Consider the following 72,089-nt stretch of genomic DNA (forward strand, 5'->3'; position numbering starts at 1 on the left):
GCCGCAAATCTACTTTATACAGCTCATGATGAAAATTTATACACACATGGGGAGTTCAGAAAACTGTAGAAAAAAAAATTGGCCTCATGTTACCTCCAGAGATAGCGCATTACATAAGTGTTTTGTGTGCTACAAAAGTAATATAAAATGATTGCAAAATGTAGTATACTGCCCTAATAACATCATTATTTCCTGACTGCCTTATACATTAGTCATTTACATATATATATATATATATATATATATATTTATTTATTTGTATATATATATATATATTTTATTTTTGTTAACATAGCTTATTTAAATCCTAAGGTGAAAAAATTTATAAATATTTCTACCCATCCCATCAGTGTGTTTGTTAGTATTTTTTAAAAAGTAATTAGAAATTGAGGTGCCTGAGTGGCTCAGTCATTAAGCATCTGCCTTTGGCTCAGGTCATGATCCCCATATTGGGCTCTCTGCTCAGTGGGGAGCCTGCTTCCTCCTCTCTCTCTGCCTGCCTCTGCCTACTAATGATCTCTCTCTCTGTGTCAAATAAATAAATAAAATCTTAAAAAAAATAGAAATTGATAAAGATTTCATGTCAAGGTTGATAAAGCATCAGAAGTAAAGGTTTCGATACTGGTTATGGTGGATGAACAAATAAAGACTAAATGATGGTATGTAACCTTCTTAGGGACACACAGCTAGGAGGTAGCAGGGGGGGATTGGGAGGGAGACAAACCATAAGTGACTCTTAATCTCACAAAACAAACTGAGGGTTGCCGGGGGGAGGGGGTTGGGGAGAAGGGGGTGGGATTATGGACATTGGGGAGGGTATGTGATTTGGTGAGTGCTGTGAAGTGTGTAAACCTGGTGATTCACAGACCTGGGGATAAAAATATATGTATATAAAAAATATATGTTTATAAAAAATAAAAAATAAAAAAAAAAAAAAAAATGAAGAAACACTGTTCCACATAGACTTCTAATATCCCTATTTCAAAATAAAAGAAGTAAAATTAAATAAAATGTCCATGTTTTTGGCCCGTTAGGTTTCAGTATATATTTTCATCAGGACACAAATAAGGTTAATAATGACTGTATCAAGGAGAGGTTGTCAGCGAATAAAAGAAAATATATTGGATAAATGAAAACCAGCAAAACAGGTTTTCTAATGAATGTGAAATATAGTCATGACAGAACAAGATTCAGAACCTTATTATATGATGATACCAACTCAAAGTAAAATATTCCTGTTTTGTTCTTAAATACTCTTTGTATGCCTTAAGCTCTAAGTTATTAAAAAAAAATAGAGATGGAGAAATCTAGTCTTGTAATATTGTTATTGGTAACTGGTAAGGAATGGATAATAAAAACAGTGAATTTAAATGAGTTTGTGTAGGGTCATCTGGGTGGCTCAGTGGGTTAAAGCCTCTGCCTTCGGCTCAGGTCATGATCTCAGGGTCCTGGGATCGAGCCCCGCATCGGGCTCTCTGCTCAGCAGGGAGCCTGCTTCCCCCTCTCTCTCTGCCTGACTCTCTGCCTACTTGTGATCTATGTCTGTCAAATGAATAAAATCTTAAAAAAAATAAATAAATGAGTTTGTGTACAAGTATTACAAGATACAGAAATATCATATAGCCGGTTGGGAACTTTTCTTTCCATTTTCTTGTCTTTTGTTTTTTCTATTTCTTGAAACAGGAAGTTAAAAGCCTGAAGGAGATAACTTCTGTTATTTTTTATCAAAGAAACAACACAGAGACATTCTCTCTACTTTTTTCTTTTTCTTTCTTGCCTCTGATCTTTTGCAGAGTTTGTAAAAATATGTCTACATCCACTTTCAGATCACACCACTAATGGATGCCCTTGTTGGCCTCCTTAGCAGTGAGGCCAAAGATTAAGTGGTTGTGGAGACTACCCTTCTGTCCTGTTCTGAGCACTGTTCTGCAGGTTGAGGCTGAATTATACGGACAGGATGAAGTTGTCAAGACAATCTCAGTTTTTCAAAGCTCTGCCAGCGAAGTCCCAACTGTGTAATGGACTGTTACAGTTTGTGAACTACGATGAATCAAATTCAAAGAATGGAAATGGGAAAAATGTGTCCTGAAAGAAATTGCTAGGAGGTGTTTGGATCCCAGGAAGCAAAAGAAAAGAGTTCCTGGAAAACGGTAAGTAAGAATGAGGCAGGCAGGTGTGGAATCAGTGTGGATCCCCTTTTACGGAGAGGTTGTGAATGAAGGAAGGACACAGACTACTCCATGACATTTTACAAGTATAGGAAGATTTCCCAGAACAGGCAGGAGATCTTAAAAACAGGGGTTCAGCCATGACCAAAAGAGATCCCAAACAAAATCAAATATTAAAGAGCCATTAAAGAATCAATGAAACAAGATGGGATTGGGAGGGAGACAAATCATAAGTGACTCTTAATCTCACAAAACAGAGGGTTGCTGGGGGGAGGGGGTTTGGGAGAAGGGGTTGGGATTATGGACATTGGGGAGGGCATGTGCTTTGGTGAGTGCTGTGAAGTGTGTAAACCTGGTGATTCACAGACCTGTACCCCTGGGGATAAAAATATATGTTTATAAAAAATAAAAAATTGTAAAAAAGAAAAAAAAAGCACATAGGTACTTACAAGTCACCCTCTAATATCATGTGTATATGAATGCATACTGGTCAACCTAATTCTTTTCTTTTTTTTTTTTTTTTTTTTTTTAATCTAATTCTTAAAAAGTGATGGTGTGAATTTGCCATTGTATAAAGAGTACAATGTGTGACTCATTGATGGCGTTTAGTTATTTTTAGGGTTTGGCGGGTACAACTAATGTAATGGAAGATCATTTTAGGAATGTATATTATCTGTATACTTCTTTGGCATTAACTTCTCAAGATTTTTTTTTTAAATTTTTTATTTAACAGACAGAGATCACAAGTAGGCAGAGAGGCAGACAGAGAGAGGAGGAAGCAGGCTCCCTGCAGAGTAGAGAGCCTGATGCAGAGCTCGATCCCAGGACATTAAGATCATGACCTGAGCCAAAGGCAGAGGGTCTAAACTAATGAGCCACCCAGGTGCCCCTGGCATTAACTTCTAAAAGTTGAATGGCTAGTCCAATGGATTTGTACATTTTAAATTTTGAAGCACATCTTCTTCATCTTTTCTTTTTCTTATCTTCCTCCAAAATATGAACTACTTTCTAGATGTTTTAGGAGTCCCTGATTTACAATTTTTACTTCCATCACAAACTTGGCAATTTAATTTTTCATTCTCACTTTGAAAAAGCAGGGGTAGTTATACTTGTATCAGACAAAGTCGGCATTGAACTATAGAACTGTTAAACAGAGAGGAAGGCCATTATATAAAGCTAGAGGGGGTGACTACATGAAGAAGACACACCTGTTAATATTTATGTAGTAACACTGGGGCACCTAGATAGGCAAAGCAAAAAATAACTAAGCCAAAAGAAGAAAGAGACCATAATAAAATAATGGTTTGGGACTTTATACCCCACTCTCAACAATGAATAGGTTATTCGAATAGAATCAACAAGGAAAGAGGAATTGAGTAACACTATGGAACAAATGAAACTAAACATCTAACAGCAGCTTCTCAAGCACATATGGGACGTTTTCTAATACAGAGCATGTATGAGGCCACAGAGCAAGTCTTAGCAAATGCAAAATGATAGAAAGCGTCCTCAGAATGTGGTCTCACCACAATGACATGAAACTATAATAACAAGAGGAAAATTGGAAAAGTCATGATCACATGGAATTTAAAGACTATGCTGAACGACCAGTGGATCAAAGTGGAAATTAAAGGGGATATAAAAGTTGCTTGAGGGGTACCTGGATGGCTCAGTGGGTTAAAGCCTCTGCCTTAGGCTTAGGTCATGATCTCTGGGTCCTGGGATTGAGCCCCGAATAGGTCTCTTTGCTCAGGGGGAGCCTGCTTCCTCTTCTCTTTCTCTCTCTGCCTGCCTCTCTGCCTACTTGTGATCTCTGTCAAATAAATAAATAAATAATCTTAAAAAAAAAAAGTTGCTTGCTTCAAAGGAAACAAAAATGGAAACACAGCATATCTGAATTTGTGGGATGCAGTGAAATGGGTTCTAAGAGGGATGTCCATAGCAATAAGTGCCTATATTGAAGAGCTAGCAAACACACAACCCAACTTGAGTAATTCATTTTCCTTATTATTACCTCCCTGTTGTCAGAGATTACATGGTTAGAACTTAGATTCATTTAAAAAAATTTTTTTAAGATTTTTATTTATTTCACAGAGAGATCACAAGTAGGCAGAGAGGCAGACAGAGAGGGGAAAGCAGGCTCCCCGCTGAGCAGAGAGCCCGATGCAGGGCTCGATCCCAGGACCTTGGGATCATGACTGGAGTTAAAGGCAGAGGCTTCAACACACTGAGCCACCCAAGTGCCTCTAGATTAACTTTAAATAAAAAGGGAATATCTATTAAACATCATTACTAGGGAACTAACATTTGAGGTAGATTAAATCCTACTGGATACTGATAATAAAGTATCAAGTAGAATTTTTCACCCACATGTTACAGTTTCAAATTTGGTATAGACTTAGTTATAGTCCTTATTAAATGAGCTGGTCTCAGCAGTATTTATAAAAGAATGCAATTTTATTTTATTTTTTTTTTATTTTTTTTTTTAAAGATTTTATTTATTTATTTGACAGAGAGAAATCACAAGTAGATGGAGAGGCAGGCAGAGAGAGAGAGGGAAGCAGGCTCTCTGCTGAGCAGAGAGCCCAATGCGGGACTCGATCCCAGGACTCTGAGATCACGACCTGAGCCGAAGGCAGCGGCTTAACCCACTGAGCCACCCAGGCGCCCAAAGAATGCAATTTTAATCCCTTAAAAGTAGAAAACCATGTAAAGAAATTGCATTAGGCTTTGACTTTCACTGTGATAATTATTTAAGATGAAGCTTACTATTAAATGGTTAGACTAAATCTAGATTTTTTTTAAATTGTAAGGGCGTTGGTATAATTTTTTTTTTTTTTTTTTTTTTTTTTTTTGGTAAGCTCTTGTGTGTGGAGACAGGACTTTGCATACAAGGATAAGCCTGTCTTTTTAGCACCTTCATAATGTACCAAGAGAGTTAGCATTAAATTCCTGTTTTCCACCTCTCCATCCATTCATGCTTCTGAGATTGATGATTTCATTGTGGAAATAACTATGGATCAGGCTTCTGTTTTCTGTTTATTCTGTGTACTTGAGAGATAAGTTTGGGTAATGATAAAGAAAAGCGAGAAATTACGGTTTCAGTTGTTTTTATACTACTGTTCTCTTTTATTCTGATAACTTACTTATTTTAATCACAAATGGGGAATTCATTGGTCCACTTCACTGGATAGTCCCTTAAATCTAACAGTTCTCCCCCCGCCTTTTTTTTAAACAAATAGCTGTTTTGTTATAGTTTCTAAGGTTAAGGAATCCATGCGTAACTTAGTTGGATGCCTCTGAGTCTGTCCCAAGGTTGAAATTCAGGTGTCAGTTGAGGTTGTAGTCCTCTTAAGGCTCGGTTTGATAAGAATCGACTTCCAAATTCATACATGTGACTTTTGGCAGGCATTGCATCCTTACTGCTACTGAGTGGACATACCACTTCTGCAAAACATGGGCTTCTCCATAGGGCTCTTCACAGCTGGGCAGCTTGTGAGTGAGGTCTCCAGTGATAGGGGTGAGCAAGGTGGAACTCAGTATTTTTTTGTAACCTCATTTTGGAAGTGACATTCCACTGTATGTACATATATACATACACTGCATGTATGTAAATTTCAGTACAACCTTCTTATTTTGGAATAGTGTTAGATTTTCGAAAGGTTGAGAAGGAAATTTCGAATTCTCCTATACTCCTCCACTAATTTCCCCTAACGTTATCATATTACATTACTATGACACATTTTTCAAAACTAAGAAGACAATATTGAAATAGTATTATTAACTAGACACTATTTATATTATACTAGTGATTCTACTAATACTCTGTGGGTTTTAGGATCCCATCCAGGACACCATACCGCATTTGGTTGCTAAGTCTGTCTCTTGAGGTCTGTGATCGTTTTTCTATTTATTTTCCATGACCTTGAGAGTTTCATGGAATACATTGGTATACTCCTCAGTTTGGGTTTGTCTGGTGTTTTTCTCATCAATAGGCCAAGATAATATATTTTAGGGACTAATACAGAGTTGAACTGCCTTTGGCATTCTGTTTTAACAGCATTAACAGGATACCACATGACAGCTATCAAGAAAAATCTTGATCGATTTTAGAACAGAAAATTTAGAAAAAAATTTACTTTTCTCTTCTGCTTCTTAATGATAAGCCTTCTATACCATGTAACCACAGCTTTCTTCTGTTAGGATTTGCTACAAAAGGGATGAGAATAATGTTACTAAGAAAATAATTTAAAAATCAGTTTCTTAAAAATAAAAAAAAATTTAAAAAATTAAAAAAAAATAAAAATCAGTTTCTGGTACATTAAATAGGGTATGGAGTTTTTGTTTTTGTTTTTGTTTTTATTTTCCCAAACTTATAGCGCCCAAATTAAAATAATACTGAACTTAGATAATTCATATAAGATTCTCCTATATAAGATAAATCATTATATACATTTAAGTTTTGGTTTAAATCAGAAGAAGGATGATAGTATTCAGATGAAGTCAACAAAACTGTTTGCTTTTCTATCCTTGGAGAATGGCATGGGGAGGATGAAAAGGAAATAGGCAAATGAAGTAATTGGAGATCTACCTCCCAGCTTCCTCTTCTTGCCTACAGCCCTGGAAGAGGGGTATGTGTGTGCATGTGCATGTGTGTGGTTGCACATGCTTGTGTTTATCATTAGTTTTAGCTCCTTCAGCTTGCATAAAGTCAGAGATCTTTGATTTGAGACTCTAATCAGAAGCCATATTACAGGCATAGTTCCAGGCACAGTAAAGTAAACCCATTTATGCAGTGTGGTCAGACAGAAAGGAGCTCAGAGTTTGGGTTTTCACTGTTGTCCTCTGTTTCTGCATAACAGAAGCCCTGGTAGGTAGGTCGTGGTTGGCAGGGGGTCTGTCCTGGTGACAGCAGAGGACAGGGTGGGCTTTCAGGCCAGAGGACTGAATGGAGGATGTTGCAAACATAGGGAGGGGCCTCCAGCCAGTAGAAGGTAAGGTCCAAAGGAGGTAGTCAGAGAGCATTATTAGGTTATGACCAAGCCTGGAAAGTTACCACCCACTTGTCAATGTAAATGAATATTGCTAACATGGCTGGTCAACATTGACACAGGGTATGCCCACCATCATGTGCCCTAAGACCAGCATAAGGTAAATTCTCATCTCAAACTTCAGAAGGACACTTGGACCACTTGACCCCCTATTTCCCCTATATGTCTGGACTTAATTTGAAAAAATAATCTGAGGCAATAGGTAGCTGTGGGAGATGGAGTATTTCATGTAAGGATTCTCTTTAAAGTATCCTTAAGTCCCAATCTTTAATTTTATGAACAGTTTTATCCAGAATACTGAACATATAATGATTTTTGCAAACATCTGAACTAAAGTTTGGGCTCAGTGTTGTGATTCTGATGTGACTTCATCAGAAATCTCAGTCGATTGACTAGGCTACCACCCATAACTCTTGGATGGAAAAGCCATTTGGATTCTCTTTCTCAGTTGAGTGCTGTTTCTGACTGCTGGTTTTCCTCTTCCCAGTTCTTAGGGATGCTGAACTATTATCTTTCTTAATTCCTTCTTGTCCCTGAAACACAACCCTCTAGATAGTGTCCTAGCCTAACTGGTCTGGGGAAGAGTATGAAAGTGGGCAGAATGGCTTCATGGTTAAGATTACTACCTTCCTGGGGTTCCTGGATAGCTCATTTGGTTACGAGGCTGCCTTCAGCTTGGGTCATGATTCCGGGTTCTGGGATCAAGCCCCTCCTTGGGCTCTCTGCTGGGCAGGGAGCTTGCTTCTCCCTCCCCATCTGCCTGCAGCATCTCCTGCTTGTGTGTGCATGTGTGTGCTCTCTCTCTCTGTGTGTCAAAAAACAAAATAAAATTTAAAAAAGATTGCTATTGCTACCTTCCTTTACAAAACACAGTATCCATTTCTTCTAGATTGAGACTACAATTTTACCAGAATGTAGGCAAATATGGTAGGCCAAATAATGGTCCCTTGATGATATTCATGTCCTAATTTGCAGTTGTGATTGAGGATTTTGAGATGAGAGATGATCCTGGATTGTTGGGATGGGCCCAATGTAATTTCAAAGATCCCTTCTATGAGGGAGGCAGAAGGATTAAAGTTAGAAATACAGGATACAAGGTTGAAAAGAGAGGTCAGAGGATGGAATATGCTATATTCCTGGCTTTGAATGCGCAAAAGGTGAATGCAGAAGCCTCTAGAAATGGGAAAATTTTGAGGAAACCTATCTTCAGAGCCCACGGAAGGAGCCAGTTCTGCTGACCCTTTTACTTTGACTCACTAAAACTGATTTGAAACTACTAATCTTCAGAATTGTAAAATAATAAGTCTGTATTGCTTTAAACCACTATGTTTGTGGTTTGTTATAGTAACCATGGGAAACCAGTGCAGAAGATACATCTATTCCCCTTTTTAAGGAGAGAGAAATCAGTAAGGAATGATTACTGTTACACTCATACCCTGCATCTCTAAGAGCCAACTGTAATAAAATGAGAAGAAACTAAGCTCTTCATTTATGACTCAGGGATTCAGTGATGAAAGTGGTAATCCTTTTTGGGTCCTGTGTTCCTAAAGATCTTGGACATGAGAAGGTAGATTTGTTTTGCTTTCTTTCCAATATTTTCCTGAAATTATGTATTATCTGAAATATATATATCTGAAATATGTGTAAATGTACACACACACACACACACACACACACACACACATTAATCTGAAAACCTTGATCATTATCATGGACTTACTGGGACACATTTAAAGATGATTCCAGATGAGATCAGATGTGTTCAGCTTGGTATGGCCATAGACTGAAGATGATGCCAAACAAAATGACCCAGTAGCTGCTTATATTTTAGGAATTTATTTTTTTTCTTTATTAAAAGTAAAAAAGAGCCCAGGAATAAAGATTGGAAATTTAATACTAACCAGGTTTATGCTGATAAAAGTGACTTAATACTTGATAATAAAAAATATTCAACGTAGGCCCATAAATTAATTTAGAAAGAACTTGGGAAGGCAAGTTTCTGTGTGAGGTAAGCAAGTCATCTCATCTTTTCAAATCTTCTTTAGTCTCATTTTGTCCTCTACAAAGGATAGAATAAAATAACCTCTGAGGTTCTTAAGAGTTCTAAAAAATTGTTGATTTAGGCTAATAGTTATTGCTGAAGCTGTTAGAGGAAAATGCTATCAAGAACATAAGAAAAATGGGAATGCCAGAGTTCTTCTACTCTAATGAAGTCAGGTGCACTATTTTTTTTTAAAGGTTTTATTTATTTATTTGTCAGAGAGAGTGAGCACAGGCAGACAGAGTGACAGGAAGAGGCAGAGGGAGAAGCAGGCTCCCTGCTTAGCAAGGAGCCCGATGCGGGACTCGATCCCAGGATGCTGGGATCATAACCTGAGCCAAAGGTAGGTGCTTAACCAACTGAGCCAACGAGGCATCCCACAGATGCACTATTAAGACACTGATAGAAGCTTAGAAAAGACATTAACTAATTCAAAATATCCTTGCCAGCCTTGCAAAGTTCAATTTCAATCACGTGCATAGTCATGTATTAGATCACAGTCTTCTCGGGAGCTTCCTGTGTATAATCTGAAACTAGTTGCTATGCAGGGTGGGCAGGGAGAGACTGAAGGAAGAGGGAGACACCCCAGATTGGCAGGTGGCTGTTTTAACAAGCAAGGAGACATACGAGGCTTGTTTTTGGTGGCCACAAGGCAATTATGTCTTTAAAGTTTGTATAGAAGACTTATCTGGGTTCAGATGGTCTCAACAACACATTGCTCTCTGAAGGCTACATCTTTGAAAAGGAGCCCCACTGTAGCAAGGGTGGGGAGAGGGTACATCACCAGCAGGAGAAGGGAGTGAGAAGCCTCCCCTTGCCCACGTCTAATTCCTGGGTCAAGTGGCAGTCATGTCCTCTCAGCTACTATCTCGATAATGCAGTGGCACTTGATCCTGACCGTCCACAAGGCTCAGTGCCAAGGTAGTCAGTCAATAGTCTGGTTGATGGTTTTTGTCTTTCTAAAATTGATTCACTAAATTTATTCTGAATCATTTTCACCATCTGCTCTATAATTGCGAGTTGGGGGAAGGACAATGGTACAGCTCATAGTTTTAGTATGGAAATTCCACATAGAGATGTGACTGTGGTGACGTTGGCAAAAGCTGTGAAGACAGATGCCACAAATGTCAAAGAGCTCAGGTACTCAGTTAAAATGACTGCATTCTAGAACACTGGTCATTGACTATTTCTCCATAGTCGATAGTAGGATTCTAAAACCTAACTGAAATAACAATAATGTAGCGCATTTGCCTAGCCATTTATCCTTCTCTAAGTACTGTCATAATATCTAATTTGATCCAATAAAGACGTCTGTACAATAAATTAAAAGAGCAACAAATGGAACCCCAGAATCTATGATGTTTGGCAAATAGAACTCTAGAATCTAGTATTTTCTGCCATAATATGAAACCTAAAGTGGTTTGAGTAAAACCAAAGGGAGTGATGTTATAGCAATCAGTGGCCATACTAATCAATTGTTAATGGATACTTCAGGGTCTTCACAGGTTAGCAAGGCAAAGTGATCAGAAAGCTGAAGCTAAACGTCTGTTGACAGTATGTGACAGCTTCTCTAAAACTGACAGTCACACTAAGGGATTCTGATCAGAACTTTTCACCAAAGAAAGAAAAATAAAGACTCTTAGGCAGAGTGGTTATTAAGGTACATAGAAAATTCAAAATTAGTGTCAGGCTTGAAACCACCTGAGAAGACTATTTCTCAGACCAGCGTTTGGGATGCAGCTTCAGCAGGCAAGAGAGAGCAATTTTCACAAGGAGTAGTGGTTGGCTTGTCAGATCAGCATTAGTTCATTAAAGCAGAGCTGGGCATTGCCACTTGTTGAGACTGAAACATTCCAGAGAGTCAGCTATAAGGTTCCCATGTTATCCTTTATGCTGTTTCTCAGCAGTTTTTGAGAGTCATCACGCTGGTTCCCTGACTGCTTCTCTCCCACCTCAAGGCTTGAGTTCCTGTGGTGGTGAAGTTTGTATACATAGACTCAGGCTTGGAGAAAATTTCCCTCATCATCAATGATGATGATAACACACATCAAAGCATGTGTGTACGCCATATCCTACATTCTTCGTGTGTTCATTAACTCTATAATGAGTATTTACTACTTAGTTGTTTTCTAACACACACAGTGAGCAGACCGTCATAAACCACTGTTGTCCAGAGCCACCCTTTTCAAGGATACGTTCGATTGTGTTTCTAAGGGAGTATTATTGTAAAGACAGAGGATCAGTTTTCAATTTGAACTCCAGGAGAAAGGCTTTTTTCCAGGAGTTCTTTAAAACCTGCCAGATAACAATCAGAAGTAAATCCCGACCACAGAGCAGAAGTCCTATACCCAAGAAGATTGTGGATGTCAAGCACAGAGCCAGTGTGGTGCCCCAATCAGCACATTAAAAGCACAGATACGGTATTCAAAAGTTGTACTGCAAGTGGCTGCTAAGCTAAGTAAAGCTTAGTAAAATCAGTCCTTACATAGGAAAGGATGCTTCTGTGTAGAACCAGGTGGGTTTAGGACGAGAGTCATACAGGACACATGCAGGAGATTTCAGAAGGAGTGGCGTGGGCATGTCACAACCATATTGGTTTAGGATTACTTCTAATTACAAAGAGAGTAATTACTGAGTGAGATCTGAGCTAAAGGTATATATATATATTTTTTATTGTTTTTGAAGTGTATAGGCTGTGTGTTTTTGTTTCTTGTTTAAATACAGTCAGCATACAATTCTCATTTCAGAGTATAGGTTTGGTTATTGTCGACAAATTTTTGATGTAAAAAAAATCTGAGATTAAAGACTTTTAAAAAAAAATATTTCATTTATTTATCTGACTGAGATCACAAGTAGGTAGAGAGGCAGGCAGAGAGAGGAGGAAGCAGGATTCCTGCTGAGCAGAGAGCCGGACTTGGGGCTTGATCCCAGGACTCTGGGATCATGACCTAAGCTGAAGGCAGAGGCTTTAACACACTGAGCCACACTGGCACCTTGGAATTAAAGACTTCTTTCCACATACCTGTGGAAATACTTAATTTTATGTATTTAATACATAAAATGTTTTATAATACTTAAAAATGTTTGTTTTAATTAATGTTTTTAATACTTAAAAAACATACATAATTGGCTTTGGAGGTTTCAAAGTGATCACCAAAATCAAAACCATGCCTCTCAGTTTAGACAAAATTACACCTCTCAGTTTTAGGAATTGGCTTCAAGAAAGTATATTTCTTTCTAGATCTGCTTCAGTTCAAAGCGCATCACCTTGAATCTTAACTTGGCTTGAAATTTTCATTACTGTATAAACCGTCTCATCACTTGCCCAGTACCTTCCAGTCACTACACTGTTTAAGCCAATGCACCATCATTTTTTCCATCTGCTACTGAAGTCTTTTTAGTTTCTATTTAGAAATTCTTTTTTTAAGTCACTTTTTTTCTTAAAGATATTTATTTATTTATTTATTTATTTATTTATTTATTTATTTATTTATTTATTTGATAGAGACACAGCAAGAGAGGGAACACAAGCAGGGAGAGTGGGAGAGGGAGAAGCAGGCCTCCCAGTGAGCAGGGAGCCCAATGCTGGGCTTGATCCCAGGACGCCGGTATCATGACCTGAGCCAAAGGCAAGATGCTTAACTGATTGAGCCACCCAGGCACCCCAAGTTATTTTGGGGGTATTTCTTCTTTATCTGACATCTTTTCTTGTATTGGCAGAACACTCTGGTCTGGTTTAGGGTACTTATCGGAAATTGGCATTAAGGAGGGCATGTGATGTGATGAGCACTGGGTGTTATATGCAACTGATGAATTACTGAACTCTATATCTGAAACTAATTGATGTATTATATAGTGGCTACTTGAATTTAAAAATAAGAAATTGTGGATGGACATTTAATGTTGGGGTGAAGGCAGGGTGGCCTTCAGCAGGTCAGAGGCAGTTTAATGCAAACTGGGAGTTAGGTCCACATCACTGGCAAGAGCAGTCTGGGCTACAAGTGAAAGTATCAAATTTCAAGTTAATGGAGGAGTTTTGCTTGGTGAAGCCTTACAAGAATGTGCCATTACACAAAACTCTGACGTGGTCTTTTTTGTTCTTGCTTGCTGACTCTTTGATTTGGAAACGACTCCATGAAAATGAATCTGAAGAATATTGTTCTTTTTTTTAATTTTAAATTTTTAAGTTTTTATAAACATATAATATATTTTTATCCCCAGGGGTACAGGTCTGTGAATCGCCAGGTTTACACACTTCACAGCACTCACTATAGCACATACCCTCCCAATGTCCATAACCCCACCCCCCTCTCCCAACCCCCCTCCCCCCAGCAACCCTCAGTTTGTTTTGTGAGATTAAGAATCACTTATGGTTTGTCTCCCTCCCAATCCCATCTTGTTTCATTTATTCTGAAGAATATTGTTCTTTGATCTACTCATTCTAATTTTAGTTGATGTATTCCTTAAGAAATAAAAAACCTATACAAAGGAATAAATACAAAATGAAAAGATAGAGAAATGGGAAATGGACCATGTGGAACAAATCAGGTGAAAACTTAAAAATTATTCAAGAGATAACATGGACCTAAATTGGAGTCAAGAAAATGGAAAGGCAAGGATGCCTGGGTGGCTCAGTGGGTTAAAGCCTCTGCCTTCCACTCGGGTCCTGATCCCAGGGTCCTGGGATCCAGCCCTGCATCAGGTTCTCTGCTCAGCAGGGAGCCTGCTTGCTTCCACCCCCACCACGCCCCCACCTACCTATCGCCTACTTGTGATCTCTGTCTGTTAAATAAATAAATCTTAAAAAAAGAAAATGGAAAGGTAAAGGTAAAGATAGGAACATACATATGATTATGAGGGAGTAACAGGTGGAATGCGGTCACTGAGGGATAGGAAGCTGGCAAGGATGATACAGGTCCTTAGCTTGGATTAAGAAATGAGGAGAGGCAAGTCTTGGGAGTAAAAATGATGACATTGTTTTTTGAACAAACTGAATTTGAGATATCTGGAAGTTCTCCAAGGGAACGTGTTTGAGAGAAAAAGGGATGTAACCGTATGGAACTCAAGTGTTGAGCAATGACTTAATACACTAACAACAGCAGAAATTCTATCTTTCACTGATGTGCTTACTGTATTCCAAACACTATACCATGTACTTTCTGATCTGCTTCTCTGACCCCGGTAATTTAATTATGGCTGCTTCTCACGTGCTAAACTCCAATTTCTCTGACTCACTTCCTAATTTCTCTTTATTAGTGAGCTATCAAAATTTCTGGTCTGCAGTAGGAACCTTTTGGGTTTCCACTGCTTTTCTCCCCCCATCAATTTTCAGTCATTTGAGTGTGATTCTAAGAGGGAGAGAGAGATATGTACCATCAGTTTGCCATCTGGGACTTGAAATGAAACTCTAAATTGCGGTGTTCTGCTTAGAAAGTTTCATCACATTTTGTTTTTTTAAAGATCTTATTTATCAGAGAGAGAGAGAGAGAGATAGAGGGAGGGAGAGCGAGCACAGGCAGACAAAATGGCAAGCAGAGGCAGGGGGAGAAGCAGGCTCCCCGCCGAGCAAGGAGCCTGATGTGGGACCCAGGACTCTGGGATCATGACCTGAGCCGAAGGCAGCTGCTTAACCAACTGAGCCACCCAGGGGTCCCAGTCTCATCACATTTTGAAAAGGTTTAAATGTGTGAGGACAAGGCATCATCATTTCATTCTACCAAATTATGCTCTGTTATAGCCTGGAAGATATAAAACATGACTTCAGTGAAATGTTCGTTCCTTAGTTATAGTTAAAAAAAAAAATTCTAAACAAAGTTTAGGGTTGGGCTTTTTTCTTTTTCTTTTCCTCCCTTCTGTTGACATCAAGAAATAAGGCAATAAAAGATTTTTTTTTCAGAAAGTTTTGAAAAGATGTAAAAATTTCAAAAAATGATAGACAATTCAAAACAGAAACAAAAAGTACAAGGAAGAAACTAAAAACCTGCCATAATTCTACCACTCAGTACAATCACTGTACACCTGTGGGTGTGCATGAGTTCTAGTTCTTTTTATCCCCACATGATGATATTCACATTTATTTGTTTATTATACATAAATATACACATTTATTTACTCGCTTGTGTTTATACACATTTGCTTTATGTGCTTGTTTATACACATACACACATAAATTTATAAAATTATATGTATTAATCCCTCTCCACTGTATATAATCACCACTGATTCCCAAGCTATTTCAGTTTCTCTGGCTAGAGGTAATTCCCACCAGAAGCTACATAATTTATAGGACACTCAGAGATAAAGAAAGATGGTACATTGACTTATGTGTAGCTTCTATGTACCATATGTGTAGCTGCATGAGTTTGGTAACTAGTCTCCAAAGATGATTTCCTAATGAACCATACCTCTAGATATTGACTATCTTGGTAGTCCCCAGGCATACTGAATTGGGGCTGTCTCTGGGCAACCAATAGAAAGTAGCAGAAGAGACACTGCATGGCTTCCAAGTTTAGGCTAAGTGTTTCCTGGGAATTTTGGAACTTGGATTCTGGAGAAGCGAGTCAAAATAGAAAAGAAAATCCTATTCTATTTAGACTTTGATATTATGAAGAAGCCCAGTAGCTAAGGGAACATGAGAAAAGTGGTGTTGATACTGCTTTTTTTTTTTTTAAATATATATTTGAAACTACATATAGGGTATACTCTCATTTTGGCTTTTGAAGGAAGTGACCAAAAAAAAAAAAAAAAAATACCATCACTAGCTGTGAAGAGACACTCTCAGAGTTACTGATACCCTCCTCCTGGTGTTCTAGCCATCTTTGCTAAAGTGTTAGACAAATGAATGAAGAAGACCTCTTGGTCATCCAGCCCAACTGATTCTGCAGATGACTCCAGACCCAACCACCATTTGATTGTCACTGTGTAAAGAATCACAGAATCTAGGGGCGCCTGGGTGGCTCAGTGGGTTAAGCTGCTGCCTTCGGCTCAGGTCATGATCTCAGGGTCCTGGGATCGAGTCCTGCATCGGGCTCTCTGCTCAGCGGGGAGCCTGCTTCCTTCTCTCTCTCTCTGCCTGCCTCTCAGTGTACTTGTGATTTCTCTCTGTCAAATAAATGAATAAAATCTTTAAAAAAAAAAAAAGAATCACAGAATCTAGGGGAAAAAAAGAAAAAAAAACTTACTGGAAAGGTCCAGTAAGCCCTCACAATTGTGAAACATAAAAATAAACTTCAGCATTAAGCCACTAAACTTTGGGACCGTTTGTTATGTAGAATTAAGTGGAACAATGGACGTATGCTTGAGTTTGAAGCAGTTTCATGTGTCTACTTGTTCCAGACCAATCCTTCTCTGTTGATATTCATCATGGGTCTAGTAGAAACAAAATTAGAATCCATGGGAAAGATCACTAGGAGCAGTATGGAGACTTAAGTGGGAATGGAGCCATTAACTCTTAAAGAAGTCTGTGGAAACTGTGCTCAAGTTCTTTCAAGAAGAAGATGCTAGGGGCTCCTGGGTGGCTCAGTGGGTTAAACTGCTGCCTTCGGCTCAGGTCATGATCTCGGGGTCCTGGGATCGAGTCCCGCGTCGGGCTCTCTGCTCAGCAGGGAGCCTGCTTCCCTCTATCTCTCTCTCTGCCTGCCTCTCCATCTACTTGTGATCTCTCTCTGTCAAATAAATAAATAAAATCTTTAAAAAAAAGAAGAAGATGCTACTATTCGTACTGCTTTTTCTTTTTCCCTTTAATATTTAGAAGAAATTTAAAAGTCCACTTTATTTTGGCTTTTAGTGTAAAGAACACATAAAAATTTGTCAATAATGAACAAATGTTGGAATTAGATTTAACCCCAAATTAAAGAAAAAAAAATTAGCAAAAACCTTAAAAAACAAAACAACCCCAAAACTATAAGCCAGCACACTGATCAGGTTCATCATATTAATTGACATTCACATAGTAACATTTATTTAAATTACAGAGCAAAGGTACACCTGATATTAGGTGCTAGTATTAAAAGGAAAATTCTTCTTATAAAGACTTGATTTCAGAGAGGACGAGAGTGGGGGGAAGAGCAGACGGAGAGAGAATTCCGAGCCAGCTCTGTGCTGAGCACAGAGCCCAGTGCAGAGCTCAGTCTCACAACCCCGAGATTATGACCCGAGCCAAAACCAAGTGTCAGACACTTAACCAACTGAGCCACCCAGGCACCCCTAAAAGGAAAACTCTTAAATAAATTCTGAAACTATCGGTCTCTTCAATAGTGGCGGTGAGTGGGATCTTTTTCTCTGTGTCTGATAGTCATCATTTCCAGTTATATTGAAGTTTGGAGCTAAGTACCCTCTCTCTCTGATACTAGAACCGTGGGAGCCTTTTGTAAAAACAAAATGTGATCATTGTCCATGAATATATTACAGAAGGTAGGAAAAAACACCAAATAATACTTTTAACAATGCCGAAATTTTTTCAAGTCCTAAAAACTGGCCAGAATTGCTCAGACTTTGAATAGCACAATGAGGACAAGAAGTATGATTTGAAGAGACAAGAGGCTCTGAACCGTAAGGCACGGGAAAACCAGGTATTTAATAAAGAAGGCACGTCTCCTCAGAGAAGCGAAATGTGAAGATGATCATCAGGGAGCAGCCTTTAGATTTGACAAAGGAAGCTCCCAGAGTCTTCAGAAAGACTTAAAAAGTGAGGGTATTGAGATGGGAAGAAAAGTAAAAAGCATCTGTCATACAGAAGGCATGTGAGAAAAGATGTCATGGTATAACTCAGGAAACACATAATCATTTTTCCTTTCGTTTTGCCCACAAGTTTTGCTTTAACTTCTGTAATTGCTGTGGTTCTTGTATAGTGCTATCATTTACCGATCCCTCTCTTCCTGTTTCTAGACCTTTTTCCTAGAGCTGCCCTACTCTGCAGCTGAAAATAATTGTTCCTACTTAGAATTATGACAGACGCACCCTCTTTAACAACATGCTTTTGCTGTCTTCTGAAAAACCTAGGTTCGATGAAGCCGTCTAATGGGATAGGTAAATCAAAGTTAATTATAAGAAGTTGAAGAACAGATTTTGCAGTTTTCATGATTTGGTTAGTGCTAGATGCTGAGCACCGCTTCTCAGAGGCAGCAGAGAGTAGGGGGAGGGTACAAGAACCGTAGGAAAAGGGGTGCCTGGGTGGCTCAGTGGGTTAAGCTGCTGCCTTCAGCTCAGGTCATGATCTCAGGGTCCTGGGATTGAGTCCCGCATCGCACTCTCTGCTCAGCAGGGAGCCTGCTTCCCTCTCTCTCTCTCTGCCTGCCTCTCCATCTACTTGTGATTTCTCTCTGTAAAAAAAAAAACACAAAAAACCGTAGGAAAAGTGTTAACGATAGCTGACAAACACCTGCTGGCAGAATGCCAGCTGATTCCCTTCATGAGTATTTCTTATATGTCCCTATTTTTAGTTACCTTTCTGAATTTTTCATAATTTTTAAATACATGAATGTTACTCTTGGCAGTGAATCTATCATGTTTTCGACTTAAACATATGACGTATGCTTATAGGCTTTATTCTGCCTTCTCTGTTACTGAACCAGTTAGATTACTGAATGGGCCCATGTCTGTTCCTGGATTCTCAGTACAGGTTCTACAGGTGTGGGAAGCAAAAGCCCTTGGTTTTGATTTCACCACACCTTGATTTATGCTGGGAATGGATTTGATGTGGCGTAGAAACTGCTCTGCGTAACTGAGGTCAAGGTTGTGGAAGATGTGGCACAGGCCTACCCCACTGTCCTCCTTCCTTGTGCTGCAAACATTTCTGACAATCACAAACATCCTTCCCAGGGATTTCAGAGGTAGCTTTAGAATCCTACAAAATATAATATTTCATGGAGCTACTGTCAATCAAAATAAATTGATAAGTATATTGAAATTTTTATTCATGGCTCTAAGGGACAGGAGAATTGAGAAATTGTAATCCATCAAAGTCAGTTAGGAAATTTAAGTTTTCCCTTTCCTTCCCTAAAGAGTAGAATTTGTTTTTTATCCAAATGGCATATGTAATTACATAGCTTTCCTTGTGTATATATATATATGGACTGATCAACCAAAAGTAGATGTTTGGCTATAACCTCTGAAGTTCAACAAAGAGCTAAAGGAAAAAACAAGAAAACTTAAGAAAACTTGAGAAAAAAATCAGTAAATTCAATTAACACTCCTAAGTGGTGAGTAATTATTTTTAAACATCCATTTGTCAAAATAATAAATTATTAATCTGAAAGCTTTAAAAGAAACTTCTACTTATGTGGTTAACATCTTCCAGTTTTTAGATGAGCTCATATCTGCAGATAGAATTTACCATGTGTAGCTTTAGATGTCTATAAGGATATTATTAAATTCCTATTAAAACAATCAAAGAGCCCATCAAAAATATTAATGAAATCCAAAAAAATGTGGTTTTCCTCTTAGTCTCTACTTACACTTGCATATCATCCTATAAATAAGACCACTGTTGGGCATTCTTTTTTTTTTTCTTAAGGATTTTATTTGTCAGAGAGAATGAGAGAGCAGACGAGCAGGGGGAGCGGCAGGCTGAGGGAGAAGCCGGCTCCCCAATGAGGAGGGAGCCAATTGGGGGATTCGATCCCAGGACGCTGGGATTATGAGCCAAAGACAGACACTCAACCGAGTCACCCAGAAGTCCTGGTCATTCTTTTTAAAAAGTTAAATACTACCTCAGCACATCAGATTACTTCATTTGCTTCACTGCCTAAATCAGTGATACAATCTCTTACATTTGCCTATTTTTCTTTTGGCACACCATACTTAACTTACCATATTTATTGACAGATGAATTACTGGCACCTAAAACTATACCTGGCATATAGTAGTGATCAATAAATTTGTCAAATTTCATTGATGTGTCATTTTTAATTTATTTTTAAATTTTATTTATTTATTTTTTTAAGATTTTATTTATTTTTTGACAGACAGAGATCACAAGTAGGCAGAGAGGCAGGCAGAGAGAGAGAGGAGGAAGCAGGCTCCCTGCTGAGCAGAGAGCCCGATGCGAGGCTCGATCCCAGGACCCCGGGATCACGACCTGAGCTGAAGGCAGAGGCTTTAACCCACTGAGCCACCCAGGTGCCCCGATGTGTCATTTTTTAAAAGCCAATTAGATAATTCTGAAGAAAAGAGGGAAGCAGGGGGCACTCAGGTATTAGTTAAGTTGCATATTTGTAAACTGCCCTGGTGTGTGCATGTCTATACAGGTACATTAATTTTTTATGATTTTTTATTTATTTATTGAACACAGAGAGAGAGAGAGAGAGAGATCACAAGTAGGCAGAGCAGCAGGCAGAGAGGCGGGGAGGGGGAGAGGGAAGCAGGCTCCCCGCTGAGCAGAGAGCCCAATGTGGGGCTCGATCCCAGGACCCTGAGATCATGACCTGAGCCGAAGGCAGAGGCTTAACCCACTGAGCCACCCAGGCACCCGACAAGTTACATTTATTCATTCACTCATTTTGTAGACATTTATTGGGTTTCTCCTTGGTGTCTGTCTCCGATGAAACATGGTTTTTGATCAAAAAAGATTTGCAGATTAGAGAAGCTCTAACACAGGTGATAATATACTATAACGTGGACATACTCAAGGTGATATATTCTATCTAAATATCTTCAGATCTCTCAGTAGATCTTCTGTGGTAGCCTGGTTTAATTTTCAATTGTTGTATGCCGTAGGACACTTCACATGAACTAAATGTGTGTGTGTTTGTGTGTATGTATTTTTACATAATTATGTATGTAGAACTTTACATAAATGAAATACATATGTGTATACATATTATATATACATAGAATTTGTTTTTAAAGGAGATGGAGTTACTACAAAAGTTAATGAAAAGCAACTTAGAGAATGATTTATCAACCTTAATAAACAATCAAAAATTACATTGTAGTAGAACATAATTTTAAAATCATTTCTTCAGTTAGAGACTCTTAATCATAGGAAACAAACTGAGGGTTGCTGGAGGGGGTGGGGTGGGGGGATGTGGCAACTGGGTGATGGGCATTAAGGAGCGCACGTGATATAATGAACACTGGGTTTTGTATAACACTGATAAATCATTGACTTGTACCCCTGAGACCAATAATACGTTATATGCTAAGTGAATTTAAATAATAATAATAAATTAAAAAAAAATTTAAAAATATTTCTTCAGTTAGAAGGTAAATTTATTTCCATTCCTCCTTGTTTATGTGAGTGTTTCTGGTACTTGAAAGTGCAAAAAAAAAGTTACAGGTAATGCATTAAGAAATCATATTTGTCATAGAATTTGAGATAAAATATTAACTTATGTATGTATGTGATTAGAAGTCACATTTTAGTATAGCTTCTGAGCTAAAAAGTCTATCAGGCTTCAAAGTATGGAATTCAGAGCTGGAAGAAAACTTTGAAAGTATGTGAGGTTTTATGTTACAGATGAGAAAATGGAGGTTCAGAGAGTTTAATTGACTTGACCAAAGTCTTCAAATGTCAATGCTAAAGGAGAAAAAAACTCCAAAACCCAGCATTCTCATTTGCAGTCTAGAGGTTTCTAGCACATTCGACTATGGTTAATTTAATTTGGTACTCTCATTTTGTCTGAACCTCTGGAAGGGATTTCTAATGTTATGTGCCATGTTTTCATGGGTTATTTAAAAACAACAACATTAGTTGAACATGCCACTCAAGATACAGTTAAGTTGGACAACTTTTCCTGCAAAATATTTTCCTAATGGTATTCATTTTTTTAAACATTACATTCTAAATCCCTTAGTACTTTTAAAGTCAGCAAACTGCATATTCTTGCATTAATTTCTAGGAAGAGCTGAAATGCATAACAGTATTGATTTCATTGTAAATTCATTCGAGATAGTTTTTAAGACATATGTGAGTTAAAGGTTACAATTTGCAGACTTTAGAGATGTTTCTTTTATATAGACCATGAAAAGGAAACAATGGAATACCTATTGGATTCACAAAAAATTCCTATAGCGAGGCTGAAGACAGGGCGGTGGAGACAGTTGAGCACCTTCATTACTGTCTAATTAACATGACAGGGATTAAAGCAGGTCTGAAGATGCTTAATTCATTTTATCTGGTGATTATGATCGTGATGAATAAGATTCCTATTATCTCTTGGAAAGGTATTTGATCATGCCCCAAGACATGATAAGAGAAGAGAAATGTTCCTATTAGCTGGTGTTTAGAATTGCTAAAATGTAGCAGAGACACAACCTGACCTTCAAGGGAGTCTGAAATGTGCCTGCTGTTGCTTTCACTGACCATGTATCCCGTGCCATTCAGTTAAGGAAATGTGGTGCAATTACTCATTACTTGTCACTGGCTTATTTTTAGCCCTTGAAGCTTGGCTGGATCCCTGCCTTCAGACACTCCTTCTGTGTCGTTTCCTTATTGTCCAAGAGTCTGACAATTGCTTGCCTGTGCATTGTTAGTCTTGTGCTTTTTCTTCTGGGAGATAATAAAGGTCAAATATCCCCCTGGACTAGTGAAGTATTTTCAAATCAATGAAGTTGGATTCAAATAGCTTAGAAGGTAGGATTTGTAAGAAAAAGTTCAATGTTGTTCTCTCCCAAAAGATTGTGAGTACCAGAAGTTTTTTTGTTTCTTGTTTTTTTTCCCATTAAACAGCTTTGGCTTGCACAAACAAGACATCCTGTCATTTTGAAGTTCTCTAATAAAATTAGAAAAAAATAGAGTAATTGATATCTTTGAGGCACAAGTCTTGGGCCATGTCCATAGTCCCTGGGTCAGTTAGAAAACTCCGTGATTTAGCTCCTTCTATTTTCTTTCAGTTATAGAGACATTGATTTTAGAGGTTAGCATTCATTAGGTGAAAGTTTATGGCAAGAGTTTATTGATGATTAAGTAGAATATGGATAACTTTTATACTGCTTGTTGCTTTAAAACATCGTTTTAAAATATGAAGTATAACATTTTTAGTTTCTTTTTGGTCTTTTGGTAAACTGTTGGCTTTTAAAAACAAATGAACAAAAAAACCCTCTTTATTTCTTTGTAAGTCCTCCAGCCATTTTCTTAAAATGGTATTTATTGTAAACAGAAGAGTAACTTTGTTTTTGTTTTTAAATGTCCAATAACAGGTTTTAAAATATCTGATACTTAGGTTTTACTGGAAGTTTTCTCAATGACATTTTCCACTGAAGTCAGTGGAGTATTCGTGCAAGTGTCTACCTTCATATGTTAGGTTGGTCTCATAAAGTTTGTTCTGGGCAACTGAACATGTATGTGAACTTCCCTTGAGAAGTGTAGAAGCTGAAACATCTGGAACACAAAACTGATTAGCTCAGAATGGAAAGATGCAACTAGAAGACGTAAGTTCTGTAAAACTATGAATTGGAAAAAAAAACCCAAAAACTTAGAATAGTCAAAGATCACAGGATTTAACTAAGAACAGTATATGCTTCTGATACCTTGGAAGTCTGTCACAGGAATATGGATACAGTAGCTAAATTAAACACTGTAAACTTAAAATTTCTACTTTATTTAGAATAATATACCCTGAAAGTATATAATTAAGATAAATCAACTTGGTAAGTTTCTGCTGTCAACAGGGATAACTCACATAACCTCATTCTTAAATTCATAATTTAATAATGTACAAATCACTTTAACAAATTATTTCACCTGTTAAGAGAAATTAAAAAGATAGTTGGTTATTAACCTTCAAAATTTTATGAGAGTAAAATAAATGTGCATAAAATTTTACCGTTTCTACTTTTTGAGTATCCAGATCAGTGGCTGTTCTAAGAACGTATACGTGTACGTTGAATGTGGTTTGGTAGAGTTGGGGTGGCCACAGGAGGAGATGAGAAGCAGGGCCGGAAGGAACAAGTTGATGAATACCAGGTTGCAGAGTTACCACATCCCTCCTGGGGTCACAGGGCAAAGTACTGCTGTGGTCAGGAGGTAGAAGACAGGAGTGAAGGGAAAGTCTAACTGAAGCCATGCCTTGATTGGGGTTCCTGTGGAAAAGACAATGCTAGAAACAAGTTCTTTGCTTGATCAAACTTTAGTCTGACTCTCGAACCCTCTCCTAGGGTCCTTTATGTACTTCCTTGTCAAATCCAATTTTGTCAAGAATCCTGATAAGCAGTTTAGAAAGATTCCCTCATCTTCCCTCTCTGAGCATTCTCAATATTTCATCAGGTTCCTCCTTTTCCACCATCCTAGAGGTGATGTCTGATCACCCTTGTCTGTCTTCAAGAATTCTGGTAGGTTAGGTTAGCAGGAGCATCCCTGAGCCTGGATATTTCCTCTTAGTGATTTTTCATTCACTACCCCACCCTGTTCCTTGGCTATAAATTCCCACTTGCCCATGCTGCATTCGGAGTTGAGTCTAGTCTCTCTCTCCCACTGTAAAATCCCATTTTGGTGGTACCAGTCCCTATTGTGATGATCCTGAATAAAGTCTGCTTTATGGTACTTTAATGAGTTTCACTGAATAATTTTTTTCTTTACCATTGGACAAGATAAATAGTTTGAAATTTGCTAGCTGTAATAATTTTGGTGGGCTTTGGAGTATAACAATAGTCTTCAATTTTCTGGTACCTGGCTTTAGGATGATTGAGACAGATAGAGGAGGTTATCTTTCTGCACTGGTTAGTTTACATATAAAAGACGGGCTTCCCCCTGAGCCTTTTGTTATCTCTAGAATTGGCTAGTCCTGGAAGGGGTAGGCTCTCTCAGAGAGGCTCTCCCCACATGACAGCGCATATAAATAAAGAAAATAGAAAACCTAGTTAATAAAATTGGCCCTGTGATGAATGGTTGTCAAATAAGACAATTACACAATAAGAAAATACAGAACAATGGCATTTAGTACATTGACAGCGTGCAACACTCAATACTGTCCATCCCCATGCCTTTCATCTTCCTAAACTGGAGCTCCAGACCCATGAAACAATAACTCTCCATTCTCTACTCCCCCAAGCCCCTGGCAACTACCTTCCTACGCTGTATTAATGTGACTACTCTAGCTACCACATATAAGGGAAATCATATATTCTTTTGGCACTGGCTTACTTCACTTTAGATAATGTTTTCAAAGTTGACCCATGTTGCAGCATGTGTCAAAATCTTCTTCTTCTTCTTCTTTTTCTTTTTTTTTTTTTTTAAGATTTTGTTTATTTATTTGAGAGAGAGAGAACACAAGTAGGCAGAGAGTCAGGCAGAGAGAGGGGGAAGCAGGCCCCCCGCCGAGCAGAGAGCCCCATGTGGGGCTCGATCTCAGGACCCTGAGATCATGACCTGAGCTGAAGGCAGAGGCTTAACCCACTGAGCCACCCAGGCACCCCCCTAAACCTTTTTAATGACTTTACATATATATCACATTTCGTTTATCCCCACTTTCATAAATGGACACTTAGAATGCTTCTACATTTTGGCTGTTGTGAATAATGTTGCTCTGAAGATGGGTGTGCAAATATATCTCCTTGAGACTCTGCCTTCAACTGTTCTAGATGCATGCACAGAAGTGGAATTGCTGGATTTTATGGTAATTCTAGGTTTTTGTTTTTGTTTTTAAAGATTTTATTTATTTATTTGAGAGAGAGACAGTGAAAGAGAGCATGAGTGAGGAGAAGGTCAGAGGGAGAAGCAGACTCCCCGTGGAGCTGGGAGCCTGATGCGAGACTCAATACCGGACTCCGGAATCATGACCTGAGCCAAAGGCAGTTGTCCAACCAACTGAGCCACTCAGGCGTCCCATAGGTTTTTGTTTTTAAAGATTTTATTAGAGTGAGAAAGCATGCACACAAGTCAGGGTGGGGGGGTTGAAGGGCAGAGGCAGAGGGAGAAGTAGGCTTCCTACTGAGCAGGGAGCCAGCCTGATTCAGGATTTGATCCTAGGACACAGGGATCATGACTTGAGCTGGCAGATGCCTAACCAACTGAGCCACCAGGGCACCCTATGTTTAATTTTTTGAGGAACCAATAGTGAAGTGTTGTATTTCATTGAGGTTTTAATTTTCATTTCCTTACTGATCAGTGATATTGAGCATCTCTTTATGTGCATACTGGCGATTTGTATATCTTCTTTTAAGAAATGTCTAAGCCTTGCCCATCTTTTAACGGGGTTGGGTTTTGTTTTGTTGTATAATTGTTAGGTATTTTTACATATTCTAGATATTAGTCCTTTATTGGATAAATGATTTGCAAATATATATACCATTTTCATTTTGGGGGTTGCCTTTACACTTTTTTGATTGTGTCCTTTTTTAAAAAAATATTTTATTTATTTATTTGACAGACAGAGATCACAAGTAGGCAGAGAGGCAGGCAGAGAGAGAGGAGGAAGCAGGCTCCCAGCTGAGCAGAGACCCCAGTACCAGGCTCTCTCCCCGGACCCTGGGATCATGACCTGAGCCGAAGGCAGAAGCTTTAACTCACTGAACCACCCAGGTGCCCCTACCTTTGTGTCCTTTGATTTTAATGAGCACCAATTTATTTTTTTTACTATTATCATATGCAAGAAATCATTACCACATCCAATGTCATGAATCTTAACCCCGTGTTTTCTTCTAAGAGTTTTATAGTTTTATGGAGGCACCATGATTCCAGATTTCAAGCTCTATTACAAAGCTGTAGTCATTAGCATAATATGATAGGGGCACAAAAAACAGACACATAGATCAGTGGAAAAGAATAGAGAACCCAGATGGACCCACAGCTATATAGTCAAGTAATCCTCAACAAAGCAGGAAAGAAGAGGCTGTGGAAAAAGACAGTGTCTTTAACAAATGGTGTTGGGAAAACTGGACAGCCACATGTGGAAGAATGAAACTGGACCATTTCCTTACACCACATACAAAAATAAATTCAAAATGCATGAAAGACCTAAAACTTTGAGTCTTGAAATTATGTGTCCCAAATTGGTAAAATTTCTTAACAGATAATTGATGGAACCATGATATTTGAATAAGATTTCTATTTCTCACCCTCTTCTTCTTCTTCTTCTTCTCCTCTCTCTCTCTATTTTCTTGTCTGTGCTTTCTCCATAAGACAAAAGTTCAAGTTAACAGTAACAGCCTTGGAATATATAAACTCCTACTTTCCACTTTTAGCATCTTATGCCCATTTCTTTACATAATAACTCTCCTTGAGCCTAATTGTAATAATTATCTTTTGGAATTTTACTATATGAAAACTTTTTATTACAAAAATGTAAGACTATTTCCCATCTGCTGATGCTAGATTGTTTTCTTCCTTGGGTTCTGATAATCTTCACTGCAACAATTCCTTTCTAGCTACGTACTTAACAAAAAGTCTCCCCAGATCTTAGTAAATAACTTTTAGAGAGACTCTTGGGTAACTTCCATTGTAAGGTTGAGTAGGAGATTAGAAGAACTCCCTTAAGGCAGGCAGAGATGCCATTCTTTGGAAGGAAGGAAAACTTCAGAAAAATTCTGTGTGTATGAAAGGACTCTTTCACCAAACTACTGGCTCTAAAAAGGTGAATTTCTAAATAGTAACTCACGGTAATTCTGAGTCAGAGATCATGAAGAATCCAGTCACAGCAGTTTGGCCTTTACCCTGAGGGAACTGAGAAACCACTTGAGGGCTCTGAGTTAAGGTAGGACATAAATGACTTGAGTTTAAAAATCAGATCCCTCTTGCTGCTGTGTTGACAAGAGCAGGAAGAAAAGCACCTGTTAGAAATCTAGACTAGTAATCTAGGTAAGAAATTTTCATGGCTTAGACCAGGGATGTTGGAGAAGGTGGTGAAAATTGACCAGATGCTACACATATGTCAAAGGCAAAGCCAGAAAGATTATTTTTGGTGAGGGGTGGGAAGAGAAGCTGGTTTGGGAAACAAAACACGTTAAAGTTGACTGTGATGTTTCTGGCTTGAAGGCTTGGAAGGAAAGGCTTGGCATCATTTGAAATGGACAAGACTGGGTAGATCAAGTTTGGAGGAGGAAAGCTAGGAGTCCAGTTTGGGACGTGTTAAGATTTAGATACCGGTTAGTCACCACAGTGGAAACGTCAAGTTTCAATATTAGGAAATATGAATCAGGGTTTCAGAAAAGAGGCTAGCAGTGTTTATAGAAGTTTGGGACTCACTGACACAAACACACACACACACACACACACACACACACACATACACAAAAGAAAGTAAAAGGAGCATATGGAATTGGATAAAAGGAAAAAGATTGAGTCCTAAGGTAACCTAACATTAAAAGTTCTAGGAAAAAATAAAATCCATTAAGGTTACTGAGAAGACACAACAATGTAAGTAAGAGGAAAACAACGAGGATATGTCACTTTGAAAGCTAAGTGAAGAAAGCATATTTGGGAGATAGCATTGATTGACATTTTCAAATATTGAGAGGTCAAAAAGGATGTGAACTAGGAATTGCTGCACTTAGCAATGAGGGGTAATTGGTGACCTTGGCAAGAGAAATTTTATGATGCTGGAGGTTAAATCCAGGTTGTGTGGAGAATAGGAATTGAAAAGAAGTGCAGACAACACTTCTTAAAGTATTTTGCTGCAAAGAGGAACCAAAAAACCCCAAAATTAGACAGGAAGGTAGTTTAGAAAAACAGAACCAAAAGAATGTATTGAAGTAAATATCCATGTATTTGGATGTTGATGATGTAGTAGAGCAAAACTGCCACCCCAAAATGCGTCTCTTTGGCCTAAAATTATTTTAAAGTGTTATTTTTAAGAAAGAGAAGACTCAAGAATTTTTTTAAACTTTCTCCTTCACTGCCCCCCAAAATTTAGATAGGGTGACTGCACCAAGAAGGCAGCTCTCCCCAAAGGTACCTTTGTTTTCAGACTTTTCCCTAAAGAATAACAAATATTTTTTACTAAACAGTTGCTTTTCCTATCTCCTTGTGAATTGTTTTCCTCCTCTTTGAAGTGCCAACCTCCTACTCCCTTCTTAGCGGAGGGTAGCATGTAAGCCTCATTTGCCTGACTGCCTAAGTCTCGTCTTATGAGCGCTCATACGTAAGTAATACAATTTGTTTTTCTCCTGCTAATCTGTCCTATGTCAATTTGATTGTTAGATCAGCCAGAAGTACCTAGAAAAACAGTAATATTTTTACCTCCCTGAAAAGTAGGATTGTAGTGTGAGGAAGAAGTTGATGCAGAAAGTAGAAAACAATTACTGAAGTTGTATCCTTAAGTGAGAAGTTGTTCGTGAAGTCAAGGGATAGGTTTTAGATATGAAGAGAGAATTCACCTATACTAGCAGGAAGTATGCTCAGAGTATAGAAGTACAGATGCTGGTATGTGCATTGATGTAGAGGCGGGCTTCCCTTTGCTGCATTTTTTCAAAGAATTAGGAAACAGAGTAATAAACTTGCATTAAGAGCAGGGGAGGAAATATTTGAGAAGTAAAAGGTACACTATAATAGCCCAGGAAAGTAAATGGACTAGAGAAATGGAGAATAGCAGTAAGATATTTCACTGGTCTCCAAAACATCCTCTAGATTTCATGATTTGCAGAAGACTGACAGGACTCAGCAAATAGCTGTGCTTAACACTGATTTATTATAGCAAAAGGTACAAAGCAAAATCAGCAGGGGAAAAGACAAATGAGGCCAAGTCCATAGGTGACCAGGTATAAACTTCTATGAGCATGTTCTTGGTATAGTTATATAGGACATGTTCATTTGTGGAGCAACCAGTTGTGACAACACATGTGAAATGCTCTCCACCAAGGAAGCTCACTAGAGTCTCATTGGCCATGGTTTTACTGTGGGCTGGTCATATAGGCATCCTCTGTGTAGCACATACTAAAATTTCAGACTTCCAGAAGGAAACTAGCTAGTTCAGGATAAACTATATTCCTTGCACAAATACTTGAAGCCCAATGAACCATTCTTACCAGGGAATGGTTAGAACTTCTGAAATTCAGGTACTCAGATACAAGCCAAGGGCTAGCTTTGCCAGCAGGCCTTTCTAAGGACAGCAGTGTCAGGTCTGCTATGTTGACTCTCCTGTACACCAATGTTGTAATCATCATTTTAATGAGAGATGATAGCTGAAAGACCAGCACAGATGTGGTTTTCTCCAGCCACTGTCAGACATAGAAAACGAGAGCTGGCTTTAACCTTCATATCTGTGTCACAAGTGAGCACAATGAATCAATAGAAATGCAAGGGAGTTAAGAGTGTGTAAAAGGAAATAGTTATAAATCTGCTATGAAATGTAGGTTTGAGGAGGAGAACAAGAACATTGGTAAGTTGAACAGTGAGGGGATAGAAAAATCGAGCATGCGATCAAAGGATGGCTGAAGAATGGAGACCTACGACGTCAGAAAGAAGATTGTGGGGTGATCAGAAATAAGGCATGGCACTAAGATTGTGAAGGAGGTGTAGTTGTTGACGAAGACCAGGTCTGGGGTTGACCCACTGGCAGTAGTGACTGAGGTAGTGTGAATCGCAGGATCAGTGGAGGAGAAGAGGTCAAGGAACTTACAAGGCAAGGTATGGAAAGCTGACCCATGTAGATATCACAATCCACCAAGAATTAACACAGGAGTCATATTGGAGAGAATGATAATGAGCAGGGAACTGACACCACTGAGAAATGTAACACAAAGAATTGGAAATAAGTTGATAAATGAACAAATGAGTATAGGGAGTAATACATCTGATAACATGCAATTAAAAAGTGGGGCTTGAAAGAATGAGCCAGGGAGGATACATGTCCCACTTAGAAGTGCAATCCAGCAAAGCTGAAAATAAACAAATTTAATTAATAAAAGAAGTGCAATCCAGGAGAGAGAGACAACCATAGTTTACAGAGCTGGGTGGGAACCGGAGTCTTCAGGGAAAGGCAGACTTTAGATCTAGGGGGCCAGAAAGTGAACAAAATGCTAACAGAAGGTATTGAGAATAGACTTGTGCTGGTGGTAGGCTTTGATTCCAGGAAGCTCAAAGGAGAAGTTTTGCAGGTAGGTTTAGGTTGCCTGAAGGTAGGAGACGATGAAAAGAAATCATTTGATAGCCTTATGATAGTTAAATTATGGGAAATGATTAGTGACCTGAGCGTCTGAGGGTTCTCGTGTTTACTGGTATAAATAGGGAAAAATGACATGATGAGATTGGTTCTGGCAGACTGAAGGAAGATGTGAGCTGTGGCCAGTATAGGTTAATGAGGGGTTGTTATCTAGCCTTTTCTTGAGGCCCTTCAACAGAACTGATGAAATCTGCTATAGCTAGGTTTTACTCTTGAGCTGACAACCTGGTTGATAATGGAGGCAGAAAACTTGGAGTGGGAGAGATCATTGTCTTGGGTGAGGTGTTCATTTCATTCTTGACCTTTCTTGGTGACAAGGTGACCTTAAATGGATGAGATGATCTTTGATGAGTCTCCCAGTCTGGGAATACTAAGGTGTAACTTGGATCGTTATTATTTGTTCCTTAAACCTTTTTTTTTTTTTTTTTTTTTTTGGAATTAAGATAGAATGTATTATTTGATTCAGGGGTATAGACCTGTGATTCATCAGTCTTACATAATTCACAACATTCACCATTGCACATACCCTCCCCAGTGTCGAGCACCCAACCACCCCATCCCTCCCACCCCTTCCACTCCAGCAGCCCTCAGTTTGTTTCCTGAGATTGAGTCTCTTACGGTTTGTCTCCCTCTCTGGTTTTGTCTTGTTTCATTTTCCCCCTCCTTCCCCTGTGATTCTGTCTTGTTTCTCAAATTCCTCATATAAGTGAGATCATATGATAATTGCCTTTCTCTGATTGACTTGTTTCACTTAGCAAAATACCCTCAAGTTCCATCCACATCATTGCAAATGGAAAGATTTCATTTACTGATGGCTGCATAGTATTAAATTGTATGTATGTATGTATGTGTGTGTGTGTGTATGTGTATATGTATGTATATATACACATATATTTATATATTACATCTTCTTTATTCATTCTTCTGTTGGTGGACATCTAGGCTCTTTCCACAGGTTAGCTATTGTGGACATTGCTTCTATAAACATTGGGGTGTATGTGCCCCTTCGGATCACTACATTTGTATCTTCAGGGTAAGTACCCAGTAGTTCAGGGTTGTATGGTAGCTCCAACTTCAACAGTTTGAGGAACCTCCATACTGTTTCTCCAGAGTGGCTGCACCAGCTTGCACTCCTACCAGCAATGTAGGAGGGTTCCCCTTTCTCTGCATCGTTGCCAACATCTGTCATTTCCTGATGGGTTAATTTTAGCTTTTCTGACTGGTGTGAGTTGATATCTCATTGTGGTTTTGATTTGTTATTTCCCTGATGCCAAGTGATGCTGGGCACTTCTTCATGTGTCTGTTGGCCATTTTGATGTCTTTGGAGAAGTATCTATTCATGTCTTCTGTGCATTTCTTGATTGGATTCTTTGTTCTTTGGGTGTTGAGTTTGATAAGTTTTTTATAGATTTTGAATACTAGCCCTTTATTTGATATGTCATTTGCAAATATCTTCTACCATTCTGCTCTTTGTCTTTTGGTTTTGTTGACTGCATCCTTTGGTGTGAAAAAGCTTTTTATGCCAATGAGGTCTCAATAATTCATTTTTTCCCTTGTTTCCCTTGTCTTGGGCAATGTTTCTAGGAAAAATTTGCTGTGGCTAAGGTCGAGGAGGTTGCTGCCTCTGTTCTTCTCAAGCATTTTCATAGATTCCTGTCTCACATTGAGGTCTTTCATCCATTTTTATTTGTGATATAAATAAATGGTCCAGTTTCATTCTGTGTGTAGCTATCCAATTTTCCCAACACCTTGTGGCTGTCCAATTTTCCCAACACTTTGTTGAAGAGACTTTTTTTTTTTTCCATTGGACATTCTTTCCTGTGTTGTTAAGGATTAGTTGATCATAGAGTTAAGGGTCCATTTCTGGGTTCTCTATTCTGTTCCATTTATCTATGTGTCTGTTTTTGTGCCAGTACCCTACTGTCTTGATGATTATAGCTTTGTAAAAAAGCTGGAAGTCTGGAATTGTGATGCCACCAGGTTTGGTTTTCTTTTTCAACATTCCTTTGGCTATTTGGGGTCTTTTCTGGTTCTATACAAATTTTAGGATGATTTGTTCTAGCTCTGTGAAAAAAGTTGATGGTATTTTTGATAGGGATTGGATTAAATGTGTAGATTGCTCTAGGTAACATAGACATTTTTGTGGTATTTGTTCTTCCAACCCATGAGTATGGAAAATTTTCCCATTTCTTTGTATCTTCCTCAATTTCTTTATCAGGATTTTATAGTTTTCTGAGTACAGATTCTTTGACTCTTTGGTTAGATTTATTCCTAGATATCTTATGGTTTTGGGTATAATTGTAGATGGGGTCAACTCTTTAATTTCTCTTTCTTCTGTCTTATTGTTGGTGTATAAAAATGCAACTGATTTCTGTGCATTGATTTTATAACCTAACACTTTATTGAATTCCTGTATGAGTTCTAGCAGTTTTGGGATTGGCAAAGAGTGAGAGTTTGACTTCTTCTTTGCTGATTCAGGTGCATTTTATTTCTTTTTGTTGTTTGATTGCTGAAGCTAAGACTTCTGGTATTATGTTGAATAGCAGTGGTGATAGTGGACATCCCTGCCATGTTCCTGACTTTAGGGGAAAAGGTCTCAGTTTTCCCCATTGAGAATAATATTGGCTGTGTGTTTTTCATAGATGGCTTTATGATATTAAGGTATGTGCCCTCTATCCCTACAGTGTGAAGAGTTTTGATCAAAAAAGGATGCTGTACTTTGTCAAATGCTTTTTCTGCATCTATTTAGAGTATCATATGGTTCTTGTTATTTGTTTTATTAATGTATTGTATCACATTGATTGATTTGCAGATTTTGAACCAACCTTGCAGCCCAGGAATAAATCCCACTTGGTCATGGTGAATAATCCTTTTAATGAACTGTTGGATCCTATTGGTTAGTATTTTGCTGAGAATTTTTGCATTTGTGTTCATCAGGGATATTGGTCTGTGATTCTTCTTTTTGCTGGAGTCTTGTCTGGTTGGGGGATCCAGGTAATGCTGGCCTCATAAGATGAGTTTGGGAGTTTTCCTTCTGTTTCTATTTTTGGAATAGTTTCAGGTGAGTAGGTATTAATTTTTCTTTAAATGTTTGGTAGAATTCCCCTGAGAAGCCATCTGGCCCTGGGCTCTTGTTTGTTGGGAGATTTTTGATTACTGCTACAATTTCCTTACTGGTCTGTTTTCTGTTTCTTCCTGGTTCAATTTTCATAGTTTATACATCTCTAGGAATGCATTGATTTCTTCCAGATTGTCTAATTTGCTGGCATATAGTTGCTCATAATATGTTCTTATAATTGTTTGTATTCTTTGGTGATGGTTGTTATCTCTCCTCTTTCATTCATGATTTTATTAATTTGGGCCCTTTCTCTTTTCTTTTTGATAAGTCTGGCCATGGGTTTATCAATCTTATTAATTCTTTCAAAGAACCAGGTCCTAGTTTCGTTGATGTCTTCTACTATTCTTTTGGTTCCTATTTTGTTGATTTCTGCTCTGATCTTTATTACTTCTCTTCTCCTGCTGGGTTTAGGATTTCTTTGCTGTTCCTTTTCCAACTCCTTTAGATGTAGGGTTAGGTTATGTATTTGAGACCTTTCCTGTTTCTTGAGAAAGTCTTATATTGCTTTATACTTTCCTCTTAGGACCACCTTTGCTGTGTCCCAAAGATTTTGAACAGTTGTGTTTTCATTTGTTTCCATGAATTTTTAAAATTCTTTAATTTTCTGGTTGACACATTCATTTTTAGTGGGATGCTCTTTAGCTTCCATGTATTTGAGTTCTTTCCAACTTTCCTTTTATGATTGAGTTCTAGTTTCAAAGCACTGTGGTCTGAAAATATGCAGGGAATGATCCCAATCTTTTGGTACTGGTTGAGACCTGATTTGTGACCCAGAATGTGATCTATTCTGGAGAATGTTCCATGTGCCTTAGAGAAGCACATGTATTCTGTTGCTTTGGAATGGAATGTTCTGAATATATCTGTGATGTCCATCTGGTCCAGTGTGTCATTGAAAGCCTCTATTTCCTTGTTCTTCTTGTGTTTAGATGATCTGTCCATTTCAGTGAGGGGGGGTGTTAAAGTCCCCCACTTTTATATTATTGTCTATGTGTTTCTTTGATTTTATTATTATTATTATTATTATTTTAAGATTTTATTTATTTATTTGATAGACAGAGATCACAAGTGGGCAGAGAGGCAGGCAGAGACAGAGAGAGGGGGAAGCAGGCTCCTCGCTAAGCAGAGAGCCCAATGCAGGGCTCGATCCCAGGACCCTGGGATCATGACCTGAGCCGAAGGCAGAGGCTTTAACCCACTGAGCCACCCAGGCGCCCCTCTTTGATTTTATTATTAATTGGCTTATATAATTGGCTGCTCCCATGTTAGGGGCATAGATATTTAAAACTGTTAGATATTCTTGATGGACAGATCCTCTAAGTATGATGTAGGGTCGGTCTTTCCTCATATCTTATTACAGTCTTTGGTTTAAAATCTAATTTGTCCGATAAGAGGATTGCTACGCCAGCTTTCTTTTGATGTCCATTAGCATGGTAAATTGTTTTCCATGCCCTCACTTTAAATCTGGAGGTATCTTTGGATCTAAAATGGGTCTCTTGCAGACAGCATATTGGTGGGTCTTGTTTTTTTATCCATTCTGACACCCTGTGTATTTTAATTTGGGCATTTAGGCCATTTACATTCAGGGTAACAATTGAAAGATTTGAATTTAGTGCCATGTATTGCCTGTGAGGTGACTCTTATTGTTCTCTGTTACTGACTCTTACTGTCTCTGTTCCTTTCTGGTCTATGTTACTTTAAGGCTGTCTTTGCTGAGAAGACCCCTTTCAATATTTTGGTTTGGTTTGCTTTGGTGTTCATAAATTCTTTTAGTTTCTGTTTGTCCTGGAAGTGACAGCCTAGCTGGGTACAGTGTTCTTGGGGATATATTTTTCTCATTTAGTACCCTGAATGTATTATGCCAGTCCTTTCTGGCCTGGCAAGGCTTTGCTACCAATCTAATATTTCAAACATTATAAGTTAAAGACTTCTTGTTCTGAGCTGTTTTCAGGATTTTCTCTTTGTCTCTGATATTTGTAAGTTTTACTATTAGGTTATGGGGTGTTAACCTATTTTCATTGATTTTGAGGGGGGTTCTCTGTGCCACCTGGATTTTGATGCCTGTTTCTTTCCCCAAAGTAGGAAAATTCTCTGCTATTATTTCCTTCAATATACCCTCCACTCCTGTCTGTCTTTTTTCTTCTGGGATCTTAATTATTCTAATATTGTTTCATGTTATGGTATTACTTATCTGTTGAATTCTCCCCCTCATGATCCACTGGTTGTTTATCTATCTTTTTCTCAGCTTCTTTATTCTCCATCATTTGGTCTTCTGTATCACTAATTCTCTCTTCTGCCTCACTTATCCTAACAGTAAGAGCCTCCATTTTTTAATTGCACCTCATTAATAGCCTTTTTTTATTTCAACTTGGTTAGATTTTAGTTCTTTTGTTTCTCCAGAAAGGAATTCTCTAGTATCTTCTATGCTTTTTTCAAGCCCAGCTAGTATCTTTATTATTGTCATTCTGAACTCTAGTTCCCACATCTTACTAATGTCTGTATTGATTAGGTCCCTGGAAGTCAGTAATGCCTCTTGTTCTTTTTTTTGAGGTGAGTTTTCCATTTTGTAATTTTTTCCAGAGAAGAATAGATGAATGAGAGAATAAAATGCTAAAAGGATAGCAACAACCCAAGAAAAATGTGCATTAAATCAGAAGAGACCATAACCCAGGGGGAAAGAAAGAGAGAAAGAAAGGAAGAAAGAAAGAAAAAAGAAAGAAAAAAAAGAATATAATCAGGCTGGTGAATAGGAAGAACAGAGCCACACCAGATTTTGCATTTATTTTGGTCTGTTAGAGGAAACTGCCTCCCAAATTTTTAAAGAAAGAAAAACTTAAACACACACACACACACACACACACACACAATAAGGGTAAATACGATGAAGGAATAGAATATGACTGTAAAGATGAAAATTAAGAAAGATTTTTAAAAAGGAATTGATAAGTTGGTTGAAAAAAGAAAAAAATTTTTAAAGAGAGAGGATATGATCAGGCTGGAGACTAGAACAAAACCATATACTAGATTAAGGGTATATTTTGGTTTGTTACAAGAAACCATATCAAAAATTTTAAAGAAAGAAAGAAAAAAAATATATATATACACAAAAATAAGATTAAATACAATGAAGGGATAGTATATGACTGTAAAAATGAAAATTAAAAAAGATTTTTAAACAATATTGATAAGATAGTTAAAATAGGAAAGAGGAAAAATACAAAAAAAATAGAAAAAGAAAAAATAAAGAAAATTAAAAAAATTTAACTTTGAAAGACTAAAGAATCATGGGGAAAGGGCCATGAATTCTGTATATTCCCCTAGCATGGTAAACTTGGTCTTTGTTGGATGTTCTGCAAATCTTCTGTGGGAGGGGCTTGTTGCAGTGATTCTCAAAAGTCTTTGTCAGAGCTAGAATTGCACCGCCCTTGCCAGGAGCCAAATTTAGTAATCTTCTCAGGTTTGTTCTCAATAGCTTTAGTCCCATGAGAGATTTCCATACAGCTTTGGAGGTTGAGAATGAAAATGGCCATCTCCCAATCTCTGGCCCAAGAGGAGTCAAGAACTCACCCCCGGCTCCCACACTTCAGTAAGCCATCACAGAAAAGCAGTCAATCTCTCCTGTCTCCCTGGTCTCTGGCCACACTTTGTGCTCACCCAGCCTGTGATTGAGCATTTCTATATCTGGCACATGACCCTGTCTGGAGTTTCCAAACCCAGCAGATTCCTGTGGTGTGCTTCCATGCCACTCCTCCCAGGGGGAGAAGGGCAGTCTCCCTGGGTATGATGCTTGGTGGGTCCCTGCTCGAAGAGGGCCCAACTACCATGGACCACAGTTCATGGCAACTCCAAGCTGAGAGACCACTCCTTGGCTCTATCTCTGCAGCTGGCTTCCCTTCTCTGATACCTGAGAGGCTCTACCCCCCTCAGGCATCCTCAGTCTTTCTGTGACCCTGAGGATGCCGAGACCACACTGTCCCTGTGAGGGTTCCACTCCCGCTTAGCCGCTGGAGCAATATCCCTCAGTGGAGCAGACTTCTAAAAGTTCCGATTTTGTGCTCCATTGCTCTGTCACTTGCCAGGAGCCGGCTGCCCCCCCCCCCCCCAAACCCTGCAGTCTATCTTCCCATATATCACCTTGGATTCACTTCCCTGCAAGACCTACTTTCCAGAAAGTGGTCACTTTTCTGTTCATAGAATTACTGCTATTCTTCTCTTCAATCTCCTGTTGAGTTTGTAGGTGTTCAAAATGTCCTGATAATTACCTAGCTGAATTCCTGAGACCAGACAAAATTTAGATCTTGTACTCCCCTGCCATCTTATTCCTCCTCTACCACCTTTTTATTTTCTTTAATTACAATACCTGATTTAGAAAACAGTGACAATTCAGGTCTGTGTCATAAGTAGTTTTAGAGCTTATTTTGAAAGCCTGAAATACAGAAGGTGAACAGCAAATGAGAAAGAGAACCGTGTCTGTTTTCCTGTTTTCAGCTCCTTGATTTTATTGGAGAAACAGAATCATGAAAGAAATGTAAAAGCTTGAAAGGAAAAGAGGAAAAAAGTTACTTCCTCAGAGTAACTTGGTAGAGAGATTTTATGTTCAATTGTAAGGTGTTCATATATAATTGAAAGAGAAGATATAATGACTGCAGTAACCAGACCGGGTAAAATAATTATATGAGAGTTATAAACAATTAAAGCAATATAAGTGGGCTTTTGGATTTTTCTTTTTGTGGTCAGTCTTACACATTCTCTTCAGAGAAAAAGGAAGTTGACATTATTTGGTAGATGAAGATATTTTTCTCAAGTTTTAACTAAATCTCCACTATAAAACATAATATGTTTCTATACTAAGATTTGTTTATATTTTGTATCTACATATATTAGTCTGCCATAAAGTTTGGTGTATCTGCGGCATATCCCATTCTATTTTACATGCCATGGAAATGGGATCTCAATGCAACTTCCAGATTAGGTAAACCTTTTATTTCATACAAGGCAACCTGTATATTACTCCTCTATCCTATAATAGCTTCATGTTATACCCAGTCATAGAAATACTAAAAGAACCCTTTTTAGGAACCAAAAAATAATGTTGACCCTGTTCATTTGGTCTGTCTCCAAATGTATTTTCTTCCCACTGGAAAACTCATTCCTGAGTAACTTAGAGCATTTTCCTGTGGAGAGTTGTGTGGCTTTGCAGTTGGTCAGCCCTACTGGAGGGTATGGACTGGCTTCTTAAATTAAAATGGAATATATAGTTGGTCCTTTGGCATTGGTGCTATGGTTTGCTTTCCCCATAAATTACTTCACAGTTGTTTTTGAGAATTCCCTTTGGCCCAAGACTCCAGAAGACACTTGGATCTGAGGTTCAAAGGTACTAAGAAAATACAGGATGCTTGAGAAAGAATGCTAGACTGAGAAGCTGAACAATGGGATTGGACATTCATTAGATACACTTGGATTTAAATCCTGGCTCTGCCTCTTACTAGCTGTGTGATCATGGGCATATTACTTACTGATTCTGAGCCTCAGTTTACATGCTATCACATAGTTGGGAGAATTAGAGATATTTCTTAAGAGATTCTAGCTCTACAGTCAAGTATATATAACATTCGACAGTGTACCAAATTTCTTCTCAAGCTGTGAAATTTTCCTGCTCCATTTTCCTTTTTTTCCTTAAGAAAAAAAGCACTAATCTCTCTTCTCTGTTTAAACCCTGAGCATAGACAATTATATCCTCTAGAGTATACCTTGCTTGTGCAATTGGCCGACTTTAGATTCAAGCCCCTGTTTTGGATGCATCTGAGCTTCTTTCCTGTTTGTGGTTATCACCTGGAGGTTAGTCAGCGTGGCTGCCCTAATATGATATAGCAATCTGTTTGGTTTAAAGCCAAAGCTGTCATTTGATGGCAATGCCACATTTATGAACACTCTCATTTCTTCTCTGGTCAAGACATGTGATAGTTAATTTCATGTTTATTCATCTTAAAAAAAATTGTTTACAGTTTGTAATGAACTGACCTTAAGTTTCTATCTAAAGTAAAAACTGGATGCTATTAGTTTTGAGATTTATTTTTTTTCAAGTTGCATAGGTAAAAGGATCAGAAATAGTGATTTTTTTTTTAACCACAAAAGTACAGTAATTTCATTGTCCTTTTGTGAGAAATGTAGAGAAAGGTTGCCAGGAGACTAAACGGATCTCAAGGTACTCAAGGAAAAAAAAAAATCTCTCACTAACTACAAAAACAAAACCTGCAAATAGAAAATATTCACAGCAGCATTCCCCAATGGCTGGAGCTTTTCACTTGGTTGGACACACCAATAAAACCTGTTGAGAAAATAAAGCTAGATATTTTATGCCCACACATATTTTGAGGATAAAGGACAGTGAAGCTCCATCTTTCAAACTTAGTTTAAACCAAAAAAAAGAAAACCTTCAGATTATTTAAAACTCCAGCTTAACTATCTAGGTTGTTTGACATCTCGAAGTTTTTATTTTGCCTTTGGGTATCCTTACTGTTTATTGTTTATATTTCCTTGATTTTCTTTGTGACTACTGATGCTCTTTGACGATGGATTGAGGGGCTGGTTAACAATCCTGTCCACAGCTGGAGTCTTCATTCTGCTGATGATTTCCTATTGTTCTTAATTTCCCTTGGTCTATGCATGGACTGTAGTGTGGTAGCTGCCACTTCATCAATCTTGTTTATTTTTTTTTCTTTTTCACAGAACTTAATAAATTCTGAGTAATGCTTCAAGTCTTTCTCTGCATATGAAAAGAAACTGTTCCTTCGCAAAAAATACATTGGTTTTCAAGGAAATTTTACCTTCATGTTCACTAAAGACAACATATGTATTGAATATTTTTCAGGAATCAAACCCAAATGCCTTCATGGATTAGACACGTAAAAAATACATGAAGGAAGGGGAAGGCAAGAATATAGAGGAGAATAAAGAGTAGAATCTGAGGTAACAAAATACTATGACTTCTGTAAATGTACGCAAGTTAATTTTTCTCAAACATTGTCTAACCTAACCGTTGTCATCTCCATACTGTCATATTGTTGATGATATGTGTTGTTTCCATTGAATTCTTATAGTATCTAATTGGAAAAAAAAATTTATTTCCATTTTACATATTAGAAAACCGAGGCTCAGAGAATTTAGACAATTTAAGGCCACAGTGAAGTTTAGAAGGCTGAGATTTGAAATCCTATCCCTGGAATCAAATTTAAGATTAATTCTTACTGAATGGTGTTCCTTCTATAGCCTTGAATACACCCAGAAGTTGATAAAACAATTTATTCATCCAAAAATTATTATGTGTCTGGGAATATTTTAAGCATTGGAAAGGAAGCACAAAATCAAGCACAGAAACTTCTGCCTTCATGGAGCTTATATCTAAGCAAGGGGGAAATCAAGAAATAAAATGTCAGTGTGCAATATTATCTTTCACTATTAAATGATACAGAGAAAAATAAAACCAGGAAAGAGAATGGAGAATGATGGGGGAGTCAACTTTTATTTTATTTATTTTTTTAAAAATATTTTATTTTTATTTATTTGACAGAGAAATCACAAGTAGGCAGAGAGGCAGGCAAAGAGAGGGGGGAGCAGAGAGCAGAAAGCCCGATGCAGGGCTCGATCCCAGGGCCCTGAGATCATGAACTGAGCTGAAGGCAGAGGCTTAACCCACTGAGCCACCCAGGTGCCCCAGGAGTCAACTTTTTTTTTTTTTTTTTGCATTTTTAAAAAATTTATTATTTTCAGCATAACAGTATTCATTATTTTTGAACCGCACCCAGAGCTCCATGCAATCCGTGCCTCTATAATACCCACCACCTGGTACCCTGAACTCCCACCCCCAGCCCCTTCAAAACCCTCAGATTGTTTTTCAGAGTCCACAGTCTCTCATGGTTCGTCTCCCCTTCCAATTTCCCCCAACTCCCTTCTCTCTATCTCCCCATGACCTTCATGCTATTTGCTATGCTCCACAAATAAGTGAAACCAAATGATAATTGACTCTCTCTGCTTGACTTATTTCACTCAGCATAATCTCTTCCAGTCCCATCCATGTTGCTACAAAAGTTGGGTATTCGTCCTTTCTGATGGAGGCATAATACTCCATAGTGTATATGGACCACATCTTCCTTATCCATTCGTCCGTTGAAGGGCATCTTGGTTCTTTCCACAGTTTGGCGACCGTGGCCATTTCTGCTATAAACATTGGGGTACAGATGGCCCTTCTTTTCACTACATCTGTATCTTTGGGGTAAATACCCAGGAGTGCAATGGCAGAGTCATAGGGAAGCTCTATTTTTAATTTCTTGAGGAATCTTCACACTGTTCTCCAAAGAGGCTGCACCAACTTGCATTCCCACCAACAGTGTAAGAGGGTTCCCCTTTCTCCACATCCCCTCCAACACATGTTGTTTCCTGTCTTGCTAATTTTGGCCATTCTAACTGGTGTAAGGACCAGTTAGGAGTCAACTTTTAAAAGGTGGGTTGGGAATGGCCTCCTTGAGAATGTGACATTTGAGAAAAGGCCTGAAGAAGATGAGGGAACGAGTCCTATGAATGTCTGTGGTTGGTGTGTTCCAGGCTGAGGGAACAAGTGCAAAGGTCGTGAGGTAAAAATGTGACAGTTATGTATTTGAATCCTGGAAATGGAGAGAAAGAAGAGGATAATAAATATCCTCACGAATATGAGGAACATCAAAGAGGCCTCTGGGACTGGAGTAGAATACTGAGGCAGGGAGCAGTAAGATATGGGGGCAGAGTGCTAATGGGGAGATTGGGTAGGGCCAGATAAATTACTGAGAAGGCTTGGGTTTTTAGTCTGAAGAGATGGGAGATGGGAAGGCACTAGAGGATTTTGGATTTTATTTATTTATTTAAGAGTGAGTGAGCACATGCACAAGCTGGTGGAGGGGCAGGATTCCTGCTGAGCAAGGACTCAATCCTAGGACCCTGTGATCATGACCTGAGCTAAAGGCAGATGCTTAACTGATTGAACCACCCAGGTGCCCAAAAACGGGAGGATTTTGAGCAGAGGAGTGACACAATCTGATTTAAGTTTTATACGGACCTCTTTCATTACCATGTTCAGACTGGACTATGGTGGCAATTGGACAATGAGTTTAGAGACAATGTTGGCTTGGACCCTAGTGATAAAAATGAAGTGAATGAGAAGTGATGAGAATCTGTATTTGTTTTAAAGATAGAATTGAAATAATTTATAGACTAAATATGGGATTTGAGAGACCAAGGGGCATCATTGACAACTCAAAGATTTTGGCTTGAACACCTGAGAGAATGGCCTTGCCATTGGCAGTGGTGTGGAATGCTGAGGTGGAGCAGGGATGGAAAGACCAGGTATGGAACTTCAGTTCCAAGCATGTTAGGTTTGAGAGATCTATTAGATTTTGGAACATAGGTGACAATTGGATATATGCATGTGGACTTGAGAGAGATGGGCTGGAAATACATATTTGAGAGCATCAGCTAACATAAATGGTATTTAAAGTCATGAAACTGGATGAGATTATGTGTGTTGATAGGCAAGAGCAGAGGTCCAAGGATTGAGTCTGGGGTGCTCCCACACAAATCTGTCAGCTTTTGCTTTAATGTATAGTCTGAGGTGATAACACCTGTGTTTGGTCTGTGGATTTCTAGAATCTCTTGGTGAAGGAGATTCGCTTCTATAATTGTGTTAGGACTTTCTTCATCCCCAATGCTTGTGTGTGTGTGTGTGTGTGTGTGTGTGTTTTGCCTTAATCTCTATTTTTTCACAATATTAATTCTTCTCTTTGAGCTTACTTTGAGTTAGTATTTGATGGTATAACTTTTAAAAAAAAATTCCTCTGCACTTTTCAGAAACTATGCTTTAGGTTTTCTTTTAAAAACACAGTATAGCTACATTAAAAATATCTTACTAGTTTGTTAATTAATGTTTGTTTTCTTCTAATCAATTTACTTTGGGATTGGAATCCAGTCCAGCTGCTCTGGTGAGAAATGGAACTTTTGTCAGTCTTAGAGATTTGCCCTCCCTTCCAAGTCTCATTTTGTTAATTTTGTGGAGTTTGATGCAGTGCCAAAGGATTTATGGGAGGCAGTAATCTTGTGGCTATTAGTCACTTGTCCACAGGGGTTCTCATGGTGGTATGCATTGTTTGTGTCCGGAGCAGGAGGTGGCATCCTGGTGCAGCAATCTGATGGTCTTATATGGATCAGAAAGCCGTTTTTTTCTAGAGTTTTGATAATTCCCTTGGGTCTTGACAGAGAGTCAGGCTTTGGTTTTCTAAATCTAGGGTCCTCAGACTTGTTTTTATCTGTTATCCTTGAGTGCCACAAAGTTGACCTATTTCTTCAATTTGGGGAGAACTTCTCTTCATCCCAATGATTTTCTTTCTCTCTGGGGCTGGGGCTTCTGGAAACCAACTGTGTAGAATTCTGGAAGGCTACTATAACCTTTTTCCTCACCATGCGTGTGCCTCCCTGAGAAGGAATGAGAATGGAAACTGCTACCTACATAAGTTCAGGAAATTAAAGGAAAATAGAATAAAGACCTTTAATAACATCCTAAATATTACCTACCCACAAATGAGAAGTAGTCCTTTGAAGCGAATTTTAGACTTCACATCTTGAGCTTAGATCTTAGGTTCATGGAGTCTAAAAACAAATAAGCGGAAGGAAAGGAGAGAGGACAGGAAAGAAAAGGAGAGAAAAGGAAAGTACCAGATTTATAGAATCAGGAATTCTTTTTTTTTTTAAAGATTTTATTTATTTATTTGACAGAGATCACAAGTAGGCAGAGAGGCAGGCAGAGAGAGAGGAGGAAGCAGGCTCCCTGCTGAGCAGAGAGCCCAACGCGGGACTCGATCCCAGGACCCTGAGACCATGACCCGAGCCAAAGGCAGCGGCTTAACCCACTGAGCCACCCAGGCGCCCCTAGAATCAGGAATTCTTAGGCTAGTTTTGGACTTTATTAAAACTAGGGACTCCCTGAAATTGTATAGAGAAATAAGTTGGTAATGTATGTTTGAATATTTGTGGGGAGCTACAATGTTGGGTAAAATTTTACAGTGTTAATAAGATTTTTTTAAAGATATTATTTAGTTATATAAGAGGGAGAGAGATTGACAGTAAGAGGAGAGTGGTCAGTGGGAGAAGCAGCCTCCCTGCGGAGCAGGGAGCCCGATGTGGGACTCGATCCTGGGACTCCAGGATCAAGACTGGAGTCGAAGACAGTAGCTTCACCAACTGAGGCACCCAGGCACCCTGTTAATAAGATTTTTTTTTTGAAGATTTTACTTATTTATTTGACAGAGAACGAGATCACCAGTAGGCAGAGAGGCAGGCAGGGAAAGAGGGGGAAGCAGGCTTCCTGCTGAGCAGAGAGCCTGATGCGAGGCTTGATCTCGGGACCCTGAGATCATGACCTGAGCTGAAGGCAGAGCCTTAACCTCTGAGCCACCTAGATGCCCCTGTTAATAAGATTTTTAAAAGCAACTGTAGTATTCATATTTAGGGGGGAAGAATTTAAAATTACTGGTTTTAAAATGGTTTTGTTTGTTTTGTCTAATAGCATGAGAGGAGGCTACAGACCCCAATTTCATATATAACACAGATTATCTATAAATTTAAAACTCAGGATGAATGGTCATTTTATTTTATTTTATTTTATTTTTTTTAATTTTATTTTATTTTTATTTTATTTTTTTTTTAATTTTTTATTTTTTATAAACATATATTTTTATCCCCAGGGGTACAGGTCTGTGAATCACCAGGTTTACACACTTCACAGCACTCACCAAATCACATACCCTCCTCAATGTCCATAATCCCACCCCCTTCTCCCAAACCCCCTCCCCCCGGCAACCCTCAGTTTGTTTCGTGAGATTAAGAGTCACTTATGGTTTGTCTCCCTCCCAATCCCATCTTGTTTCATTTATTCTTCTTCTACCCACTTAAGCCTCCATGTTGCATCACCACTTCCTCATATCAGGGAGATCATATGATAGTTGTCTTTCTCTGCTTGACTTATTTCGCTAAGCATGATACGCTCTAGTTCCATCCATGTTGTTGCAAATGGCAAGATTTCATTTCTTTTGATGGCTGCATAGTATTCCATTGTGTATATATACCACATCTTCTTGATCCATTCATCTGTTGATGGACATCTAGGTTCTTTCCATAGTTTGGCTATTGTGGACATTGCTGCTATAAACATTCGGGTGCATGTGCCCCTTTGGATCACTACATTTGTATCTTTAGGGTAAATACCCAATAGTGCAATTGCCTATCAACACACATAATCTCATCCAGTTTCATGACTTTAAATACCATTTATGTTAGCTGATGCTCTCAAATATGTATTTCCAGCCCATCTCTCTCAAGTCCACATGCATATATCCAATTGTCACCTATGTTCCAAAATCTAATAGATCTCTCAAACCTAACATGCTTGGAACTGAAGTTCCATACCTGGTCTTTCCATCCCTGCTCCACCTCAGCATTCCACACCACTGCCAATGGCAAGGCCATTCTCTCAGGTGTTCAAGCCAAAATCTTTGAGTTGTCAATGATGCCCCTTGGTCTCTCAAATCCCATATTTAGTCTATAAATTATTTCAATTCTATCTTTAAAACAAATACAGATTCTCATCACTTCTCATTCACTTCATTTTTATCACTAGGGTCCAAGCCAACATTGTCTCTAAACTCATTGTCCAATTGCCACCATAGTCCAGTCTGAACATGGCAATGAAAGAGGTCCGTATAAAACTTAAATCAGATTGTGTCACTCCTCTGCTCAAAATCCTCCCGTTTTTGGGCACCTGGGTGGTTCAATCAGTTAAGCATCTGCCTTTAGCTCAGGTCATGATCACAGGGTCCTAGGATTGAGTCCTTGCTCAGCAGGAATCCTGCCCCTCCACCAGCTTGTGCATGTGCTCACTCACTCTTAAATAAATAAATAAAATCCAAAACCAGACAAGGATCCCACCAAAAAAGAGAGCTATAGACCGATATCCTTGATGAACACAGATGCGAAAATACTCAACAAAATACTAGCCAATAGGATCCAACAGTACATTAAAAAGATTATTCACCACGACCAAGTGGGATTTATTCCAGGGTTGCAAGGTTGGTTCAACATCCGCAAATCAGTCAATGTGATACAACACATCAATAAAAGAAAGAACAAGAACCATATGATACTCTCAATAGATGCTGAAAAAGCATTTGACAAAGTACAACATCCCTTCCTGATCAAAACTCTTCAAAGTGTAGGGATAGAGGGCACATACCTCAATATCATCAAAGCCATCTATGAAAAACCCACCGCAAATATCATTCTCAATGGAGAAAAACTGAAAGCTTTTCCGCTAAGGTCAGGAACACGGCAGCGATGTCCATTATCACCACTGCTATTCAACATCGTACTAGAGGTCCTAGCCTCAGCAATCAGACAACAAAAGGAAATTAAAGGCATCCAAATCGGCAAAGAAGAAGTCAAATTATCACTCTTCGCAGATGATATGATACTATATGTGGAAAACCCAAAAGACTCCACTCCAAAACTGCTAGAACTTATACAGGAATTCAGTAAAGTGTCAGGATATAAAATCAATGCACAGAAATCAGTTGCATTTCTCTACACCAACAGCAAGACAGAAGAAAGAGATATTAAGGAGTCAATCCCTTTTACAATTGCATCCAAAACCATAAGATACCTAGGAATAAACCTAACCAAAGAGACACAGAATCTATACTCAGAAAACTATAAAGTTCTCATGAAAGAAATTGAGGAAGACACAAACAAATGGAAAAATGTTCCATGCTCCTGGATTGGAAGAATAAATATTGTGAAAATGTCTATGCTACCTAAAGCAATCTACACATTTAATGCAATTCCTATCAAAGTACCATCCATCTTTTTCAAAGAAATGGAACAAATAATGCTAAAATTTATATGGAACCAGAAAAGACCTCGAATAGCCAAAGGGATATTGAAAAAGAAAGCCAACGTTGGTGGCATCACAATTCCGGACTTCAAGCTCTATTACAAAGCTGTCATCATCAAGACAGCATGGTACTGGCACAAAAACAGACACATAGATCAATGGAACAGAATAGAGAGCCCAGAAATAGACCCTCAAATCTATGGTCAACTAATCTTCGACAAAGCAGGAAAGAATGTCCAATGGAAAAAAGACAGCCTTTTCAATAAATGGTGTTGGGAAAATTGGACAGCCACATGCAGAAAAATGAAATTGGACCATTTCCTTACACCACACACAAAAATAGACTCAAAATGGATGAAGGATCTCAATGTACGAAAGGAATCCATCAAAATCCTTGAGGAGAACACGGGCAGCAACCTCTTCGACCTCTGCCGCAGCAACATCTTCCTAGGAACTACGCAAAAGGCAAGGGAAGCAAGGGAAAAAATGAACTACTGGGATTTCATCAAGATCAAAAGCTTTTGCACAGCAAAGGAAACAGTTAACAAAATCAAAAGACAACTGACAGAATGGGAGAAGATATTTGCAAACGACATATCAGATGAATGGTCATTTTAAAAGCTTCAACATCATGTGCTTTCATAAATTTTCAAACCATACATTTGAATTGTTATAATGGATATTTAAATGAAAACTTTAATTTTCATGGTTAAAATTTTCTATAACATGACATCTATTTCAAAAGGCTGTTAACATTGTGTTTTCTTGATTGTTTCTCACCTTTATGTATTTCTATTTCTACAGAAATTTGTAGAAATATATCTATCCATTCCCGGTTATTTATTTTTTTTTTTAATAAAATACATGTTGAAAGGGAAGTGATAACCATGACTTTTTTGTTAAGTGTATTTATAAATGTATATTTAAATAGATTTATCAGATTATTTTAATGAAGGTATTCACTGGCAATTTAAAATTTAACTTGGAACATTACTCTTGTTTTAAAAAGATTTTATTTATTTGAAAGAGCATGGGAGATTGGAGGTGGTATGGGAAAGGAGCAGAGGGAGAGGGACAAGCAGACTCTACGCTGAGCACAGAACCCAACAGGGGGTCTATTCCACGACCTCGAGATTGTGACTTGAGCAAAAATCAGGAGGTGGATGCTTAACTGACTGAGCCACCCAGGGGCCCCTGGAACATTACTCTTAAAATCTAAATTAAATGGACATATACCATATAAATGAAGTTATTATCTCTGGGATGCTATTTCTCTTGTTGAACAATTAAAAGAAAAAAATTCCTTAAATACAAAAATATTTGTTCCCAGTGAACAATTACTTATTTAAAAATATCCTAAAGGAAGAAGACTCTTTCCTGTAAAACCTACTGTAGTAGGTTGACATGGTACACATTGCAATTGTTGGAAGCTCTCCAAATCCTCTGGTTGGATATTACAATTCAAAGTTAATGAATAAATTCAAATGTATTTGTATTCCTAACTACTCATAGACCTTCTAAATATTCTGAGCACAGCCTGTGTACTATTTTTTGCTTCCTCAGAGCAAAGGTAATAATCGTCACAAGGTGAATATCTTTGAACTGCCTCAAAATAAATAAAAGCGTCATGATATGGAATTAACTTCTATGATCCTTGAAATGCTACTGGATACATGGGATTTGCTAATGCTTTAAATGTCCCAGATTTTATCTTTCTTCCTGCTTCTTTTTAAACTTGGCCATGATTATCAAAATTGTCCCTAGCTTTCTACCTGGCTCTTGTCTTTCCCTGTACTTAAAACAGCCAGTTAGACGTGTCTTTGATCTTCTTTGGTTGACGTTCCCCCACGTGAATTCTCAAAAATTAACAACCAACTAAAGAGCTGGCTACTAATAAAAGCTTCCCCATTCAGTGTACTTATTAGATTTTATTCCTCTCTTTTTAGTGATATAATCAATTTTTTGCATTTCTTTTTGTGTACCCAAAATATGTTTATGTCTTCTTAGTCTTTTAACTTATTGGCCTAACTCTTAATTCATGACCTAATTGTAGGAAAAATCCTCATATTACGCACTGCCTAATTATCCCAAGGGATCCCCTCTTAAGTTATTTTCTACTTTACCTTTGCTATCAGGAAGCTCAAATAACATATTTTTTGTTTGTTTGTTTTTGTTTTTGCCATAGTTTAAGATTAGATTACTCTCCTCCCCTTTTACCTGACACATATTTTCACTTAGCATATATGATTGCTCTTTAAAAATTGTTCAAAAAATATAAGGACCTCTGTTACTTTGGGACAGAAGTTGTAATGATAACCACTCTTTACGAAACACCATCTCTAGCATTGACTAGAGAAGACACTCTTGGAACTCTGGCCCTAGAAATGTGCTTCCACACAGGGATCTACATGTGGCTTATAGAAGGATGAATATGGAGTGCCAGGAGTCCAGTCCTAGAGCATTCTGATTTCCCTCCCTCTCAATCCTGAGATTTAAAGGGAGTCTTGTCTGAAATTAGCAAGGGCCCAGAAGGAAAGGCAGACAGAAAACTCCTAATCTGCCCCTGCCTGAAGGGAACAAAGATTCATGGCATTTTGGGGTGAATTTGTATATAGCCTTCCTGTTTTATTATCTTTTCCACTTCGTATAGAATCTAGGAAGTCTTTGCTGGCCTGTTTTTTTAACTAATGCTTTTGTGGTTCTGTGGGAGCTTTCCCCGTCTCTCTTCTTCCTTCCTGTTCCAATCCTTATTCTGTACTTAGGACCTGAGAGTGTAGACCTTAATTGACATGGTAGGTTACCTGGGTCTATAAAAATGACTCTTGACTGCTTTGAGCCAGAACTGGAGAAACATCCAGTCCTTCTCTATCTCTACTATTTTTGATTTTCCTGCTCTGAGAATTCCTAGCATGTTCCATTAATTGGTAAGTTCTGTACTTCAGTTCACTTTGGTAAAACTCCTAGCTCTATGCTGTGGCTTGCACCCTGGCCTTTACTTACTTGAATCCGTTTTCTGTCAGAAGTGAGACGAGGTGAAACTGCTCCCAGCCATTTTGACTAATTATTAGGCTCTCCGGTAAAAGGTTAGATTGCAGAAAGTTTGAATTTGTTGGGTAAAATAAGGTTGGGATTTATATGTGGATTTCCAGTTCCATGCATTCTGTATTCTCCATTATGGAGGATAATTGCAAACTGGCAGTAAGAACACTAATGAGGTGTATGAGATATAATAGGATGAAATTAAGCCAGGTCTCCTTTGCCAAATGATGTCTTTTTGGTGTTTCAGTTAAGACTAGTGCAACCCAGATACTGTTTTTTTCAAGGAGGGCATAAAAACCTGACTAGAGTAAAAGATGCTTGGTAGGGAGAAAGAAATGAAAGATATTTGGGGGGGGGGGAATGAATAGAAAAACATTTCCTTGAATGTTAAAATCATGGACAAATTGTTGCCTGTTATTTTAGAGGACTCAATGAATTGTTCATTATTGAGGAGAAATGAAAGCATAACTCAGTGTATTTCTGAATAAATCTGACTGGCTTTATGTAGCAGGAACAGAGATTTTAAATAGTCTAAGTCTGTGCAAGGGGAGGTATTTCTTCCAGTAATCTTAGACAGAGAGTGGGAGCAGAAAATGTTTTCATGGGGTATATTATTTCTCACTCCTAGGAAAATATGATTTACTAACCTAGGACATAGGTTGGGGACAAAGGTCTCCAAATTTAAATGAAAGGAAGAAAGTGTTCATTGGAAAGGGAAATTTTAAAGGCTTGGTTCATCAGTGGTCAACTGTGAAGTTTAAACTGCTGGTTTAACCTTGCATTGCAAGTTTCCTAGGTGGTATTTACTCCTAAGTGGCTGTAACTTTAATGCAGATATGTCTTTGAAATGAATGAAGCAAACTTTTAATGACTGATCTGTTTGTTCTATGACCCATGCTTTGCTTTGCTGCTAAGTAGTAGAGACTTTCCATAAAGCTGGGAAGAACGCAGAACTGAGTATTTCAGAGTGTACTTGAGCATGCTGATTTGTTCATGTACCTAAGGAGAAAAAAACAACTTTTTACTATATCAGTAAGAAGATTAATTTAAATTCATCGCTTCCCACCATGGGGATGCATATGTATGATCTAATGATCAGGTCACAAGTGTTGTGAATTGATTCTTCTTTTAGTGAAGGAAGACAGTAGATTTTATAAGTTTTTTACTTTCTTTTTAAAAGAAATCTCACATTCTCCCTCAAACAACAGTGTTGCTTATCTCTTTGACAAATGCAGTCCTGTGGCTTTAGAATAGATATTCAGACTGATAGAAGAAAAGAAAATGTGAAGAGTGAAAAATGGTTTAATAATAGTATTCCCAGAAGCACAGACGTTTTTAGAAACAGGACTCTGATCAACAGACTCCAGATAGGAAAATGCATTAGAAGAGCCAGACCTGGTGGCTTGATCTTGTCCTCTGCTGTGGGCATGTCCTTGATTTGATCAGTCTTTCTCTGTGAGATTTCCCCAGGAACAAAGTCTCCAGGCTTTCATGTGTTTCCTTTCAAGTGACAGCCACAGGTGTGACTCATTTTGAAAGCTGTGTTAGTAAACAGACTTCTGCTTAGAGGATGAGTAAAGACACGAAGCCAAACTTTGAGGTGGTTTTCTGTCAAACTGAAATAGTTAGTCACACCAGCAACACAGAGAACCATCTTGAAAATCTCATACTCGATAGGATGGGGAAATTTCTTGCAGGGGAACTAAATTACAATATTGACAAGAATATCACTGGAATGAAAGACTCAGGAAGGCAGCGGCTAACCTGTTCTCTTGGACCCCATGCATGGCATACAGTAGACAATTATATTAAGGTTTGCTGAATGAATAAAATGAGATCAGTGATATACCAATTGTATTTTTATATTATTTTTGATAAGTCTTGCTGTTTTGCTTTTTTCTAGTTCTCTGAACTCATGTATGAATTGGAAGTAAATGAGTAGATCTTTTAAAATGCATCAACGTGGGACATTTGGGTGGCTCACTTGGCTTAAGCATCTACCTTCTGCTCAGATCATGATCTCAGAGTTCTGGGATCGAGCCCCAAGTCAGGCTCACTGTGCATCAGGGAGTCTGCTTCTCCGTCTGTCTCCCCCAACCCAGTGCTTATGCTTGTTCTCTCTCTCTCTCTCTCTAATCAATCAATTAATTAATTAAAGGCATAAATGTTATGAACTGTGGATAAGGACTCCTGTTTTCTGTTAGATTTATAGGTATCTTTAGAATAGTTAGAACTCAAAGCTGTTACATACTCCTATGTATAAAGGATATAATTATGACTGTCTTTTAGGGCAATAGTATAATACATTGTTGTGTAGACACTCCGTGTTCAGTGAGGCAAAGGGAAAAAAAATCCACACTTCCTTAGGTAATATAGGTGCTTGAAAAGAGCTTTACATACAAGTGCCATATAATTCAATCAAAGGCAATGTGCTGACTTGGTCTATCCACGTAATTGCTCCATTTCCTTTTTCCTTATTGTGATGTGAGGCATAAACAGAATGGTTTTTGATTATCATGAAGAGTATTATGAAACAGAACAATGAGGTCATTATGCATGCCAAATTTTGCATTCCACTCAGCACATTTCTTCTAAGTTTCTTTTTTCTGTTTTAGAGAATTTGAGTGGTTGAAAAAGATAATACTGATTGTGCATCTCCTTTAAATGTTCTTGTAGTCTTTGGGTTAACAGTTCAGTACATGTCACTTGCAGGGTTTTGTTGATGGTTATGGTGATTCACACTGATCCCTACTTGCTCATACTTACACAGGGTCATGGTGAAGAGTGTCAACTGGTTTCTATCCCATAGGTAGAACCAGGTAGTCATTTGCTACTTACAAAACCTGGGGTGGCTTTACTTATTTTTAAACTTCATGTTTATCATAGGAAAAGGTATACCTAATACCAACTTGAGAGTACATACTCAGCAAAGTCAATTTGATAATTAAATAAGGGAATATATTAAGTGGCCTTAGCCTGAAGCTGAGTCTATAGATAGTCTTATTTTTTCCCTCTTGTTTTTAGAAGTATTAATATACATATTTCTGTTACAATTTTTTTAAACTAATGGGCATAGGCACCTATTTCAGGGTGTAACTGTAATTCCTTTGATGAAAATGCCTTTGTACAATTTTTCTAGAACCTATAAATAATAAACAGATTTATTTCATGCTATCTTCTCTAAAATATTGTATGAACACATTTCCCATGAAGCATCATGATGTATTAGAGTGCAGAATTTGGACGCACATAATTCTTAACGTACATACTAAGTAATAGTGTAAATCACAGCACATCACACAGGCCCAGTTTTTGTAGATGTGAAGTAGGGTTAGCAACTTCTACTCACGTAGGGTAGGTGTGAGAAACTGTACATTCATCTCCAAGGTGTAGAACAAATGTAATGAAATAAAAGAACAGATTGTCTCGTGCCTACCACAGAAAAATAAGACATCATGTCTTGTCTGAGGTGTTATTCAAGTGGTATTTGGTAAAAGGATCTTTTACCACTTACCAATTGTTACTGTTAAGGAAAAAAAAGGCAATAGGAAAATAAAAATTGCTGGCATTATTATCATTTGGATTTTAAAACATACACATGAATGTATGAGAGGTTTTGCTTTGTTTTGTTTTAGGAAGATGTTTTGATTTTTCCACAAACATCTTTTCTTGTGATAATATATCCTTTGATAATCCTTCTTAAAAGGTACACACAATTTCGTTGAATAGATCTACTGTAATTTGTTACTAAATTTTCATTATGGTTTTTTTTTGCAATGATTATCAACACTGGTGGGCATTCTTACAGTTAAATTATGAACATATTAAGTTGTTTTTTTATAGTAGAAGTTGAGAAATTAAGTTGCTGGGGAAAAGCTTACGTATATGAGTAAAACTTTTGATAAACAATCAAATTTCCCTCCAGGACAAATAAATATATATGTATTTTTAAATTTACATTAACTGAAGAGTTCCCTTATATTTCTGTTAATTTTTTGCCACTTATCCCATTTTTCAGTAGAGTAACTTTCCTCATTAAAAAGATGCAAAAGGGGTGCCTGGGTGGCTCAGTGGGTTAAGCCGCTGCCTTCGGCTCAGGTCATGATCTCAGGGTCCTGGGATCAAGTCCTGCATCGGGCTCTCTGCTCAGCAGGGAGCCTGCTTCCCTCTCTCTCTCTCTCTGCCTGCCTCTCCGTCTACTTGTGGTTTCTCTCTGTCAAATAAATAAAATCTTAAAAAAAAAAAAAGATACTAAAGAGACAGAAAAAGAATTTCTTGTTTTAGAATCTGAAAATATTAAAAGCCCAAGCTTGGGTATTGTCAAAAAACATTGAAGAATGCATAATTTATAAATGATTACTATGACTCCTCTATAGGGTATAGATTCCTGTTCCGATGGGACTGTAATTGGAAGGAAAACCATTGTTAGATGTTCATGAGTGTCCCTGAGAGAAGAACCCTCTTTCTTGCCTTTAATGCTGAATGACCCTTCTTTGGGTAAAGGGGTGACAGAAACCTCCAGTAGCCTGGGGAATCAGGTGTAATGGGCCATGTTCCTCACTTTGCACAAGGAATCTGAAGTGGTTGAAAGTCAGGTTTCCTTGCTGTGCAATGTGTCACAGGAACAGCAGAATAGAAGTGACTGCAAGATGTGTCTAGGTGAATGGGTTAACAACATATGCATAGAGCCTCCTTTTTCCCCGGTGAGTTATAGGAGTAAATGCAAATTCCCCATGGGTCCAAATGGACTCTTGCTAGATAAAAAACAGTCTGGAGAGTTCTTGAGTTAGGGAACAAGTGAAAACAAAGTAGGATCCTTTGTGGAGTAACACAAAGGATGACATTTATCTCCATATCTACAAGCCTGGGTAGCTACAATCTAGCAGAAAAGTCTGGTAATGGGGCACCTGGGTGTCTCAGTAGGTTAAGCCTCTGCCTTCAGCTCAGGTCATGATCCTGGGGTCCTGGGATTGAGCCCCGAATTGGGCTCTCTGCTTAGCGGGGAGCCTGCTTCTCCCCTCCTATTCTCTGCCTTCCTCTCTGCCTACTGTGATCTCTCTCTGTCTGTCAAATAAATAAATAAAATCTTAAAACAGGGGCGCCTGGGTGGCTCAGTGGGTTAAGCCGCTGCCTTCGGCTCAGGTCATGATCTCAGGGTCCTGGGATCGAGTCCCGCATCGGGCTCTCTGGTCGGCAGGGAGCCTGCTTCCCTCTCTTTCTCTCTCTGCCTGCCTCTCCATCTACTTGTGATTTCTCTCTGTCAAATAAATAAATAAAATCTTAAAAAAAAATCTTAAACAAACAAACAAACTCTGGTAACAGGTAATTTGACACAACTCTAGGACAGGAAACAGTGGTGTGTTTCAGAGCTGGTTCGTTAGGATTGTTTCCACTCTGTGCATCTCTTTGTTAAATGAAGATCAGGTTAGGTGCTTGTTACTGGCCAAGGAGGAGTATTTATGCCATAAAAACTGAGGATTGCTACAAATCAGGGCTTGCTTTGTACTGTACCTCTCCCAGACACCATGATTAAAAATTTACTAGTACACTAGTGAGAAAAGAAGCAACTGTATTTTTACTAACAGAGTTCAATATTCAGTGGAAATGGGGCTTAAAAGATCAAAATTAAATTATGTTATGTTCCTCACACACCTGCATTTTTTAGGCCTGAAATTCATATTTGCTACATTCAGTTGATGTTTGATGAATGCCTACTTGTTTCTTAGACGATAGTCATACATCAAGAAATCATAAGCCATATCCTTTGACTAATCAATTGCTACTTCTGAAAACTCCGTTAATAGAGGAGTACCAAAATTGATAGGTAAAATTAGCAAGGGGGATATATATATATATTTGTATACAGTTATTAGATACATAAAACCAGTAATTTAAAAAATTACTGACAAAATATGCTCCTTATTGTGAGTTTTTTCCCATGGATTAGCCTAGTTGAAGCTCTTGAAAAATGTGTTGACCAAAACTCAGACAGGAGGAAAAAAAAAACTAGAAGATTACCCTGTAACTATAATTGACAAACTTTTTTTTTTTTTTTTTAAACCATTGGCCTTTTGAACTGTGCTGAGCTTAATATAAAATGTGTCAAAATAGTCTGGATATGACTTATTATGCATGGAGCCTCAGAATGACCAATGGCGACATGGAGCATTTTTCACAGTGAGTTTGTCTGTGATTCTTGCCTTCTTGATATATGGAGATGAAGCCTAGTTTTCTCCTAAAATTTCACATCTTTTTAGGAAAATTCTCTGATGCTTCTTCAGCCAGAGTTCAAATTTCAATATTATGCCAAATAATTTTTTTCGTATCCATAGACTCTCCATTTCTCTCGGTAACAACATTTTAATGTATGCTTACTTAGTTGTTATGAAAAGGGACAATAAGTGTCTGAAATCATCTCTTGATTTGAAGGTGTGTTTATATTTGACTTTGCATTCAGACAATTGAATACTTTTTCAATTTAAGATCACCTTACTGTATTTCCTTTTAAAAATTCTTTTTCCCTAACTTTAGATAGGCACAAAAGTTGCATGGAGAGTAGAAAGAATTCCCAGAAATAGCACCAAGTTTACCCAAATGTTAATTCTTAGTGTATTTTCTTCCTCTGTCTTTGTCTCTCTCTTCATTAAGTAGTCAGAAATAAAATACAAAAATACAGGAATTAAATAATTATATATTTTGATTAGATTGATTCTAAGTGTTTACCTCAAGACAGAATTTATATGTCTAAAGCATATTTGTAAAAATTGATTATATATTAAAAAATGTGAGAATCATAAAAAGAGTCACCAAATGAAAATCTTTGATTGAAAATATGTAGAATTAGAAATTACTAGTAAAGGAATAACAAAGCAATGTTTCTTTTGTATTAATTTGTCAAAGAGGAAAAGCACAACTACAATTATAAACAACTTGGAAAGAATGATTATGAAAACTCATTATATTAAAACAAAAGCCTAATAGGAACAGGGGATTAAAACAGAGAAAACCAAAAAATAATGAAGCAGAAAATATAACTCTAGAATCTATAAATAAACAGAAAAACAGTTTTAGAGAAAAAGAAAACCAAAACAGATAAATCACTGTCTGGCAATCCAATTAAAGTAGAAGGCATTCCTGTTCAATATTAACAGGTTCAATATCCCAAATTAGATAAAAATCACAGTAGCAGAGGATATAAGCAAATAGGCCAACTGTGTCAGGTAATTTCTGTGAAACCCCTCTTAAAGTGAACAACTTTCAAAAATTAGTGACTATTAAAATTGAAAAATACTAGAAATTAAGTAATAGACAATAAAAAGAATGGATAAACCCAAGATTCGTGTGATTAGTATTTGCTATTTTAAAGACTCTAGTGGTGGGGGGTGGTATTTTAGGACCAATTTAGAGATACCAAAACCCTTTCATGAATGTGCATACTTAAACCCAAGAGTTTCACTTTCAGAATTTATTCTCAGAACGAAAGCAAATGAACTTGTCAAGAAGATGGCACATGATCGTTGCATGTAGCTATTTTATCAGTTTTGTGACTCCCTGCTACCCACACACCATGAGAACCATTTATCCAATGATGGGGGATGAAGGAATTCCCCATATATCCATAACTGAATTCTGTGCAATCATTGAAAACGTGGGCCTGAATTCATAGACATGAAAAATGAGTATGTGATGCAATCATGTGCCCCCAAAGGTAACCAGCCTCCCTCTCATCTTCTATGTCTTTCACTCTCTTTGGGTAAATTCTCTTGCATACTTGATGCTTCTCTAAATAGACTGCTTACAAAGTCCTTGTTTATCAGAAGCTTGGCCATTCTCTTGGCTTCCCCTCTCTCATGCTTCCTCTGACACAGGTGTTTTTACCACCTACTCTCATCATCAGCGTAGTTTGTGTCCACTCATTTGTGAAGGTTTAAGGAAAAAAATTTTTTAACTAATTTTACTGTAGATGTTTTTCATGTTAATGTGTTTTTGTTTTTCCATCCTAGTTGTTTTGTTGATTTTTGTGTGATACATCTTATGGTTCAGATGGCCTCATTTTCCTCCTCTTTCTGGGCTTGCTTACACAGCCAGAGTTGTTAGTGATCTCACTCACTTACACAGAGTTAGATAGGACGTTAATGATCATGAATTCCAAATTCCAAACGTGAATCTCCTCCAAACCTCGGAACTCCAGACTTGGATATCTCAACTTGGACATCTCCAGACGTGGATATCTCAATTTGAGACATCTCAAATTTAGTATGTCAAAACTGAACATATTTCCCCTCTCAGAGGGGGAGAGTACTAGCTAATATTTCAAGCAAGATATGTAGGGACCATCTTCAAGGCTATCTTCTCCCTGCCCACTGTCTCTAAGTTCTATCAACTTTATCTCAGGGATAAATCCATCTCCTTCTCTGCATACCCACAGTGACCAACTTAGCAGCCATGATCTTTGTCCCAGACCAGTAAAAAAAAAAAAACAAAAAACAAAAAAAACCCCACAACCTTCTAACTGGTCTCCCTCTTAGTATACTTGTCCATTTCTACTTCATTCTCTCCTTCAGCAAGTAGTGTAATGTCCTTAAAGCTTATGTTGGATAATGTCCCTCACCTTTGAAAGTAAAGCCGTGCTTTTATTTAATCATCTGATAGTATTCAGCCATTATTCTGTGGCATACTAGATCTTGCATGATTTGGATTCTGGTTATCTGTTAATTCATCTTGTGCCACTCTCACTCTTGCTCATTGGAATCCAGCTGTACTTCTTCGGCCGCCTTGCACACATATCCCTCATGCCTAGATTTGAACCATAGCTCAACACCAGTCGAGTATGGAATGTGTAAAGCAAGTAGTCCCAAAGGCAGGCACTTTCCTGCAGCTGAAGCTTCAGTTCCCAGGTAGAGTTTCTTCTTCTAGAAAACTTCACTTCTGCTCTTAAGAACTTTCAGTGATTGAATGAGCCCTGCCAAGATGATAAAGGATAATATCCTTTACTTAAACTCAACTGATCATGAGTGTTGGCCATGTCAATGATGTATCTTCACAGAAACATCTAGATTAATGTTTGATGGAATAACTGGACATCTTAGCTTAACCATCTGGACAGATCATATTGACCATTACAGGGGCTTTGAAATTGATAGTCCCTCTGTTTGGGAATGCTCCATATATCAGTCTTTCCAAGATTAGCTTTTCACATTCTTGAGTCTTAGTTTAAATACTCTTTATTATGAGGATTACAAACTACATAAAGTAATGCTCCCAGGAGTACTTTGTACCTCAGCCCTTTGAACCTTGTTTATAATATTTTTTATAATGCAGTTAGTTTTTCTGTTTTGATGTTAGTTGACTGCGTCCTTCCCTAGAAGGGGCTCTCAAGGCCAACCATATCATTCTTACTTATTCCAAGTGCCCAGCGTGGAGCCTAAAGCATGATAGTTACTAAAGGCACATTTATTGAATTAATGTAAGAAGTAATATGCAGTGGAATAATTAAGATGTGGAGAAAAGTGTGTGTTTGTACAAGTGTGTACACATACATACCACACATGCAAGGATACAACACACAAAGAGATAATGGTTATTATTTTTTTCCTTCCTTTTTAAAAAGATTTTATTTTTTAAAAATTTCTTTTCAGTGTTCCAGAATTCATTCCATGCACCACACCCAGGGCTCCATGCAATACGTACCCTCCATAAAACCCACCACTAGACTCACCCAGCCTCCCTCCCCACCCCCAACAAAATGCTCAGTTTGTTTCTCAGAGTCCACAGTCTCTCATGGTTCTTCTTCCCCTCCATTTTCCCCCAATTCACTTCTCCTCTCCTTCTTCCAGTATCCTCCATGTTATTCCTCATACTCCACAAGTAGGTGAAACCATATGGTACTTGACTCTCTCTGCTTGATTCTTATTTCACTCAGCATAATCTCCTCCAGTCCCATCCATGTTGATACAAAAGTAATCATCCTTTCTGATGGAGGCAAAATATTCCATAGTATATATGGACCATATGTTCTTTATCCACTCGTCCATTGAAGGGCATCTTGGTTCTTTTAACAGTTTGACTGTGGCCATTGCTGTTATGAACATTGGGGTATAGATGGCCCTTCTTTTCACTACATCTGTATCGTTGGGGTAAATACCCAGTAATGCAATTGCAGGGTTATAGGGTAGCTCTATTTTTAATTTCTTAAGGAATCTCCACAGTTTTCCAGGGTGGTGCACCAACTTGCATTCACTTATTTATGTATGGTAAGAATGTCAGTAATTATTATTTACTTTATTTTTGCTTATTTTTGTTTTCCTATCTTTCTATATAGACATGGATTACTTATGTTTTTATTTTTTAAACACAGTATTTATAAAAATAACTATAGTAAAGGAAAAGGGCCGATGGACCACTGGGTCCTATTTAGAAGAGAGGCCATTTCTTTCTGTTCGCCATAAGCATTAAATGATTCTAAAGGAGAAATTCTTTGTGAGCTCCAGAAACTAAAAGTTTCATGGATGAAGAAATGCTGTGGAGAGAGATGACAAGCAGAAGTTAAAGAAATTTGAAAGCTGTCAATATGTAGCATTTGGTAAATCCAAAGAAGTGACGGTATAATGATCTAGTTACCACTGTTGGTAATGATTTTTTCATGGTAAAAACTGTAATAAAGTGCCTATCAAGAGTGTACTTATAAAGGTATTAGAGTGAAAACTTGGTGATGAAGGATGTATTTTAATGTCACCCAGTATTGATTTCTACCCTCTTTTGTAGAGAAATAGAACTGAATGTATTTGACTGAGAGAAACACATTGGAGTACCAGTAGGCATAATAGTACAGTTAAAAAAAAAAAAAGGAGGAGGAAACATAGAATGGGCACATGTCTAGGATATATGTGAATGCAAAATGTTTCCTATAGAATGAGGATCCTCAATTCTTTTTCCTTAAGTAACATTCTAGCCCCAAATGTTCTATTTTGGGGGCTTAGAAAAGATGCTTCCTAAAGCATACATACACATATATTTCATACACACACACACACACACACATTTAACATGGAGCTTGAGCCCAACTCTGAGACCAAGACCTGAGCTGAGATCAAGAATCAGATGCTTAACTGACTGAGCCACCCAGCTGCCCCTTAAAGCCCACGCATATTAAATAAGTGGATAAGATAAAAGGAAAATGATTTTGCACAAATGTGTTTGTTAAACAATTAAAAACTCAACTAGGTTATTGAGAGAAGAAAAGCTTTCCCTGAAAATTTTTTTTTTAACATACGATGATTGTACAAAACCTTGTTGGAATCTGGGCTGCTGAGGTAGGTTTGACTGGGTCCTCAAGGAATACGAAAGAACATGTGAGAAGAAGAGGAAGAAAGATGTGGAGAGAACCTCTCTCTCTAAATGAGAACCAATGGTGCTAGGCCAAACTTGGATGGACCAGTTTTTAAACAGCTTTACTGAGGTAAAATCCTTTCACTTAACCAACTTAAAGTATATAGTTCAATGGTTTTTAGTATATTTGGAACATTGTATAACCATCACCTTAGCCTAATTTTGAAAAAAGAAGTTTCTATAACTAAATGCATTAAACTCCATTTTTGTTACGTTTTTAAGTAGTTGAGGTTTTCTCCTTTAGGACTTCATAAAAATGAGGCAATGGTTCAGTACTTTGTCCTGTGAGATGTGTGAAATTAGGTAAAAAGTGTTTCAGATGAGAGTTGGCTCTGTTAGTAAGTTTACATGATGACAAATGATGACAAACCATCACATATAACTCTCTAAGAAATATGACAGTGGAATTTAATGTGAAGCATATAAAATAAATAACCCACAAATAATCGTATCAGTGAGAGACCTACATGAAACCTGATGATCTACAGTGTGAAGTCATGAGCCAAGGGAACATTTATTACCCCCTCAAGTCCGTTCATTTAATAAGGCCATCTAGAGTCATAGCACTTGACCTTAAAAGTGCTCAAGTGGCAAGCTCCATATTTTATTTGTTCCTTTATTTTTCTGTACAAATTCACCCCATATGTGTCTGTACGCTCTGTATTCCCAAGGGGAATGTTAGATCATTATAGGTCAATGGCAACACTTGTACTTCAAACAAGCCCACAGATGGCAGAGTCCTAGTCTAATTCCCTAGTACTGCCAATGCCGCGAGTGAAGACCAAACAAGTTTCTCCACTATATTCTTTCTGATTTAATATTTGATGAGTCTCAGAGCACTGTGCTAACAACTTCCCATGGTCTCTTTAAGGAAGCCAGTTTTGTAGATTATACTAGTTTCTCATGTTACTATGCACACAGCTGGCTGCCACAAGAAGGCACAGCTTAGTGAATATTTTTCTTTATTTAATTCCTTCTGCAGGTGTCATTTCTGTGTTGCGGCCATCTGGTGTTCTCCAGAATAGAATCTCACTAGCGAAGTCTTGCTCAGATATATAATCGAATAAAAATTTCCTCAAAGTAAAAAAAGCAGTATTACTTTGGAGCAGAATTTGGCTGCGAAAGATACGTATGAAATAATGTTTATGGTGGGATATTTTTCTTACTGCATAACTGCTATGAGAAATGGCCTGTTCCAAAGGAGTATGTATGTGATCTAGGAGTCAAAGATAATGCCCTTCTTTTGTATTCTTCTGAAAAAGGACTTTGGGTGGGAACAAGAGCTAAAAACCTTTTGATACAATAAGGTATAATAACATATTGCTTGAAATAAGTGAACAGTTTATTTTTTCCTTTTTTGAAATAAAAAAAAAATCAGTGTGAATTTGGTTCATATGGAAGCATGGCAAAGGGAGTAACAAAAATCAGTAAGATTATCAAAATATGTGAGAAATAATCTGTTCTAAGCCTCTTAGTTTTAATATTCTGTTCAGCAAAAACTGATACTAGAGAAATTTATTTGTAAACTTCAATTTTCTAAGTTATAATGATCTTACACCCTACTGTGATTTCATTAGGGTCCCCCAAATTTCTGTCTATCCGGCAACTCATAATATGACATTATTTGGAGATAGTGTTTACAGAAATAAATAAGGAAAGGATTGAAGTGAAATTTTACTGGCTTTGGATGGGTCCCAAATCCAGTGAGAGTTTCTTCTATGAGGTTTAAAAAAAAAAAAAAAAAAAGAGAGAGAGAGAGAACAACATAGAGACAAAAAGACAAAGAGAAGGAGATACAGTGAAAGTAGAGACAGACACTGGAATGATGTACTGACAAGCCAAGGAATGTTGTCCAGTCACTAGAAAGGTGTGGAACTGATCCTTCCTCAGAGTCTTCCAAAGAAATTCTTTTTGCCAATACCTGGATTTCTGACTTCTGGCCTCCAGAACTGTAATAGAATACATTTCTGTACTGTAAGCCACCAAGTTTGTGGTAATTTGTTATTACCCACGGAAATAATACATATGCCCCTGAACTTATATAAGCATTAAAGAGTATATGACTAGCAAATAGGTTAGTTCCTGGCATGTAAAAATCCTCAATAAATTTTGTTACTATTGACATAATGAACATTCTTTTATGAAGTCCTTTTTTAAAACTATGAATACTCTTCATATCTCAGTTCCCAGCACTGTGCCTGAAACAAAGATAAGCCATAAATGTACTTTAAAATAAATACATGACTGAGAAGTATGTTTGGGGTAAAGCTGAATGCTTCAAAGATTTCTGGAAGAGGAGCGTGGTAGTCTTCTAAGAATGCCATGGTCTTTGGCAACTCTCTAGAAGCAGCTCTTTGGGCACTGAGAGCCTCTCCCAGAAGTCATTTCTTTTTATTTATTTATTTTTTAAGATTTTTTTTTTTTTTTTTAAATTTGAGAATGAGAGAGTGACAGCAAGAGAGAGCAAGCGTGGGGAAGAGAGGGAGAAGCAGGCTCCCCACTGAACAGGAAGCTCAACATGGGGCTCAATTCCAGGACCCTGGGATCATGATCTAAGCCCAAGGCAGATGCTTAACTGACTGAGCCACTCAGGCGCCCCTCCCAGAAGACACTTCTGCTACAGTGTGGATCTATGGCTATCCTACATCTCCACATCTGCAATCTCCACCAAGGGAGGTCAGGGAGGAGGCAAAAAGGGAGAGAGATGGAGAGCAGTGGAGAATCCTATGTTAAGAAAAAAATGTAGGAAGGTTACTTTTTAAGACAGTTCATCCCCCATTAGGTTTTGGCCTTGAAGACGGAGTTATTCAGGACTGTGTACATAAAATATTTTCGAGATGGACTGACTCCCTATCTTCCCAAAAAGAACCTCATTTCTCCCTTTTGGAGCATCCACAAAGACGAGACGAGCCTGCTTCTCATACGCAATGAGAGCCAGACTATCAAAGGCAGGACTGTCGTTTTCTTTAGGATAGGGGCTGATGATTGCACAATTCAATCATGTTAGCTCATAGAAATTCATAGGACTTATTTTTGCCACAGGTCAGAAGTACCAGGTAATATATAGATAACGTACTAGAAGCTGTTGCGTGTGCATTTTATCCCATTTTTTTCTTTGGCTTGGCAACCAATTGGGGAATAGTAGTTTGTGTCCGTCACCTCTTTCTTTCCTAAGCTATTACCAGCAACAGTGAGAAAATGTGGAATATATTTGGATTAGCATTTATATAAGATTTTGTATTTACTAAGCACTTTAGTAAAGTTTGTATGAGTTTTCCTTCTCTTAGTGTGGTATGTTAGCTTGTATTACAGTATTTGTATTCTGCAGCTGGGGACACTAAAACAGAAGAAGGTTAAATAAGCGGCCCGAGGTCACACTGAAAATTAATGGCAGAGCTGAGATAAATTCTAATTGTACTTTAGGATTGGTTACAGAACATAGTATCAACAAATCAACTAGACTAAACCTATCACCACTAAAAGGAAGGGGAGCTTATCAAATTCCTGGAAAATTGAGAAGCTTATTTTTAAACAAGCAGTCAGTGAGGCTAAGATTTTAAAAAAAAAAAAATAACCACATTATTCAACAGATCAAGTGCAGCCTGGACAAGCATTTAGAGTATTAGATCTTTCTTCTGAGCTTTAGACTCAAATTCTTGCAGCCTACTAGACATCCCCAGTTGGGTGTCTGCTAGAATTCCTAAAATCAATCTATCCTAAATTGTATCTCTTCCCCTTAAACTGGACTATTCTCCTGGGGCACCAGGGTGGCTCAGTCGTTAAGTGTCCGCCTTCAGCTCAGGTCATGATTCCAGGGTCCTGGGTTCAAGCCCCACATCAGGTTCCCTGCCAGGTGGGAAGCCTGATTCTCTCTCTCCCGTTCCCTCTGCTTGTGTTTCCTCTCTGTGTTTCTGTCGAATAAATAAAATCTTTAAACAAACAAACCCGACTATTCTTCTATATTCCTTATGCACATAAAATACTGCTAAAGTATCCCAGTCTAAACAAGATTCCTCCAGATTCCTTTTCTCCCAATCCTAAATATGTGTGGTGATTAGCGCTGACAATGATACCTCATTACTAACTCCTGTCTGTCCTCTTTAACTCCACTGGTAGTGGGTTAAATGCGGATCTTTTCAGTTGCCCCTGGACCACTGAAATATTTTATAACTGGTTTCTCTGCCTTCAAAAATCCACATATCTGTTCTTCACATTGCCACAAAATGATCATCTAAAACACAAACCTCACCACGTTACTCCTTTGCTTACAATACCTCAAAGACCACTGTAAGGAGGCCCAATTACTTAACACAGTGTAAACAGTCTTTCATGACCTCATCTCTACTTATCTTTTGAAACTACTCCTAGCCATAAAGAAAACCTACAAAACGACTGCAGTTCCCTAGTATACCATGTTCCATAATTCTCTCATGTCCTTGATCTTGCCGCTTCTTTCATTTTATCTACCAACTTAGATATACTCTACACAAACAATGTTTCCTCTCTAAAGTCTGACCTCACAGAAAGAATCGATGTTTATTCCCTCTTTGACTAGACTCTTCCCTGCCAATAATTGTATCTAAGCTCTGTAACATATTACACACACAGATATGCACACCACTCTTCTCTTTGTGCTAGGCTCCAAGCTCTGCAAAGACAGAAACTACGCATTATTAATCTTTTTTCTGGACCCTCGAATAGAAATTGGTTTCAGGTTTATTCAGTAAATTGTGAGCTGAAAAGAAAAATAAATATCCAATGAAGAAAAATTCCACAAGTCCCTGCTGGAAATTCTTTTAGAAATTAATCTTGATGGGAATCTAAAGATGTAACTTAGTCTATAAACAAAAATATAGGTGGGACATGGGAACTTGATTCTACTAAAGAGCTAAATAAGCAAAGACAAAGTGTTCACACTTGGTGCATTCTAGTTAACTCATGTTTAATGGGGGAATAGTAGTGACAACCTTGCAGTCCTAGTACAGCTACCTTGTACTAAGGTAGCATTTCAATAATGCATATAAAACACTAGCACAAAATAGGTAGTCAGAAGTGAATGTTTTAGATTTTCTTTTGGGAGGAAAGACACAACTTAAACATAGCTGCTCCTCCTGAAACTATCCAATCTCAAAGAGAGAAGTGGTGCTCATTTCTATTTTCGCCACACTGACTAAGATGTGTGATAACTAGGGCAAGACCTTTGGCCTGGTTTGTTCACTTGTGGGCCTTCAGCAACAACCACCACCAAAAACCACAGAGTGATATAGGTTAATCACACATTTACGAATGACAGAGAACTTGTGGTATTAAATACTTAGCACTGTTTCAGTAATTTGATCACATGTGGTTTGTAGTATTAATTTGTTTTGCAAGTACTTAACCATATGCATTAGGTAGTCCTTGTCTTATGTTAACACAAATCCAAAATCAACAGGATCCCAATGACACAGCTTTCTTTTCATTTGAAGACAAAAAATATTTTAACAGGTAACATTGTTTTTGAAAGTATCTGGCCATGGTCACAAATAGATACTGGGTATTCAGCTTTAGAAATTAAATAAGAGAATATTTAAAAAATTGTAAGTCTTTAATAGAGAATATTTTTCCTTTCTTTAAATTTTTTATTTTTTTTCAGTGTTCCAAGATTCATTGTTTATGCACCATACCCAGTGCTCCATGCAATATGTAAAGAATATTGTTTTTCAATACAAGAAATAAGTCAATACATTTTTAAAGCATTTTACTTGTCATAAAATAGCAGAGAATGGTGAGACTATTTAGTTTTTCTATAGAGAAACATTCATCTTAGAAAATCTGATAGAAAATTACATGCTTTAGGGCACCTGGGTGGCTCAGTGGGTTAAAGCCTCTGCCTTTGGCTCAGGTCATGATCCCAGGGTCCTAGATTGAGCCCGACATCGGGCTCTCTGCTCAGCAGGGAGCCTGCTTCCCCCTCTCTCCCTGCCTTCCTCTCTGCCTACTTGTGATCTCTGTCAAATAAATAAATAAAATCTTAAAAAAAATTACATGTTTGAGTTTTGACGTGTTTTGGGGCACAGAGAATATACTGTTTGGGAGATAGCTTTTTATTTACCCAAGAGATTTTGCAGTTATGAATTGCTGCTGGGGTGGGGATGATTCTCTTATGTTAAGTAAATTGGTAAAAATAAATAAGGAAAGTACAGAATATTGAATATTTTCATCAGCAATACGTGCTATTTCTATTATATACGAGCTAAAAAGTCTTAGACTATCTTGAATATACTTTGTTGGGAGTCCAGACTTTTATAGTCTGAGATAAAGGAGGAAATCATATCCCTCATTGCACATCTAAAATGTTACACAGACAGAATTTCAGAAGACTAATAAATGAAACAAAATACTGCTTAAACCAAGTAGGGAAAAAAGACGGGGTTCTTGGCATGTGTTAACCCTGAAAGGTATTATTCCAATGCACACGTATTTATTGAACATCTTTGTGTTGGGAACCCTTTAAGGTACTTGAGATAAAGCAGTAAATAAGCAGATCACATAACAGAAAAGATCAAGCCATTAAAATATAAGACAATCATCGGTGAATCAATACTAACTATCCAAGAGTCAGGTAATAAGGCCTGCAAATGATACATAAAAATCCATATATCTAGGGTCACAGAACTCAGGAAAAAAAGCCTTGAGTAATTATTGAAGTTTCTATTTACTTAAATCAGAGATAAATACCACTTGTACTGGCTTAAGCCAAAGCATAATTTATTAAATGTAAGCAAGTTCTTCCCAGAAGTTATTTGTGGATTTATGGTATGTTTAAAATGGTATAAATGGAGTTCTGGCATTGATCACTGTGGGTGAAGTGCGTCTTAGATAAAAGCTCTTGTGGGGAAAACTGGGAAGTCTCCACCTCGTAGATGTGTGCGACTGTTTTCATATGAGGACGACTGCTTCAAGCCCAGCACTGTGCTTTTGTGTGTTCTGCACTAGGGCATTCTGTTCATTTTGTCCACAATAGACATCCTGTATCTTGACAGTTGTGATATTTTTATACTTTAACCAAGACCTGTGACTTGTAAATAACCATTTGTCAAAGTGGGAGTCAGTGGCTCCTTGATTGAAAACTGTTTCTGTTCTATTTTTCCCCTCCTTTTTCTAAAATTTTATTTAACTCATCTATCCCAGAACCTGGGATAGATGTTTTTATAAATAAGTCACTTAATCTCACAGTAACACTGTGAGCACGTGTCCTCTATCTAACTCATATGAAAAGAGTGAATATTTCAGTAATTTGTACAGGTTAATGAAGGTAGTAAGAGTAAGAACTGATAATTTATTTGCAAGACCCAGATGCTCCTATCTGTGCCTACTCCTGGATACATTGGTAACACATTCTCTAACATTTATCAACAACTTTTTTTTAATTTTTTATTTTTTATAAACATATATTTTTATCCCCAGGGGTACAGGTCTGTGAATCACCAGGTTTACACACTTCACAGCACTCACCAAAGCACATACCCTCCCCAATGTCCATAATCCCACCCCCCTTCTACCAAACCCCCTCCCCCCAGCAACCCTCAGTTTGTTTTGTGAGATTAAGAGTCACTTATGGTTTGTCTCCCTATCAACAACTTTTATTAACAACTCCAATATGGTTCTAGTGAATGGTTTAAAACAAAGTTTGTTTCATTTTTTGTGTATCTTATTTTCTGCTGTCAGACTGGGAGCTCCTTAAAGATATGAATCTTGTTATATATTAATGTGTTTAAAGGCTTGGTCTCTGTCCATAGATGTCAATAGGATATATTGCTTGATTGATTAAATCCCACATTATAAACCAGTTATTTCCCAGATCATCACAAATCTAATGGGTGAATTTATTTTAATAATAGATATGGAAAAGAGGTCTTTCATTACTTAAATTCCCTAATTCCTTTTTGGGGAATAGGTCAGTAGAAAACCTCCAACTGAAGCTTCCATCAGCTTATTGGCTCACATAAGCTGAGAAGGAAAAGCAAATACATGGCCAGCATTCCACATATGTGCAGACAAAGAGGTACACTGGGAAGATTCTTAGTGTTCATCCAGTAAGGGAAATAAAATATAAAATGTAACTAAATATTAGTATCTCCAACTCAGCTCTAAATATATAGATCACCCTAGGTCACAGGTTTTTTTTTTTTTTTTTTTTTTCTGGTGGGACTGATTTAATATTTTTATTTATGTATTTTTATTGATTTATTTTTGAGATGTAGTTAACATATAACAGTCAGTTTAAGGATTACATGTTGATTTGGTACATATATATTGCAACGAGAGTATCCCTGCAGTTAAGGAAACACCTGTCATGTCACAGAAGCATATATCTGTTAAAGATCTATAAAGAACTGTATTATGTATAATGAACTCATACAACAAATAATAAGATTGAAAAATGGACAGAGGGACTAAGTGGACATTTTTCCTTTTTAAAATATTTTATTTATTTGAGAGAGAGCATGAGAGGCGAGAAGGTTAGAGGGAGAAGCAGACTCCCCATGGGGCTGGGAGCCTGATGCGGGACTCGATTCCAGGACTCCGGGACCGTGACCTGAGCCGAAGGCAGTTGCCCAACCAAATGAGCCACCCAGGTGCCCAGACATTTTTCCAAAGAAGACCTAGAAACAGTCAACAGGTACATGAAAATGTGCTCAACATCACTAATCATTATGGAAATGCAAATCAGAACCACAAGGAAATATCAACTTGTATCTGTTAACATAGCTACCACCGAAAAGATAAGACGAAATAGAAGTTGGTAAGGATGTGGAGAAAAGGAAACTTTGGGCACTGTGGGTAGGAATGTAAATTGGTACAGTCAATAAGAAAAGTGGTAAGGAGTTTGGTAAAAAATAAATAAAGACAGCACCGCCATATCCCGTAATCCCACCTCTGGGTATATACCCAAGGGAAATGAAAACAGAATATTGAAAAGATAGTAGCACTCATAGGTTTATTACAGTATTATTCATAATAGCCAAGATATTGTCTGTCTCTAAGTGTCTGTCAAGGGATGAATGAATAAAAGAAGACTATATATTATATATATATATAATATAATAAAATATTGTATATATTATATACACAGATGATGAAATATTACTCAGCCATGGGAAAGAAAGGAAACCCAGCCTTTTGCAACAACATGATTGAACCTTGAGAGAATTATGTTAAGTGAAATAAGTTAATAAAGAATGCTATATGATATCATTGGCATGTGGAATCTATAAAAGCTGCACTTAGAGAAAGAGTAGAAG

The sequence above is a fragment of the Mustela lutreola genome, chromosome 5, assembly GCF_030435805.1.
Source record: "Mustela lutreola isolate mMusLut2 chromosome 5, mMusLut2.pri, whole genome shotgun sequence".
Lineage (NCBI taxonomy): Eukaryota > Metazoa > Chordata > Mammalia > Carnivora > Mustelidae > Mustela > Mustela lutreola.